Source organism: Eptesicus fuscus, chromosome 7 (assembly GCF_027574615.1).
Source record: "Eptesicus fuscus isolate TK198812 chromosome 7, DD_ASM_mEF_20220401, whole genome shotgun sequence".
In the NCBI taxonomy this organism is placed as follows: domain Eukaryota; kingdom Metazoa; phylum Chordata; class Mammalia; order Chiroptera; family Vespertilionidae; genus Eptesicus; species Eptesicus fuscus.
The window spans coordinates 102118393-102184353 of NC_072479.1; the positions used below are offsets into that span (position 1 = coordinate 102118393).

At 54.7% G+C, this 65961-nt stretch overlaps 3 protein-coding genes and 4 non-coding genes across 8 annotated transcripts; 2 read left to right on the forward strand and 5 right to left on the reverse strand.

Moving 5' to 3' along the window:
• Positions 1 to 9126: 9126 nt before the first annotated feature.
• On the reverse strand, positions 9127 to 15879 carry RPL3 (ribosomal protein L3). The gene is made up of 10 exons (XM_008144908.3): positions 15811 to 15879; positions 14689 to 14881; positions 13434 to 13602; positions 12758 to 12893; positions 11538 to 11724; positions 10968 to 11128; positions 10356 to 10457; positions 9828 to 9923; positions 9367 to 9486; positions 9127 to 9227 (listed from the first exon to the last, which is right to left on the reverse strand). The coding sequence occupies exons 1-10, from the start codon at positions 15811 to 15813 to the stop codon at positions 9183 to 9185; spliced, it is 1212 nt and encodes a 403-aa protein (XP_008143130.2). The 5' UTR covers positions 15814 to 15879; the 3' UTR covers positions 9127 to 9182.
• On the reverse strand, positions 10004 to 10096 carry LOC114232727 (small nucleolar RNA U83B). Its single transcript, XR_003618815.2, has one exon. It is a non-coding gene; the product is annotated as a small nucleolar RNA U83B (small nucleolar RNA).
• On the reverse strand, positions 11384 to 11477 carry LOC114232725 (small nucleolar RNA U83B). Its single transcript, XR_003618814.1, has one exon. It is a non-coding gene; the product is annotated as a small nucleolar RNA U83B (small nucleolar RNA).
• On the reverse strand, positions 12894 to 12948 carry LOC114232730 (small nucleolar RNA U82P). Its single transcript, XR_003618818.1, has one exon. It is a non-coding gene; the product is annotated as a small nucleolar RNA U82P (small nucleolar RNA).
• On the reverse strand, positions 15251 to 15334 carry MIR9298 (microRNA mir-9298). Its single transcript, NR_129031.2, has one exon. It is a non-coding gene; the product is annotated as a microRNA mir-9298 (primary transcript).
• Positions 15880 to 16739: 860 nt separating the features above from the next.
• On the forward strand, positions 16740 to 19058 carry LOC129149737 (thymosin beta-4-like). Its single transcript, XM_054718647.1, has 2 exons — positions 16740 to 16758; positions 18922 to 19058. The coding sequence occupies exons 1-2, from the start codon at positions 16740 to 16742 to the stop codon at positions 19056 to 19058; spliced, it is 156 nt and encodes a 51-aa protein (XP_054574622.1).
• A 7074-nt stretch (positions 19059 to 26132) lies between these two features.
• Positions 26133 to 50776, forward strand: SYNGR1 (synaptogyrin 1). 2 transcript variants are annotated; one of them, XM_008144607.3, is made up of 4 exons: positions 26133 to 26322; positions 41381 to 41618; positions 42937 to 43082; positions 47308 to 50776. In XM_008144607.3, the coding sequence occupies exons 1-4, from the start codon at positions 26224 to 26226 to the stop codon at positions 47527 to 47529; spliced, it is 705 nt and encodes a 234-aa protein (XP_008142829.2). In that variant the 5' UTR covers positions 26133 to 26223; the 3' UTR covers positions 47530 to 50776. The 2 variants fall into 2 exon arrangements, with proteins under 2 accessions (XP_008142829.2, XP_008142830.2); XM_008144608.3 differs by lacking the exon at positions 47308 to 50776 and adding an exon at positions 44314 to 45064.
• Positions 50777 to 65961: the final 15185 nt, after the last annotated feature.

Below are 65961 nucleotides of genomic sequence, written 5' to 3' on the forward strand. Positions count from 1 at the left end.
GCGCCTCCCCCTCCTCCCTCCTTCCCTGGCCAGAGCACCCTCCTCCCTAAGGCCTCTTCTGAGCCACCTGCCTGGACCCTGCTGGACCTTCCGCTGCACCCCCTCCGCGGCAGATGACCTGAGGCGGGGCTGGCTCTCCCACGGCTGGATCTTAGGCCAATACCAACCGTGAGTATTTAACCCCCTGCCGGTCTCAGCCCTCACAGCCTTCCCTCTTCACTCTTGCTGCCCTGGCAACAAGGATAGGAAATGACCCTGACCGGTTTGGCTCAGTGGATAGAGGGTCGGCCTGTGGACTCAAGGGTCCCAGGTTCGATTCTGGTCAAGGGCATGTACCTTGGTTGCAGGCACATCCCCAGTGGGGAGTGTGCAGGAGGCAGCTGATCGATGTTTCTCTCTATCCCTCTCCCTTCCTCTCTGTAAAAAGGTCAATAAAATATATATATTTTTTAAAAAGGATAGGAAATGGATTCTTGTCTGATCATCCCCCGTTTCAGATTGAGACTGAGGCACATTGGGGTTCAATTGCTTCCTCCAGGTCACACAGTCGGTGGCAGAGCTGGGATGGGGACCCTGAGAGTGTGGTTCCGGAGCCGGTAGGTCACACAGTGCAGGGATGGGAAGGACAGGAGGCCCACGGCACAGGGGCATCCGGGAGCGGCCAGGAGCCGGAGAGCCCACAGCTCAACCCCAGGGCCCTCCGAGGCCCAGAAACCCTTCCCCCTCCAAGCTACTCACACAGACACAGACTGGACACACGCCCTGGCCTCGGGGGCTGCAGGAAGCTCTCCGCTGCCCCAGCCGTTTTCACTTCAGCTTTTCCTAAAATGCTCTGGGGAAGTTGGGAGTGCTCCCCGCTCTCACGCGCTGCAACCACATCCCTTCCCACCCCGATTCTCTGGAAACTGAAGAGCAGCGATGGAAGGGGAGGGGAGGGAAGGGAAGGGGGTGGGAAGAGGCAGTAACCACGAGGAATCAGCTCATCCACAGAGGGGAGCAGGTGGGCACGCCGTGGCAGAAGCAAGGTGAGCCCCGTGGGGCATCCGTGCCAGGGCGCAGGGTGCAACTGTAAACAGGGAAGTCAGCCCTGGCTGGTGTGGCTCAGTGGATAGAGTGTCGGACTGTGGGCTGGAGGGTCCCTGGTTCGATTCTGGTCAAGGGCACATGCCTGGATTGCGGGCTCGATCCTCAGTTGGGGGCGTGCAGGAGGCAGCTGATCCATGATTCTCTCTCATCATTGATGTTTCTATCTCTCTCTCCCTCTCCCTTCCTCTCTGAAATCAATAAAAATATATTTAAAAAACAAACAAAAAAAAAAAACAGGGGAGTTAGGGGAGGCCTCACAGAGAAAGGGGCATCTCCGCAAATTCCTAGAGGACGGACATTCCAGACAGAGGGAGAGCCAGTGCAAAGGCCCTGAGGCAGGAGAAGCGGCCTTGTTAGAGAGACGCTGAGGAGAGGACAGCGCGGCCCCGGCGAGTGCGAGAGCGGGCGAGACTGGCCCCGGCCCTGCCTCGGGCTCTCCTCTGCCTCCAGGGCGGCTCGTCAGGGCTCAGGGCAGAGGAGGGATGCACTTTTTATTATTGTGGTAAAATACACATAACACAAAATGTACTCCTAACTATTTTTAAATGTACATTTTAGTGGTGCTAAATGCATATATACATTTTTATAACTCTTTTCATCTTGTAAGACTGAAGCTCAGTATGGAGAAATGCAGGCTGACTTGGTTTTAACTGGATCGCTCTGGCTGCTGGGTGGAGAGCAGACATCAGCGTCCAGAACAGAAGCGGGGAAACCAGACAGAAGGCGAGAGAGCGGGGCACAGCCCCAGAGCAGGACCCCCGGGCTCCGCCACGCCCATGCTGCCCTGGCCAGCCATGAACTTCAGAAAAACCACCTCATTCATTCTTTTTTATTTTTATATATTTTATTGATTTTTTACAGAGAAGAAGGGAGAGGGATAGAGAGCTAGAACCATCGATGAGAGAGAAACATCGACCAGCTGCCTCCTGCACACCCCCTACTGGGGATGTGCCCGCAACCAAGGTACATGCCCTTGACCGGAATCGAACCTGGGCCTTTCAGTCCCCAGGCCGACGCTCTATCCACTGAGCCAAACCGGTTTCGGCCACCTCATTCATTCTTAAATGTGTTTACTCATGCCTTCAGTCACCTGGTCTTTCAACACCTACTATGTGCTCACCGCTATGCTGAGTGCTGAAGGCACAAAAATAGCTGAACAGATACAGCCCTGACTGGGAAGATAGAGCCAAAAACAGCAAAAATGATAATGTAGTGACAGTCCTCGTGCGGGTGGTAGGTAAGACGCAGAGAGGACAGAAAGAGCAAACATCAGCCCTAGCCAGCTTCGACAGAGCGTCAGTGGATAGAGCGTCAACCTGAGCACTGATGGTTCCGGGTTCGATTCCAGTCAAGGGCATGTACCTCAGTTGCAGGCTCCTCCTCGGCCGGCCCTGGTCAGGGCATGTGCAGGAGGCAACCAATCGATGTGTTTCTCTCACATCAGTATTTCTCTCTGTCTTTCCCTCTCTCTTCCACTCTCTCTAAGAAAAATGAATGGAAAAATATCCTCGGGTTGAAAAAAAAACTAAAGTGCAAACATCAGAGGACCCTGACACAGGTGGGGATCAGGAGGGGCTTCCAGGAGGAGGTGCCATGGGAGCCACGCCCAGAGGGCGAGCGGGGGGGGGGGGGGGGGGGGGGGTCCCACCGCAGAGAAGGACAGGCATCCCAGGCGGGGGAACAGTTTCGCAGAAGCTCCGAGGCGCTGGCCTTCTGCTTCTAGGAAAGGCTCCTATCCCGCCCCTCATGGGTGACGGGGCCCAGAGGAGCCTGGGAGTCAAGCCCAGACCCCCTTCTGTGAAATGGGGCTCTTAGCACCTGCCTCCCCGCGGCGAGGAGTAAAGGAGCCACTGCTGGGTAGGCACCCGGTGTGGCCACAAGGACAACGCCCCCGCCCCATTCACCCCATCCTGGTCTGGGGAAGTGGGGCCCCTTGAGATGAGGTCCAAGGGAGAATCTCAGGGAACCTCCCACACCCCGCCCTCTACCCCCTCCCTCCCTACCTGCTTCCTGCTGGGCCCGAAACCTCTCTATTCCAAACTCATTCCTTGAATTGTGCTTTCCCGCCCTTCCAGAACCCTCCATTCCTGTTCAGGTTAGCCCCAGTCAGGGCATTGCTCAGCCATCACAGCTCAGCTCAAGCCTCCCTCCTTCAGGAAGCCTTCCCTGATTGCTGCAGGGCACCGAGTCTCTGTCTCTTCTCACCCTGCACTGGCCTTTGGCCTTCAGAGCCCCAACCTCAGAGCTGAAAGGGCCAGAGAAACTGCCCAACCTCAGCCCTCCCTGAGCCCCCAGGCTTCAAACGAGAAAACTGAGGCCCGTGCATCGAGTTCTCAGGGCAGCTGGGATGGGGGCCAGGCCATTCCGATGCCCAGCCCAGGCTCTGTCCGGGACGACACCCGGCAGCGCAGATCAGACTTTACGTGGGCGCTCAGCCTTCCACAGGAAATGTGAAGGCTCCGTCCTCGCCTCCAGAGGCCTCTGGAAAAGGCTCGTTTGCCAGGAGGGTCCTTCGTCCACCTGCTGAAAGGAGCCCCGGGCCGAGGAGACCTGGCTTTCCTTTAGCCACTCTCGGGTCCATGACCTTCTCATTGTGTCCAGGGAGAGAGAGGAAGGGAGAGAGAGAGACAGGGAGAAACATCGATTTGTTGTTCCACGTATTTATGCTTTCATTGGTTGCTTCCTGTATGTGCCCTGACCGGGGATCAAACCACAACCTTGGTGTATAGGACCATGCTTTAACCAACTGAGCTGCCCAGCCAGGGCCGATCAGGCTTTTAAAGATAAAAGCAAAGCTGCAAACTCCCACATTCAAAGCCTCATGTAAATCAAGCCAAAACCCTGAAAGCCACACCAATAGCTGGGGGCTGATTGGTGCTTCAGGCTTAGTGGGCTGTGGGTGCCAGACCAGGCAGAGCCACGGGGCGGCTGTGTGAGCCCTGGTTTTGCCATCTGTGAAATGGGAATGATATTGTCTTCTCCTATGGCTGCCATCCTCTCAGTATTTACTGATGGAGAGTGTGGGCCACATGTTGAGTGCGAACCTGTGCCAGGAGCCAGGTGGGCATAGCCCAGGCTGGATCCTCCTCCAGCACTCTGAGTGCTGTCACGGCCCTGGGGGAGACTGAGCCAGGACCTAGCCTTGGCTGGCTCTTCCCCCACCACACGGAGCCACCTCCGTACAACCTCGAGGCCTGGGGAGGACGACTCTGGTGGCCCCACATGGTGGAGGCACAGCAGCCTGTGATGCGCTGGTAGGTAGACTGGGGCCAAATTGTGAGACGCCTTGAATGCCACACCAAGGTGCCCGATGCAGAGTGAGTGCTTAAATAACGTTGTGCAAATATGAATCAATGGATGTTGTGTGGAGCATGGAAAGCGCTGGAGCAGGCAGGGCCTGCCTTTGTTGCTTTGTCAAGCTCAGGGTCGTGCTGGCCCAAGGAGGCAGAGCGAGGTGTTAGGCATGGTGCTGGGGCACGGGGCTTGCCGCTCTGGACCAGATCCACCGTCCACCCCCTGCTCTGTGCCCCAGGGCGCTGACCTCTAGGGCTTGCACCAGCCCAGCTCCTTTGCGGGCTCCCAGTTGGGGTCAGCCACGGGGAGTCTCCAGCAGATCAGAGGGGGAGGCCAGTGGTGTTGGAAGTGTTTCACAGCCAGCTCTCCGGAAGAAAGGCCCGGATGTGGTGTCACCAGCTCCCCTGGTGTAAATGCTTCCACATGGAGGAGATGGGCTCACAGATGGATGGGTGATCGCATGATGTCTTAATGGGCCTTACCGTTGCCATGCTGGCATGTTCAGGGTCCTGGCCACGATGGAAAATGAAGTGTTTGTGTCCGTGCCAAGGTGTGTTCACAGACACTGGTGTATGAATGGGCTGGTGTCCCCTCTGCTCGGGCTCCCCCATAAAGTGGGGGTGATGACACTCCTGCCCCGTGGAAGGGATTGCTTGAGCAGCACAAGGCACATCCCTGCCGGGCAGGGTGCCCTGAGGGTGGTGGGTCTTCACACCACGATCCCTGCCTGGGTCCCTGTGTTGTGACCAGACTGGGCCCCCAGGATGGCCTGGCGTGGGGCGGGGGCTGCTGAAGGAGCTGTGGGGACGAGGTGGTGGCCCGTGAGGACGGGGAAGTCGGCGGCCGGCTATCTTTAGCGTCTTCTCTCACAGCACTTTTCTCCGCCTGGCTGTGTGGGGCCGGGGCATGGTGGCGCCACTTCTCCAAAGTCACATGAAGCCAGTGACATGGAGGCCAGCTGCAGGGCCAGGGCCCGAGGAGGGGGGGCTGGCTGTGGCTCCGCACCCCGACCTGCCTGCTAGCACTCTAAGCCCAGCATCCCCTACTGCCCCATCTGCCAAGCAAGTGAGCCCATGGGAGCCTGTGAGGGCAAAGGAACACGGGGCCCCCTGCCCCACCCCCACACCTCACAGGAGCCTCCAGGCCCCACGGTTGAGTGGTTAACACTGAGTTCCTGAGCCTGGGATCTGAATCCCTGCTTTGCCGCTCCTGCGAGTCTGACCTGAGGGGCTGTTGCTCCGTGCCTGTTCCCTCTTCCTCTTGAGAAAGCAGGAGTGGTAACAGGAGCACAGCTCCCGGGGCTGTGATGACCACTCGGGAGATGCAGCGTCTAAGACGCCTGGCGGGGCGTATTCTGGCTTTGCGGCCTCAGAGGATCCTGACTCTCTGGGCCCACGTTCCCCATCTGTGAAATGGAGACAGTGGTTGTAGGATTAGATAAAACAGCTCTGAAAGGGGCTAACAGGCGTGGCACACAGTAGGTGCTCAACAGATGAGCTCCCCATCCTTCTCCCTTGAGCTAAATGATGCTTTACAGACCCCTAGGAGCATGAGAAGGGTGAAGGGGTGAAGGGGTGCTGGTCTCAAAGTGAAGGGGTGCTGGTCTCAAATTCCAGCCCTACCAGTTAGACATCGTGTGCCCCTGAGCAAGTTGCTCACACTTTCTGAGCCTCAGTTTCTTATCTGTGAAATGGGATAATAATAGACGCTGCTTCAAGGGGTAGAAGATCAAATACACAAATATATACATAGTCCTTAGGGCAGTGCTGATGGGGGTAAGGTATTCACGAGTACCTCTACCTGCCGGCTTGGCACTGCCCTCTGGAGGCATCCTAAGTCATGTGAGCGCTGGTATTGTGGGCCAGGGACTGAAGTGGGACCCTGGGCCGTGTTGTGATGGATGTGGAGGACACAGCACGGATCCTAACATTTTAAGTTCTGATGTGTTAATGGGCCCTGAAGGTTCCTGGGTGCTGCTTCCCTCACTCCCAGGCTCATGGGTGTTCTCTCCCGCCTCCAGTGAGGTTTGGGTGAGGCCTCGCCTGTCGGCCTCCAGCCCTGCTTCTGAGCCTGCTGCTGCTGGCAGGGCGGGGAGAGCTATTTGGGCTCCTGGGAGCAGGCCAGGGGTCTGGGCCTGGTAGGAGGCATAATGCTGGAGACCTTGAGCGCCAGCCTGAGCAGCAACACAGCCCATGGCGGGCAGGGGACCCACGGAAGACCCAGACAAGTAGCTGCGTGCTGAGAGCCGATGGGAGGGTGCTAGGCACCAAGGGGTGTGGGGAGGGGGAATAGAACAGAGGGCCCAGCAGGCAGCCCCCACTGTCAAGGCTGTCAGCGAGGATCCAAGGGAAGGCACTTTGGGGTGAGCCCACAAGGTGGCAGCCAGCTGCCCTCCCCACTACCCCCCAAGGCCATGCCCAGGTGAGCTCAGCGAAGTCACTGGCTGTCGTGCCTTTTAAGGCGATGATGGCTCCCGCCACCTCCTTGTTCCCACTTGCTCAGACATTCCCAGCAGGTTTTTTTTTTCCAGGAGGAATGGAATGAGACTCTTTGTTCTGTCACCGCAGGATTCCAGCGAGGCCTGTCTGGGGGTTCTGGTGACAGGAAGCACATGCCAACAGGCACTGAGATGCACCCTCAGTGACATGCACAGGCACAGGATGCAAGAGACTGAGGCAGCTCCCCACGACTGCAGGCCCTGGTCTGGGATGCCCAGACCCATGCACAAGCATGAGTGAGTCCCAGAGGTGCAGGGAATAACATTAATTGAGCACCTACTGTATGCCAGGCCATGGCTAGGGAGGCAAGGGGGATCCAGTGCTGCCTTCACTGAGCTTCCTCAGACCTTCCCAAGGAGCTTCCTCCCAAGAATCTGAGCCCAGAAGCCTCATTTCCACCTCAGGGCCTTTGCACCTGCTCTATCCACAGCTTGGGTTGTTCTCCCCATACAACCACCACCAAGACGGCAGGTCACCAACAGATGTGACTGAGGCTTGGAACTGTGCTGGGATGTGCCCAAGGTCACACACTGGCCAGGGGCAGGCAGGAATGACGGGGATGTGGGGATGGTCAGCAGCCAAGGGCTCAGCTCCCAGGTCAAGCAAGCCTGTCCCTGAAAATGACTATGCATGTTTCATGTGTGGGAACACGAGAACAGCCCTTACCTGGAGGTGCATCTGTGGCGCTGGATGCGTGTGTATGTTCTCAGCCTGGGAGCACAGACTACCCTTGGGGGCAGGGGAGGGGGGAAAGGCTCTGTGGACCCTACAGCCCCAGAACCATCCTACTGTATCTGCAACTGGACAGAACCCTGGTCAGGGGCCAAGACCTGACCAGGATGTCAGACTAGCAAAGCTCTTCCTACCTGAGCTGGGCTCCAGGGCTGGCCTAACTGGGAAGGGAGGCCCAGCTCAGCATCCGCCCTCAGACATAGGCCCCATGTCTGGCTCTGTCCTGGCCAGGCCCCAGCCCTCTGGAGTGGAGCTTCAGAGGACACCCTGAGGGGAGGGGACTCTGCCCGCCCCCCTCCCAAAAAAAAAATTTTTAAAAAAAGGTAGGAAGGCCATCCTGCAGGGATGGCCCAGCCAGGTGCCACCCACTCCCACCCCCTGGTGGCTCCATCCTGAAATGCAGCTCCAGCCACTCAACCCTGGATCATGAGACAGAACGGCAGGGTTAGTAGGGGACCATCATCCACATTAGCGCAGAAGTGGCCATTTAGGACTGCTCCCCCCTACCCCCCCCAGTTCAGAAGGGGCTTCAAACACATGGGGGGCCCCAGGCTAGACTCTTGCTCAGTGCACACCAAGCCTTACCCTACCTCTTGCCTCAACCTTCTCCTCTGGACCCTGACCTACATTTTAAAGCTTTCATTCATGGGGGTGCCATGCTCAACCCACACCTCCCTACCTCTTTTCAGATGCAAGTCTGAGGGAACCAGAGCCCAGGTAATTGTGTTTTTTTGAGCCCAGGTAATTGGTGGAAGTCCTGCCAGCCTCCAGAAGGCTGGACAGGGCAGTCAGTATCTACCCTCAGCTGGGTAAGTATGCTGATGTGGGAGCAGCCTTGACATGCCAGCTGGGGCTCACTGAGGCTGTCCTTCCTGAAAGGTAGGCCAGAGGGGTCAAGTATCAGACCTGGCTGTTTTGAACTTAAAGCCAAAACTCACCAGCATTCTGGTGCCAAGCTTGGTCAACACAGCACAGGGCAGAGCAGGGCCAAAAGGGTCCAGTGACCTCCCGGCTGGGGGAGCCTGGACAAGGGTTTAACCTCCGCAAGGCCACATTCCCGTGAAGCTGGCCAAGTGAAACCTACAGGGCAGGGCCTTCCTCGGAGTCAACACTGGCATTTCCTCCCAGCCCCAGGTGTGGGGCAGGCCTCCTGCATGACACCCCTCTCCCACCGCCAGAACTTGGCTGCAGGCCACAGACCAAACAAGCCTGAACTGGATCCCGCTCCTGCACGGATTAGTAATGACATCGCTCATTTGTACACAACAGACCCAGGGTCTGCCCTGCCGTGCCCATCAGCAACCAAACGCCTGTCACCTCCTTCCCATCTCCACAGCTGCCACCCAAGCTGTGCAAACACTTCTACAGCTGAGCCCCAGCCGCCTCACCCCTAACACTGTACACACGGCTTACTGCCCCAGGCTGGCTTTGAAGTTCAGGGGCAGACCCAGACTCCAGGTACTGGGCCAGGCACGGGGTAGGGCAAAGGAGACCAAGGTCAAATCAAAGGCAGGTATCACTGGAAAATAATTTTTATTGAGAGCCCACCAGCTGCACAATCTGCTCCGGACATTAGGCTCCTTCTTCCTTGGCAATCCGGTCTTTCTTGAGTGGTCCCTGTTGGAAAAGGTGAGGTTAGAGGTGGGGGAAGGCAGGCTGTCAGGAAGAACAGGCCACACCCTGCTGGGACCAGAGATCTGGGGCAAGTCTCCCCAGTCCCAGATGGGCAGTAGACAGCCGCCAGGTAGGCGCTCACCATGAAGGCTTTCTTCTCCTCCACTGTCTGGAAGCGGCCGTGGCCGAACTTGGAGGTGGTGTCGATAAACTTAAGGTCAATCTTCTCCAGGGCCCGCCGTTTGGTCTGCACCAGCAAGGACTGTGGGCCAAGAGAAACGGTTAGTTACAAAGAGCAGGGCTTCCTCTGCACCATCTTGCTTCCCAGCCTTCCCTCGAGGGCAGAGGGGCAGTCATGTCTGGCTGGCTGCATCCAAGGAACTGGCCGGGCACGTGAAAGCAGAAGCAAACAGCTGGGCCAGACTGGAATTTCCTCCTCCAGGACTTCAAAGACCATGTTGAAGGAGCAAGCAAATCCCCCTTCCTTTGAACTCCCCTCCCGAACAGCTCAGCCTGTCTGCGGATTGTTCCTCATGTTAACAAACTTCTCTCTGCTCCCTGCAGGTTCCTGGTGCAGGGTGCCACCCGTGGCCCAAGCCTCACCTTGCGGAGGGTGAGCACTCGCTTCTTGGTTCCCACCACGCAGCCTTTCAGCATGACGAAGTCATTGGTCACTTCACCGTAGTGGACAAAGCCACCCTGGGAAAAAGCAAGGCCATCAGGTCAGCACATATCACACGGGACCCTTCAGGTTTAGGATGTCCCCAGACACCCCAGGGGATGCTCTCAGAAGGCAGGCAACAAAGAATGTTCCTACAGCCTGACTCGGGCACTGTGTCAGCGCACATTCCAGAGCCTCATCACCAAACAGCTGGGCCGGAGACCCCACTTCTCTCCAGCCACCCCAACCAGTGGGCTGATGCCAGGCCATTTACAGGGAACAGAGCTGGCTGCTATGCAGGGACCAGTAATTGACTGCAAACTTGGCCTCATGAGTCAGGCAGGCCCGAACAGCACCAGGGCCACAGCCCTACTGGCGAGGCCTGGGGCAAATTCACAAAGGAAGGTGACATCTGCCAGACCCAGCGCCTCAGAGGCCAAAGACAGCTGGCTCCTCGCTCCGTTCCTCACCAGAGGGTTGATGCTCTTGTCGGACAGGTCATAGTCGGTGGAGGCGTTGTTCTTGATTAGCTTGCCGTCCTTGATGAGGTAGCCCTGGCCAATCTTGTAGATCTGCACAAGGGAGTGAGCGTAATTAAGACATGGGAAAGAGGACCACAGGCAGGAGACTCCCATGCACACCCTCATCCCCTAGACAGGGCAGGATGGCCGTTAGGGACAGTAATGCCCATTGGGTGGTGGGCCTCGCCTGCAAAGGACTCTGGGAAAGCAGCACTGAACTCAGTCCTGAGGGGGTGCCCCAGGCTCAGAAGCTAAAGAGCTGGCTGGCTCTCCACTAAAGACACTGCTGTCCAACAGAGGACGGAGGCCTCGCCAACACTTCCTGGGAAGGAAGGACAGGCTCCCGTTGGTCACACTAGGGATCAGCTGCCACCTTTGAGGATGGCACCTTGTAAGTCATCACACACAAGCCAACCACAAGGACAGCTAACTCCATGTGATGCCCAGAGGCTCCCCCACCAATGGCCGTGACAAGAGACTATCTCTCTCCTTCCTATAATGGGGTCACCTTTCCCCTCCCAGGGTTGAACACCCGTATGACCCCCACCCGAAGCACCTCACCTTCTTGTTGATCTCAGTGCGGTGATGGTAGCCTTTCTGCCCAGCCCGGGCCACAGAGAAGGCCACCCGGGCAGGATGCCACGCCCCGATACAGGCAACCTTCCGCAGCCCTCTGTGGGTCTTGCGTGGCAGCTTCTTGGTGTGCCAGCGGCTGGTGACCCCTGCAGTGAACACATGCTGTTACTGGGGTGTCTGGCACTCTTGACATTGGCCCTTTCTTCCTGGGAAGGCCCACGTGAGTTCACTGGTTTGTTAACACCAAACGACAGTGCATTTCAAGGACAGAGTTGGGTTTCACCTGCTTGTTACCCTCTAATGGCCATTACATCCCAAGTTGAATACGTGTCTAGATGCGACACTAGAGTTCAGGCCTTGGAGACCTCAATGAAGTCATACCCCCTGTCGGCAACCACAGGGCTGTTCTCAGAAGGAAGGCAGCAAGGAATGTTTCCGCACAGTGACTCGGGCGCTGTGCCCAGCGCTCATTCCAGAGCCTCATCACTGAACAGCAGGCCGGAGACCCCTCCTCCTGAGTTTAAGCCCAGCAACCTGGGCCACTGCAAAGCTCACCTTTGTAGCCTTTGCCCTTGGTCACTCCGATGACATCAATCATCTCGTCCTGTCCAAACACCTGGTTCACAGGGACCTGCTGCTCCAGCCTCTCACGGGCCCAGTCCAGTTTCTCGGCCACCGTGCCTCCGTTCACCTGGATCTCCATGAGGTGCGCCTTCTTCTGGCGCAGAGGGAGCAGGCGCATCTAGAAGGAAACGGATGCGGCTCAGCTCCGTGCGCTTCGAGCTCTTCCCCAGCAGAGAAAGAACATGGTGTCCTGACTCGCCACTGAGCACAATTCCCCTTTCTATTCCGATGAGCCTAGCCTGACACACAGGGCTCACACCACGAAAGGCCCACTTAACCAGATCCTGGCACCAACAAGCCGAATGTTCCTGACCACTGACTGTCCTCTGGCCAGTGCTTTGGGGTACTGCCCTAGTCTGCCTGCCCACCTACCTCACTCTATTAGCTACCAACAATTCACCTGCACTTTGGAGAGCAGGATAGCACTGCAGCCAACTGTATAAACTGCAAGCATTAGAAAAGGAAACAAATGCAGGCCTAAAGCTTGTAGCTGCCCTACAGAAGTTTCCTCAGGGGACTGCTGTCGACCTGTGCTAACGTGGTCACTACACAGGGCCACTCAGCACTCAGCAATAGGGCCTACACCCAGGGAGTGGCCCAGAGCATAAGGAGGCACTCCCTATCCAAGCCAGGCAAGGGCTCCTTCTGCCGGGTTCGAGATGCAAACAGGCCTTACTTCACCACAGACTATTCACTCCTTTCAGTCAGGCACTCGACACTGTTAATCATGAGGCACCAATTCCTTCAACCAGTTTCTAACCAAAAGGGACACAGTGCCCTCTGCTGACAAGTGCAAGACCAACCTACAGGTGGAGGCACTGATGTCTTCCTCAGGCCACTGTCCACGGGCCATGGCCTGGCCCCAGGACCCAGGCTGCGAGGGCAGGGCAGTGTCTGGCCTGTTGCTGTTAACTTCAAACAACCCCCAGGCTGCTCACTGGCCTATCTCCTAAGTTTTGAGGAACCTGAACCATCCTAACCACCCCCTAAGTCCCCAAGGCTTGGCACCAAATCACTTTGAGGATGGACTCGAGGTAACTGAATCTCCAATAGGCAGCATCTGATATTCCAAGCCCCACGTGACCATAAGCCACTGCCAGAGAGGAAGCTGCAGGCAGAGCTGCCTCTGGGGCACGCTGGCCAGTGCTCACCTGGGTGTGGGCGATGACACGGATGACCTGGCAGTACTTCTTCATGCTGTTGAAGTCCTTCTCCAGCTGCTTCTTGCCATCGTCATCTTGCCACTTCTTGGAGTATTTGGTGAAGGCCTTCTTCTTGGATTTATGCCTTCAGGAGCAGAGCAGAGTTGGGGAGGGGGCCGGGTGCAGGCCTTCATCACCCCTCCAAGGGGTGAGAGGAAGGCACACGGGCACCACGTGGGGATGGGGCTCATTGCCGGCTTCTAAGGAGCCTTTTCCACCGGCAAGCGGAGCCTGGATGGAGCTCATCGGGCAAAGCCGAGCGGAGCTGAGCAGAGGTCCACAAGATTAATACAAGTCACAAACATCCAAGCACACACTAATTCTTGCTCCGGTCTAGCCATTACCCAGACCACACACCCAGGCAGGAGGACTGCCCTCTCTTGGTTTCTCGTGGGGCTCTCAATACTTCCCAGAAACCAAGAAAAGACTGAAAACAGTCCTCAGCCAACACCCACCAAGCTGCTCCCAGCTCAGGAAACCACCAACTGCCTAAGGCTCTCCAGGAATTGTTCTGTTCCAGAGGCAACTAACCCCACCACCAGAGCACCTCCCATTACAGCTGAGAAGCCCTGCACAGGTGCAAGTCCTTCTCCCCAGCCCTAACCTAGGCTGTCCTCTCCCTTACCAGTTCTTATAAAAGCGCCTTTTGCACTCATCACTGATGTGCTCAGCAAAGATGGTTTTGAAGGTACGGAGGCCCCGGGGGGTTTCCACGTAGCCCACGATGCCCACCACCACCATGGGCGGTGTCTCCACAATGGTCACAGCCTCCACAACTTCCTTCTTGTTCACCTCTGTGGAGAAAGCAGGCAGTCAGACTTCAGTGGTCTAACTACAATCCCCAGCAAGGGTTAGTGTTTTATAGAAACTGTGAAGTGCTCATGTTATTGAAGTGTTCATGTGTGACCTTGCTTAAGGTAACACAGGTTACAGAAGCAGGGCCCACGTCAGCATACACTGACAACTTTTAACTTAAAAGATAGAGGACCTGCCCAGCCCGAGTGCTGTGGTTGAGCATTAAACTATGAAGCAGGAGATGGATTCCCTGTCAAGACACAAGCCCCAGTGGCAGGATCCATCCCCAGTAGGGGGGCGTGCAGGAGGCAGCATTGATTTTTTGTATCTCTCCTTTTCCCTTCCTCTTTGGAATCAAATATATACATGACCCTAATAAGGCAAATTAACAGCCTGGTTTCCATTCTTTTTTATCATAGAAAGCTCTATAGACCAACACATTTATTACCTGGATAATACAAGCACTCATATAATGGGGTGTCAAAATATCTCCATGGTCAGGTAGACATTAGCTACCATGGTTAAGTAATCAGGGCAGTGTTCCACTTGGTAAGTTTTCCACTTCAAAACTCACAACCCAGCCCTAACCCTTTTGGCTCAGTGGATAGAGCGTCGGCCTGCGGACTCAAGGGTCCCGGGTTTCGATTCCAGTCAAAGGCATGTACCTTGGCTGTGGGAACATACCCAGTAGGGAGTGTGCAAGGAGGCAGATGATTGCTGTTTCTCTTTCATCCATGTTTCTAACTCTCTATCCCTCTCCCTTATATACATTTTAAAAAAAAACCTTACAACCCAGGGCAGTCTTCATGCCTTTTAGGTCGGCATACTTCTCTATGCTGTGGCTCTTGACAAATTTACCGACATCATGCTCCTTGATGTCAATTACATCCCTCCACCTACAAATGGCAGTGCCAGCCATTTATAGCCTGGGAATGTTAATATTCCTAAAATACAATGAGAACATCATTTGAGATGTTCTGTTGATTTCTTATGTCTGCCCTCTTACAGCTTGGCCCCAACTAGTCCAGTCCCCACCCTCAATTCCTAAACCCCCCACCAGCTTGGAGGACACAGCATGTACGTACTGGATCCTGGCCTGTCGACCTCCCGCACGATGTGGGTCATGCCAGCCTTGTAGCCCAGGAAGGCTGTGAGGTGGACAGGCTTGGAGGAGTCATCCTTGGGGAAGCTCTTCACCTTCCCGCGGTGCCGGCTGCTGCGCTTCCGAGGCAAGAAGCCCAGGGACCCATGCCTGGGAGCGGAAAACTTCCTGTGAGACTGTAAGAAAATGACCGACATCAGTACTGGAACTTGTGATTCACTTCTGGATTCCCAGCTGCCCGATGGTCCTCTGAGGAGTCTCAGCAATGCTGAATCCAAAACAGAGACCCAGCTAAATTGGGTTTGCCTTTTGTAGGGTCACACATCCTGCTGTATTCATCTCAAATCCTCACTTTACAATTTAGCAAAATGAACTATCCCCCTTTTCTCTAAATCAGAAAAAGCGTGTCAGATTTAAAATCAGATTAACAGGTGACTTTATGGTCACAAAGTTCCTGAGCACCGAGAGACTTCTGGGACACACGGATGGGCAGCAGGTAATGGCACTAGAGGCTCCTCTGCCCGCGATGATACATAGGCCACTAGAACTCTCAGAGCCAAATCAGAACATGACAATCAGCACAGAGTCTCTGTCCGCCCGTCAGTAAGTTCATCATCTGTGATTTCTGGGAACTCTAGAGGCCTACGTTGTCCCCTCAAGCGTCCCGGAAGTTTCAGAATGCGGACTCGCCACCCTCCACGTCTCCCCTCCTGCCTACTGCTTTGGTTCCTAAACCTCCCAACGGGCAAGAATTACGTTGCCTAGCCCCCCACGTCTAGGTCCTCCTGGCTGAAATGCTCACGGACTCCCATCTCGATTAGCACCAAATTGGTAAGGCCGAGACCCAGAAACAACCCATGGCTTGAAAATTGTCGGACCCGGGCACCCTAGCCCAGCTCAGGCCTTCTCCCCAGCCAAGCGTTAGGCCCAAGGCCAACCACAGGCCTCGGTGTTTCCCGAAAATAGGCCTGACTGCGGATCCCGCTTAGCCTCCCGTGCTCTCAGAGCAGGTCCTCAGCGCTGGGAGAGCCGAGATGGCGCCGATGCGCCGCGGACTCAGCCATGCCGCCATGGCCGAGGAGGGAGGCGCTAAGACAGTACGTACCATCCTGCCGCCAACGCTGCCGGTAGAGATCGGTCGGCGCTCGGCGTGCGATATATAAAGCCCCGTCTGGCTCCGCCTCTTCCGGCGTACGAGCGCGCCCCCGCGGCGGACGTCGGGTCAGGGGGCAAGTACCGATTCCCCTTTCCACGCACGCGCGTCCTCGCCTAGCGTTTGTTCCCAGCTAGACCTGAGTTTCAGACGCTGGCGTTGGAACCGCTACGGCGAGCGGCTGGGTTCAAACTTAGTGAAACGCCGCGGAAATGTGGCAAAGGGCTTCCTGCAATAAACCTACAGCGAGGGGCGGCAGCCAGATTTGGACACTCCGTTCCGCTGAAGGAGGATAGCTGGCTGCGTCGCTCCTTTTCACATTGAATGCAGTCACCTCTGGGATTGAATAACTCAGCTTCTGCCCCAAACAGTTTCCCGCACGGAACCCATTTCCGTCCCACTCAGTAGATCAGGTTTGTTGCCATTTTGCAGGCACACAGTTGGAAAGCGTTGCACTGCTCTAAGTTGGAGAGAAAAGATTGCACCCCTGGTTTTCTGACTTCCAACCGAGAGCCGCTCCCACCACACCCACTTGCCTTTAGGATGTCCTAATTTGGGCCCTTGCCGGTTCGCCTCAGCGGATAGAACATCGGCCTGCGGACTGAAGGGTCCCCGGTTCCATTCCGGTCAAGGGCATGTACCTTTGTTGCGGGCACATCCCCAGTAGGGGGTGTGCAGGAGGCAGCTGATCGATGTTTCTCTCTCATCGATGTTTCTAACTCTCTATCCCTCTCTCTTCCTCTCTGTGAAAAATCAATAAAATATATATTTTTTTAAAAATTGGCTCTCAAAAGAAATTTCAATCGTTGTACTGTTGATATTTGGCTCTGTTGACTAATGAGTTTGCCGACCACTGCCCTAACTGGGCTGGGCAAAGGGGGATGGTACACAATATGCAAGGTACACGCATACCAGGGGCTGGGCCGGGGACCTGGTCTCAGCTCAGTCACTACTATGTGTCCTTGGGGAGGTCCCTGGTGTATTCTTCACCTTTCTCAGCCTCAGTTTCCTTTTCTGTAAGTATAGATAATAGGACTCCAGGGAAAGAGGGTATATAAAAATGTGCCAATTGTAAATTGTAGAGTGCTCCTCCCTACCTAATTACCCTATCAACGACACTTATATTCTAGTAAAGGTCATAAAAAGAACATCTGACTAAATGGAGGGACATAATCAATTCATGGATGGACTAACCTAATGTCTTTAAAATGTCAGTTGTCTCCAAATTAATATGTAAAGGATTTCAACCAAAATCCCAAGGTGGGGGGGGAGGGGAGGGACTCATAAACTGATCCTAAGATTTATATGAAAAATCAAGGTCCTTACAAATGGAAGGCATTTTTGAAAAAAATAAAAATAAAAAATGGAGCCAAGAAGAGAACTTGCTCTACCAAATATTAAGATATATTACAGCCCTAGCTGGTTTGGCTCAGTGGATAGATCGTTGGCCTGTGGACTGAGGGATCCCAGGTTCAATTCTGGCCAAGGGCACATGCCTGGGTTGCAGGCTCGATCCCCAGTGAGGGGTGTGCAGGAGGCAGCTGATCAATGATTCTCATCATTGATGTTTCTATCTCCCTCTCCTTTCCTCTCTGGAATCAATAAAAATAGAAAGAAAAAGAAGACATATTACAAAATCACAGTAATAAAACCATGAAGAGGCAGAAAACCAGACAGAAAAATGGGCTAGAATGCAGAGCGGACATAAGCCAGCTACAAATGGGAACTTGGTCCATGAACAGGTGACACTGCAAACCAGTGGGGAGAGCATGGACCATTTAGCAGACAGAGTTAGAGACACTGGTTCACTACCTGGAACAATTAATAAATATGGATCTTGCAGTAGATTGAATAGTGGTCCCCAAAATATATGTCCACCTAGAACCTCTGAATGTGGCCTCAAAATAATTCTGTGTCAAAGAGGCATATCTTGGGGTGACATATGATGTTTCTGCACAGGGAAATCGTGCACAGCCCGTTAGCCAGTAGGCAGCTCTGTATCCAGAAACATGAAAAGACTTTCAAGACACATGGCTCAATAAAGACAGCAAATATGGAACAACACAAATGCTATAATCCTATTTATTTAAAGACTAGAGGCCCGGTGAAAATTCATGCACTGGAGGGGGATTCCCTCAGCCCAGCCTGCCCCCTCTCACAGTCCGGGAGCCCTCAGGGGCAGGAGTCGACCCAGCAATCAGGGGAAGGCGATATCCCCATCACACCTCTGCTGCTGCCACTGCTGGCAGTGCAAGCCTTGGCTGGCCCTGGTTACCTGAGCCTCAGGCGGCCCTGGGTGGCTGGGCAGCCACCATCTGAGGCTTGCCTGTGCCTCGGGCCAGCTCTAGGGGGCTGCGGAGCTGAGGGTGGGTCTGGTCGCACTGTGTGCCTGCCCTCCCCTGCCATGGGGCTGAAAGGACTGGGGGACTTCAGCAGGGCTGAGGGGACTGGGTGCCGCCATTTTGTGATGGTGTGATGGTCACTTTGCATATTCCCTCTTTATTAGATAGGAGGATTACAGCCTGGCTAGTGTGGCTCAGTGGTTGAGCACCAACTTATGAACCAGGAGGTCACGGTTTGATTCTCCCTCAGGGCACATGCCTGGGTTTCTGGCTCAATCCCAGTAGGGGGCGTGCAGGAGGCAGCAGTGCACTGGGCCTCTAGTTCACTTATAAAATCATTTGGGGCCCGGCTGGCATCGGCCTTGTATTTTATTTGTGGCTAGATTTTTAACCATTGTTTCAGCTTCTTAAATGATTATAGGACTATAGATTAGTTTTGGTAAGTTATATTTTCCTATAAATACGTAGGAAATTGTTTGTTTTTGTCTATTTTCAAATTTATTGGCAGAAAGTTGTTCACAATATTCTCTTGCTATCATTTTATTATCATTATTTTAAATCTCTGCTGCAGTAGGTATGGACTCTTTTTTTATCCTTAATATTGTTTATTCAAGCTTTCTTTTTTGTATATCAATCTTACAAGAAATTTGTCCACTCGGCGGCGGTCACGGAGCAGATCGGACTCCTCTCGTCCACGCACCTCACTGGGCTTCCTCTGCAGCCAGGTCTGACAAGCCCGATACGGCTGAGACTGGGAAATTCACTGAGTCGAAACTGAAGAAGACAGAGACGCAAGAGAAAAATCCCCTGCCTCCAAAAGAAAAGACTGAACAGGAGCAGCAAGCAGGCAAATCGTAAGGAGGCACGCGCCGCCTGTATGCACTGTGCGTTCCCCAAGCAGTGCCTTCTTACTTTACTTCTTGGAGCTGCTACCTTTGCAAGACGCCAAGAGGTTGGGTCAGTTTAAGTGACTGTGCTGCCCTTTTCACATCAGAACTTCTGACAACGAAGCCGCCCCGCCGCTCCCCGCGCCTGGCTGGCTGGCGGGGAAGGGGGAACTCACATGCTGGTGAAGGATGTGCTGGGTGAAACGAGGGTGAAATCTGGAGTAAAAACCAAACTGGTCCACGGCGTCCTGTGGGCTGTAAGATGCAGTTTAGCCCTGACCGGTTTGGCTCATTGGATAGAGCATCAGCCTGTGGACTGAAGGGTCCCAGGTTCGATTCCCGTCAAGGGCATGTACCTTGGTTGCAAGCACATCCCCAGTAGGAGGTGTGCAGGAGGCAGCTGATCAATGTTTCTCTATCATTGATGTTTCTAACTCTCTATCCCTCTCCCTTTCTCTCTGTAAAAATCAATAAAATATATATTTTTTAAAAAATAAAAAATAAGAAGATGTAGTTTAATCAGAGTGCCCTTTTTGTTGTTGTTCAAATGATTTTAATTATTGGAATGCACAATTTTAATATGCAAATTCAAAGCTTTAAAACCTGAAAATAAAAAGAAATTTGTCAAGTTTTTTATCTTTTCAGAGTACCAGCTTTTGGCTTTATTAGCTTTATTATATATTTTTTTTCTATTCATTAATTTATGTTTTTATTTTTATAAATTTTTTTGTTTCTAATTTTGGGTGGTTCACTCTGTGGATCTTCATCTGATTTCTTAATTTGGTTGCTTTACTCATTAATTTTCAGCCTTTTTTCTAGTGTAAGCATTTAAGATTTTAAAAATTCCTTCTGCATACTACTTTCACTGTATCCCCCAAATTATAATTTTACATGTTGTTTTTTTAGTTTTAAGTATTTTCTATTTTCTTTTTTTTAAAATATATTTTGATTGATTTCAGAGAGGAAGGAAGAGGGAGAGATAGAAACCTCAATGATTAGAGAGAACCATTGATCAGCTGCCTCTTATATGTCTCATACTGGAGATCAAGCCCACAACCCGGGCATGTGTCCCGACCAGGAATCAAACCAATGATCTCCTGGTTCACAGGTCAATGCTCAACCACTGAACTACGCCAGCCGGGTTGATCTTTCGATTTCAGCGTGAGGTATGTACATTCATTACGTTGCAGAATAACTTAAGGTTCTGTTAATTTTTAATGGAATAGATTTTGCATCTATTTGATTTGCGATGGTGAAAGTTAATAACCGCAACTAAAATTGCAGTCAGGAAGGCCTGTAGGGGGAGCTCCCGTGCCCTACCGCTCATTCTCAATTACCCTGAACAGGAAGAGACATACTTGGCATCTCCAAATGGAGGTGCATTTACTTCCCTACCCGCAGCAAGAAGGAAGGTTTTCTTCTTGGCCTGCAATAAGCCCAGACAATAGAAAATGCCACAGCCAGAAAGAAAGGAAAGAAGGAAGGAAGGAAGGAAGGAAGGAAGGAAGGAAGGAAGGAAGGAAGGCAGGCAGGCAGGCAGGCAGGAAGGAAGGAAGGAAGGAAGGAAAGAAGGAAGGAAGGAAGGAAGGAAGGAAGGAAAGGGCCACAGCTCAGCCAATGAGAAGCTATTTCACCCTAAACTCTTACTTTCCTCCAATGAACTTTCATTTTTCCTTTGCTAGTGACTTCCGTGCCCCACCCTGCTTTCTATTTTAAATGATTCCTCGGGGAATCTCTACTTGCTAGATGAGATCTGCCTGATTTTATGAATCATTTAATAAAGCCAATTAGATCTTCAAATTTCCTCAGCTGAATTTTGTTTTTTAGGGAGAGAGGAAGGAAGAGAGAGATATTGCTCGGTTGCCTCCCACCCTGACCGGGGATTGAACCCTCAACCTGGGTATGTGCCCTGACCAGGAATCTAATCTGCAACCATTTGATTTATGGACACCGCGCCAACCAACTGAGCCACACCAGCCAGGGCGGTTCTTTTTAATTTCTGCCGGATTGTTTTTGAGGGTCTCTAGTCCCTCTCTCATCCTGTTGATTCCTTCATTAGTTCTTCAGTATGTCAAATATTCCCATTTTATATCAGGATCATGACATCTGAATCCTTTGCTGGCCTGATTCTGCTACTTATTATTTCTGCTGATTTTTATCTTGCTATCTTGTTTATTTGTGTGTTTTGTGATTTTTTTTTTTTACCTTTGAGCTCGTATTTGGGGAAATTTTATCTGCTGGAATTTTCCAAGGCTTGGATTGAGAAGATTTGCATTTTCCTGGGCCTTGAGGGGGCCACCAACCCAGCACCATTTGAAGCGAAATTCTCAATCTGGGATTCTTCAGAGTAGGCAGGCAGAGTGAATTTGGGCAGGAGGGCTGGCTGGATAAAGTCAGGGTCCCCCGCTATCCTGGATGAAGCCCAAGACAGCCTGCGTTCTTTGCCCTCTGCCCTCTGGCTCAGGCCGCCACGGAGAGCATGTACCTCTGGACATCAAAGCCTCCTGTGGGGTCCAAATCAGACTGTGCCGCCTCCCTGGTCTCCAGTTCCACCTCAAGGCTGTTACCATTTCAGGGCAGCAGGGAGCAGACACCGTGTCCGGGAAGCTCACCTCTCTGGGTTCACGCCTTCCTTCTTTTTTGGTCCTTTTTGCCATCCATTCTTTTTTTCCTAGCATTTTAATTTGTTTGGCTATCTAGACTTTCATACTGTTGGTTCTGTTCTTTTTCTTCTTAATATTCTCTCTCTGAGGGTTCCAGAGATGCTTATTTTAAAGACTAGAGGCCGGTGCACAAAATTGGTGCACTCAGGGGTGGGGGGGTCCCCTCAGCCCAGCCTGCACCCTCTAGCAGTCAGGGGGGAGCCCTCGGGGGATGTCTGACTGACAGCTTAGGCCCGCAGTTGTACATCCTTAATGCTGCCAAGAGACAGAAGAGGCTCCCACAACCACTGCCACTGCGCTTGCCAGCTGTGAGCTCGGCTTCTGGCTGAGCAGCACTCCCCCTGTGGGAGTGCACTGACCACCAGGGGACAGCTCCTGCATTGAACATCTGCCCCCTGGTGGTCAGTGCACATCATAGCGACCTGTGGTTCCACCGTTTGGTCGATTTGCATATTAGCCTTTTATTATATAGGATAAAGTCTTATCTTTCTCTAACTTCATCTCATCTGCAGTGGCTTCATGGCCTGCTTGCTGTGAGTGGTGAATTTGTGCCCATGGGAATTCAATAAGGCTTTTGGAATTTGGGTTTCCAGCCTCACGTGGAGGGCAGGGTTTTGTTTTCCCTTGTCCTTGTCTTTCTCTCTCCCTCTGTGCTTGCCCTGTCTGTCCAGGCTTGGATTGTTGTTGCCTCTACCCAGGTTCCCGGCCCACGATCCAGAAGCAGACCTCACAGTGGCATTTTAGGGTTCCCCCTCAGGGACACACTGGGGACATTCGGCCTCAGGTGAGGAGCCAGCAGGAGGCTTGCTTCAGCATTCGCTGTGCACGCTAAAGCTCTGAATCCCTGTCCTCCCTCCCCGCACCCACCGCTTTCTCTAAGCCAGAGTCCCAGGCAGGGACCCCTGCCATTTTATTTTTGCTCCCCAGGGGCAGAGTGCCATCCTTTGTCGCTGGCTTCAGACAGAGGCCTGGCTCAGGTTCTGTCTCTTGTGGTGCTTACTTGGACCCAGAGCCCAATGCCCTTGGCTTCAGTCCTCTCGCATTGCTCTGTGTATGGAGCAGAAGTTTCTGTTGGTCTGTGGTTATGGTTGTTATCTATTCCCGTGCAACAGACACTCCATAGCTTTGTGGCTCAAAACAACCGCCGTTTTATTATGTCAAGATGTTGCGCTTCAGGTCACCAGCTCCACTCCAGGGCAGGGCCTATGCCCGGGGTTGCGGGCTCAATCTCCAGTAGGGGGCGTGCAGGAGGCAGCTGATGGATGTTTCTCTCATCGATGTTTCCATCTCTCTATCCCTCTCCCTTCCTTTCTCTCTCTCTCTCTCAAAAAGAAAGAAAAGGTGCCTGAGGCAAATTTTTAAATTTGTAATTGTGCTGTGGCTCACCCACTCAAATACAGTGAATGTATTTCCCCTCTGCCCAGGCAACTCACTCACACAGACCTAACACCTTCTATACCAAAGCGGCCTCAAGGGGGCAGCAGAGGAGCAAAGGCGGGATGCCGCTTGGCCTGGGCTGGGAATTCCAATTGGCAAGATGTAGGCAGCTCCGGGTTTGCAAAAAAACCTTGACCTACAAAGAACAGCTAGATGTCCACCTTGCCGCTAACGCAGAGCAGAACGTAAAAGCAGACGGTAGAAGAGGAGATGTCTCTATAACCTGCCGTGGTGGCTATAAAGTAGGGGTTCATGGTGGAGCCTGGAAACCTACTCGCCATTTATAGCTTCATGTTTTTAAGAAAATGCCTCCATATCTTGTATCTACCTTGGTGAAAACCAACTGAGATGGGGAGGCTATTAATGTGTACTAAGCTCTTTCTTTGTATCAGGCACGTTTTATGCATTCTGTCATTTAATCTTGACAATAGTCCTCAGAGGTAGCTACTATGCTTATTTCTATTTTTCAGATGAGGAAACAGGCCCAGCAAGGAGAAACCATTTGCCCAAGGTCACACAGTGACTGTGGGGGAAGACAAGACTTTCTTTTTTAATATATTTTAATTGATATTTTACAGAGAAGAAGGGAAAGGGATAGAGAGTTAGAAACATTGATCAGCTGCCCCCTGCACACCTCCCAACGGGGATGTGCCCGCAACCAAGGTACATGCCCCTGACCAGAATCGAACCTGGGACCCCTCAGTCCACAAGCCGATACTCTATCCACTGAGCCAAACCGGTCAGGGCAAGACAAGACTTTCATCCAAGAATATCTGAGTTTGAATCTCAGGTTCCTAAACACCACCCTTTCTGAGATTTAATTCATTGATGTGATCAAATCTTAGTGCTGAAATATTAGGGACAGTGTCTAAATTCTTCAGTCTCATGCCCCCATGCCCAGCACAAAGCCTTGTGCAAAGTGGGCTTCGAAGAAATATTTATTGAATGAATACATGAATGACTATTAGTCACTGATCTGAATGTTGCTCACCGATTTGGCCCATCACACTTGTACACTTTCTTTCCCCTATGTTATAATTTAAAAAATTAGATATAATTTACATATAGTGAAAAGCACCCTTTTTATGGACAGTTCTGCAGGTTTTGACAAACATATACAGTTAATCATGTAATCATCACCATAAAGAAGAGATAACATGATTCTATCATCCCCCTAAATTTCACATGCTCCTTAGAAGTAAATTCTACACCCTCCCCTGTCACATCAGCCCCCCTCCCAGCCCCTGGCAACCACTGACCTGTTTTCTCTCCCTATGGTTTTGCTTTTGCCTGAATGTCACATGAAGAGAATCATGTGATCTGCAGTCTTTTGAGTCTGGCTTCTTTCACGGAATATAATGCATTTGAGGTTCACCCATGTTGTATCCATCCTTTGTGCCTTATTCCTGAGTAGTATTCTACTATACTATATGGCTGTTCACAGTGTGTGTGTACATTTCCCAGTTGAGGGACATTTGAGTTGTTTACAGGTTTTGGCTATTAATAAAATAAAAACTGCTATAAATATGACTGTACGGAGTTTTGTGTAAATCTAACTTTTCATTTCTCTAAGGTGAGTACTTAGGTGAGCAATTGCAGACGCGTATGGTAAATGTGTAGTTAACTTCATAAGGAAGTGTTTTCCTCGGTGGCTGTATTCTCACCAGAAATGTATGAGAGTTCCAGCTGTGCCCTGGCCGGCAGCTCAGTGGGCGGGAGGGTCACCCTGTGCACCAAAAGGTTTCGGGTTTGGTCCCTCATCGGGGTTCATTCGGGAGGCAGACAATGGATGTTTCTCACCTCTCTCTCTCTCTCTCTCTCTCTCTCTCTCTCTTTCTCCCCTTTCCTCTCTCTCTAAAATCAATAAAAACTTATCCTCGGGTGAGGATTATTGTTTAAAATGTATATAAGGCGCTCTCACGCCCACCACGCATTTCCTCTGGTGTCCTGACATCATAGAAGGCAGGGTGTCCTGTCATCACCACGTGCAAAAACCTCTGCAGATATCCCTGCCCAACCTGCTCCCGGAACCCCTGGAGGTTAACGGGAGGCAGAGAGAGAGGCCCTGAGGACCACAGGCCAGGAAGGGCCAGACCTGGATGGTGGTTCTTCCCACTGCGCCCCGCACTGCGCCCCCCAGCCTCGGTTTCCATGAGACCTAGAGCTCTAGCCGGGGCTGACATGGGTGATGGGAACTGGGGTCTCTTTACTGAGCACTTACTGTGTGCCACGCCCTTGGCCACAGCAGGGAGCAAGAAAGACAAAAGCCACAGGCTAGGGGAGGACATCAAAGAACAAATAATTACACACGTGATTACTGGATTAAGGAAAAGGGTAGGGCGCTGGGGTTGGGGAGATGTCTCATGGAGAATGTATTGCTCTCCCTCAGCCTCCACCTCTGTGCCCGGGGCGTCGGCCCCCTGGGCTGGGGGTGGGTGGTGCGCAGACACAGGGACCCGCATGACGTCAGTGTAAAGCCAGGTGGACAGGTCCTCGGTGGAGTGGGGCTTTGGAGGGCTCTGAGAGAATTCATTCCTTCGCAGTTCATTCATTCATTCCCGAAATCCTCATGCGGCACCTACTGTGTGCCAGCCCCTCCGAGGAGGACGAACGCGTCCCTGCCCTCTCCCTCTGTTGGAGGTGGACGGAGCGACAGGAAACCAGCCAATCAATAAGGGCGATGGTTTCAGCCAGAGCCTTAGGCTGGGGGAGGGGGTTGTTAGGGGGGAGGGGGCCAGGTAGACCCGCAGCCCCAAGGGGGGGCCACATCTCGCATTTACTGCACACACCTCCGCCCCAGCCCCCAACCTCGCAAAGAGGTCGCCGCGAGCGCGCCCCCCGCAGGCGCCGAGGCAGACGCGCCAGGCGCACGGGGGCGCGCTCAGCCCGCCCGCGGCCGCCCCAGCCCCGCGCACAGCGCCCTCTCGCGGGAGCCCGGGCCGCGCGGATCGAGTCGGGGACCGGGCGGGGGCGCCGCGCACGCGCACGGCCCGACGGCGCGCGCCGAGCGAGGGGCACCGTGCGGGTGCAGGCACGATGGAAGGGGGTGCGTACGGAGCGGGCAAAGCCGGGGGCGCCTTCGACCCCCTCACCCTGGTCCGGCAGCCGCACACCATCCTGCGCGTCGTGTCCTGGGTAAGGACGGTTGGGTGGCCGGGCCGCGCCGGGGGTGGGTGGGGGCACGGGTAAGGGCGGCGTGCCCGGGTGGACCCCGACCCCATCGGACCCTGGGCAGGGCCGCGGCACCCGGGGGGGGGGCGGTCCTATGGGCTACCGGTGCCCGCCCTTCCCTCCTTCCTGGGCCCTGGGCACGGGGGTCTCGACGCTCGCGGGGAGCGCCCGCCGCCGTTCCTGGGGCCCTCGCTTCCCCGGTGACCCCAGTCCGTGCGCTTCGCCACCCCCGCCCCCCGCCATCGCCGTGACCTCCAGGCCGCGGCCCTGCAGCTCGCGGCTCGGGTTGCGCGCGGCCGCCCCGGCGGACCGGCGGCCGCGGGGACGGAGCCCGGTTTCCAGGGGCCTTTTTTGGGGGGTGGATCAGGGCGTGGAACCTCTGGCGGGGTGCACGCCGCGCCTGCGGGGGCCGCTCAGAGAGGAGAGGACGGGTTTCCATGGCGGGTCCGGAGGGTGTGGAGCGATGCCTTGGGAGCCAGATACCTGGCTGCCGCCTGGGAGCTGCCTCTCCTTCGCAGCGTGACCTTGGGCTGGAAACCACCCAAGAAATGTTCACGGGAAACCAGAAGTTAAATTCTGAGGCAGGAGCGTCACCTCCTCTCGCGGCCTCAGTTTCCCGATCTGGGGAGGAGCCTCCTTGAGGCCTCCTTGAGCTCGGGAATCCCTGACATCGCCTCCCCCCCCAACATCCACCTGGATGCCTTTGGGGGTTGGGAGGCCCTGGGAAAGGTCCCCTCCCCACAGTGAAAACAGAAAGGCCCGTTTTGGACCTTCAGCCTGGTGGGGGGCGGAACGCCCCAGTACCGCGGGCTGAGTGGGGTCCCTGTTCAGACCTGAGGAGGAGGAGAGGAGGCTGGGACCCAGGGAGGGGTTCGCATGGCTGCGGCAGCTCCTGAGGGTTGGCTGGCCATTGCCCAGGCGCCCTCACTAGAGGGTCTTGCTTCTACAGGCCTGGGGACCATTCCTGTGCGCCCAGACCAGGAGGCCCTGGGTTGGAGGTGCTGGTCGGTGGCACTGTCGGTGACGCCAGGGCGCTACACCTAAAGCCAGCGAGGCCTCGGGTGCTCCAGCTCCCTCATTTCCTGGGTTTTCAGGGCCATATTAGGGTCCGATGGCGCTACCTTTTTTGGTCTAAAACCCATTCGAACCTCTTTGGGTCACAGGAAGTTGCTCACCTTACGGGGAGCTCTGTCAGGGCAGGGGAGCCCTGTTCTGTTCGTCTCTGGGTCCCCAGTGCTGGAACAAGGCCTGGCACCCTTGGGCATCCACGAGGGTCTGTGGCACTGAATTCATTCATCTATGCCAGCCTCCAGCTCCCCAGAGACCCAGCAGGCTTTTGGCGAAGGTAGAGCTCGAGGCGTCACCTGCCTGGCCAGGTGGGCTGGCTGTGTGCCTTGCCCCCCTTGGCTGGCTCCTGGGCCACTGGCCTGGGAGGGCAAAGCCACTGGCTTTGGGAGGGGGTTGGGCAGTTCGTCTGCTTGGGTCACTTCTGCCTGTGACGGCTTCATTTAGCAAAGCGTGATTGAGTCTGCTGGCCCCGAGGGAAGGTGGCATGACTCAGACACAGCCCTTAGTCCCACTGTGGAGTGAGCCAGGCACCCTCAGGCCGAGGGGTGAGAGCAGGAGAGGGGTTATCCTGCCTGCCGCGGGAATCAGAGAGATTTCATCTTGAAAGTGATGTCCATTTGGGCCTGGAAGGATGAGGAGGGTTTACAGATGTGCACATTGGGGTGTGGGGAAGACATTCCAGGCAGGAGGAAGAAAAAGTAACTTTGAACGAGTACCGCTGTGTGCAGGGCCCTGGGGCGGTTACCCAGCGGTTCCTGCAGCTGCCCGTGTCACACTTGAAGAACCTGGGGCTCAGAGAAGCCATGGTGACTGAGCATGTCAGTGGGAGATGGAAAATCGGGACCCAAATCTTCCTGCCCCCAGAGCCTCCTAACCCTGACGCCTTTAAATGTAGTTTCTTTTTTTTTTTCTATTATTTTTTAAATATATTTTTATTGATTTCAGAGAGGAAGGGAGAGGGAGAGAGAGCTAGAAACATGAATGATGAGAGAGAACCACGGATCGGCTGCCTCCTGCACACTCCACACTGAGGATGGAGCCCGCAACCCAGGCATGTGACCTGACCGGAATAGAACCGTGGCCTCCTGGTTCATAGGTCGACACTCAACCTCAACCACTGAGCCACACCGGCCTGCCTAAATATAGTTGTTGTTTTTTCTGGTCATAAAAGTGAAACCTGTCAGTTATTGGAAAATATAAAAATCACTTGTGATGGTTGCACAACAGTATAAATATACTTAATATCACTGAACTGTACACTTAACAATAGTTAAGGTGGTAAGTTTTATGTTATGTGTGTTTTATCACAATAAAGAAAAATTGGGGAAAAAAGAAATCATGTGCCCTAGCTGGTTTGGCTCAGTGGATAGAGCGTCGGCCTGTAGACTGAAGGGTCCCAGGTTCGATTCCGGCCAAGGGCACATGCCTGGATTGCAGGCTCGATCCCCAGTAGAGGGGGCGTGTAGGAGGCAGCCAATCAATGATTCTCTCTCATCATTGATGTTTCTATCTCTCTCTCCCTCTCCCTTCCTCTCTGAAATCAATAAAATATATTAAAAAAAAAAGAAAGAATAAAGAAAAGAAATCATGTGAAATCCCACCATTTAGGGAGGGCTGCTGTCTCCTTCCAGCCATTTTCCTTTTTAAATGATTTTTCGAGAGAGAGGAAGTGAGAGGGAGAGTGAGAGAGAAACTTTAATGTGAGAGCAAAACATCGATTGGCTGCCTCCTGCACACACACACACACACACCGGGGATCTAGCCTGCAACTTGGGCATGTGCCTGACCAGGAATCAAACAGGAAAATTTCAGTGTACCAGACGACGCCCAATCCACTGAGCCACACTGGCCAGGGCTTCTTCCAGTCTTTTTCTTTTTTTTAAAAAATATATTTTATTGATTTTTCACAGAGAGGAAGGGAGAGGGATAGAGAGTTAGAGACATCAATGAGAGAGAAACATCGATCAGCTCCCTCCTGCACACCCCCTACCGGGGATGTGCCCGCAACCAAGGTACATGCCCTTGACCGGAATCGAATCCGGGACCCTCCAGTCCACAGGCCGACGCTCTATCCACTGAGCCAAACCGGTCAGGGCCTCCCCGTCTTTTTCAAACAGTGGCATGCTGAGACATTTTAGTATGTTGGGGAGCACACCCCTCCCCCTCCTGCTCCCTAGTACACGGGGCGGGGAGCTTCATCTTCACTATTGAAGCCTGCGCTCCAGGGCCAGGGTGACCAGTTCTTCCTGGTTTGCTGGAACTTTCCCAGCTTTCGCATTGCAAGTGTCAGGTCCTGGGAGCCCCCCGGCCTCAGACAAACCCAGCCTGTTGGTCACTCTGTCCAGGACTCCTGTGCTGCCTAGACTCCTCGGCTCCGGAGGCGCCGGCCATGTGAGCAGTGGGCGGGTAATTTTGTAATATCTGTAAGAAAATCTTTTTCTGAAAGAGGGCCCCGAACCATCTAAGCTTCAGGGCCTCCCCAAACCTGGACCCGCCCTGGAACCTGAGCCCTCTGAGCCCCCAGGCCTGGCTGGGGCAGAAGCAGGCCCTGGGACCCCCTGTCTCTTGACTGAGGCTTTCTCAGCTCCCCTCTGCCTCTGTGCCCCCCCTGCCCCCACCCCACACACACCTGTCAGGGTAATTCCATGTTGGTAAAGGTGGGGAGAGAGCTGGTGAGCCCTCTGGCAGCTCCTGCCCTGGGTGAGGAGGGGATGGCTGAGTTGGGACAGTGTCTAGGGCAAGCCCAGAGCTGCTGCCTCTGAACCAGGTTGTGGGGAGATGGGGTGTGCTGGGGGGGGGGCAGGGGATCTGTTGCCACTCCCTGCTGTGCCCACCCCCTGTGCCTCGATCACCCCCTCTGCTCCGTGACTGTAGCCTGTAGGGACTCCTTTTTGCTGGAGCCGAGTGGGACAAAGGGAGCTCTAGCAGGGAACTGGCCGATGTGATGTAAGGGACCACCTTCTGTTTAGAACGCTTAGTCTGTCTGTTAGGGGGTTCAGATGACCTGTGGGGAAGAATATTGGTGCTGGTAGATGAGAGGGTGTTTTAAGTTAATTCTCTGTTTTGGCAAAATAAAACGATAAAATGTTTGAGAGTTTGCCATTTTCGGGGTTGCTCTCTTAAGGGCATTGGGGATTCTGTAAGTGGGGTGTGTGTGGTCCCCCCCAGAAGACAGAAGTGAGGCACTGTGTGGAGGGAACGTGTCTACCCGTTCCAGGCTCAGACTGTCAGAGGCGCAGTTTGAAGCGGTCCCCGGGGTCCTCATTCAATACACACTCCCCTTGGCTTCCCTGTCTGGGTCGCAGGGGCACCAAGGGGTAGCTCAGGGGGGAGATTTTGCACCCTTTTTTTTTTTATCACCCCCCTTAATTATCACAAGTGAACACTGAGTATAAGAGCTGACCCCACTTTGCATACGCAGCAGCTTCAAGACAAGACCCCTTGTCCCAGCTCCCAACTAGATGGCACGCTCTCGTCATCGTGTGGTCCCAGCGGAGACAGAGCCTCCGGCCTTCCTTCGTTTATTCCACACGTGTCAAGTCCCTGTCAGTGCCAGCCTGGGTCCCCCCGGAGGTGCTCTCAGTCCAATGAGAACCGAATTGAGTTGACAGGCACAATCTAGGAGGCCTGGGACGCTGCAAGGAGATCCAGTGGGGTGTAGCTACCTCTGCAGGTGGAGGCATGGAGGGCTTCCAGGGGGAGGTGACTCCCGAGCTGATTCCGATAAAGAAGTGGGGAGGGGGAACAGAATGTGCACGAGGTCTGAGTGGGTTTTAGAAATGAGGGTGAGTTCTTGGGGGCCCCGGTATATTAGTGAGAGTGATGAATCAAAAGGGGGGTAGGGGTAGACAGCCCAGGCAGGGCCTCGGGTGACAAGTATACACGCTGGACTTGATCTGAGGGCCCTAGGGAGCCACGAGAGGGGTTTTAAGCAGAGAAGAGGTGTGTTTCGGAAGCTCCCGGTGACGGCCAGCGTGTTGTGGAGAGGGCTCTGGGGCAGGTGTCTGGCAGGAAACGTGTGGTCTTATCTCACCTGTCCTCTCCCAGCACGTCACATCCCTGTCACTCACTTAGAGAGCGAGGTCCATCAAGATAGGTCCAGTGAGTCTCTGGCCTTTATCGCTAACAGTATTGGAAGCTTTCTCGCCTCTTCACCTGCCTGTGGCTAAGCCGTGGCTGGTCCACCCTGCAGGCAGGTGGAGGGTGGGGTCAGCGCAAGGTGGTCTCCTGGAGATGTTGGCTGATAGGATTCTGCCAGGTGTGTTGGCATTTCCTGTGTCGGGGGGCAGCGCAGGAGCTCGGGGGGCCTGGGAGAGTTTAGCATCAAGAGCAGGACCCCCAGAACGGGACTTGGAAACCCCCAGGCCTCTGGGAGCCTCTGACATCTGTGACATGGGGTTGCGGAGCCTGAGTGTGGGGGCAGATAGGAAGGTTTGTGGGAATAAACGTTTAAAGGGCCCGCCATAGGATCCACTCCTCCTGGGCACATACCGTCCCGGGCCAAGTGGGTTTTGTGGCCCCGCTTTAGGTGGAAAGCTGAGGTCCGGAGACGATACCTGGAGTTGCCAGGATCGCAGCCCACCCTGACTTCGAGGACGTGGCCCCTGCTCCCTGCTTCCAGGTGTCCCCACCGGGGTCTGCTTGTGCAAGGCTGTGAGGCTGCCAGGCTGGCCTGAGCCTGGAGAGAAAGAACAAAGGCCGGGGGAGGAGAGGCAGAGAGGAGTTAAAACCGGAGGAGGAGGCGGGGAAGGGAGAGGGCAGATGGCAGCACTGGCGAGGGAGCCACACTGCCTACCCGGGAGGAGCCAGCTGTCTGTCCAGGGGAAGGAGAGGCAGGGCAGGGCGCTTGCTGCACCCACTCCCACCGGACTGGCCGCTGACGTGAGCAAGGTGCCAGGCTCTCTGGGCCTCAGTTTCCCCACCTGTCAGATCGGAAAAGGATGGTCCGGACTGGGCTGATGGTTCCCACCCTTTCCGTGCTCAGAGAGCCCCCCTCTTGCTGCCAGTGGATTGTAGGTCGGGAACTTTAGAACTGCTTGGTCTTTAAAGAAGTGACGTTAAGGACCACTGCCCCCTCGCCCCCAATGTTTGGGGGGGGCCTGGGCCCCAGGCTCATGTGTGTGAGCAGAGCAGTGTCAGTGGGGCCTGGTGGGGCAGCTGTGCCCCTGTGTTTCGGGGGGGAGCCCCCCTACTGGGCATGGACTTTTGTTCAGCTCCTCTCTGCAGGGAGGAGGGGGTGGGGAAGAGGACTTGGGGAAGGGGCTCCAGGCTCTGAGACCCAGACTGCTTAGAAGGTCATTGTCCAGGAACCCCAACAACCCGGAACTCCTCCAGTAACTCATGGGGGACGAGGACCGGGCCTGTGTCCCCACCCTCGGAACGTCCCTCATTGTAAATTGCACTGTAACCGGGCCTCCCCCCAGGACCCTGCTTCCTCTTAGTGGGGGCCGTTTTTCCCCTCCTCTGCTGGGCCTGGAGGTGGGGCAGGGTGCCTCTGGCTCCTGAGGCAGCTTCCAGACCTTTCTCCCCAGATTTGAGGCTCACACCAGCGCAGGATCAGCCAGTCCCTCACGGTGAGCCAGCCCAGGCCCCTGTCTCTCTCCCTCCACGATGCCTGCCCTTGGTGCCGCTCCCTCCAGTACCACCTCTGCCTTCATTCCTGATTGCAGTGCCCGCCGCCACGATCCTTCTTTCTTACGTCTTGGCCTCTCACCTCCTTGGCTGCCCTCCTCCCTCAGTCTTGTCCTCACCTGCCTCCGCCACTCGCCAGGTGTGCCCTGGGCCTGCCCATTCTCTCCTGTAGCTGCGCACACTCCCCACCCCTCCTGCCTTCCCAGCCCTCTCCCTCTCCTACCCTGATCCCCTCATCGGTGGTCCTTGGGCCTGGGACCTCTGAGCCATGGACCCTCCTGCTGTGCACGCGGCCCTCCCCCAAGTGGTTCTCCCTGTCACCAGACTCCGCCCTCTCACCTACTCAGGACTCAGTAACCGTCCCATCTTCCTTCCTCCCTCCCTCTCCTCCACCCCAGTTTTGCCCTCCCCACGTTGGCTCTCTCCCATCACCTTACACATGTGTTATTTCCATGCCCTCGCCGTTCCTGGGTCCTTCAGGTTTGCCTACGGTCACCATCTCCAAGGTCTCTCCTCCCGTTTTCTCGAGCACGCACTCGCCAGGCTTTCTCCCCAGCTCTCCGTCACCCGTGACCTTCACGTTGCCAAATCCCTTGGCTGGCTGTTATTAATGGATCTCTCACCGCATCTGGCAGGCAGTGAGGGATATGTCCTCCATTGGACCCAACCGCCGCGGACGCAGACACCCTGCGTCTTCTGTTTAATGTTCACATGGGGCGCGTGCTGGGTGCCTGCTCTTCGGTGAGGGCGCTGTGGTGCAGAGAAGCCAGGTGAAATATGGAGGGAGCACTCCCTGGGTCAGGGATGGGCGATGATGATGATGATGGTCGGGTCGAGATGAGAGGGGTGGGGTCAGCGGGGGGAAGGAGTTCCAGGCAGATGGAGAGGCCGAGAGGCGCGGGAGAGCAGGGAGAGGCTGCCAGGGACCGGGTCTGTTAGGTCAGTCACTGTCCCAGCCCCAGCGCTAGACCAAGCCTGGCGTCTCGGAAGGACTCCACATGTGGGTGAACTGCGTTGTGACGTGCACTGCTCCGCCTTCCTCCTTCAACCCACCACCCCTATTCCTGTCTCCCACCCAGCCTTAAAGGCCCAGCTCCAATGTCACCTCCCCCGTAAAGCCTCCCAGGACTCCTCCCAGCTCGCCGTGTCCTCCCCTTCCCTTCTGCTCCGTGTGACTGGCTGGAAGGACTCTCACAGCAGAGGGTTTTCCGCTTGTGTCTTCCTTTTCTTCCAGAACTCGAGGCAGGGCCCTGGCCGGCGTGGCTCAGGCGGGTGAGGGGCCTGTGGGCCGAAAGGTCGCCAGAGTGATTCCTGGTCCCGGCACCTGCCCAGTTTCGGGGTCGGTCCCCAGTCAGGGTCATGCAGGGGGCAATCTTCAATGTTCCTCTCTCTCTCTTTCATCAGTGTTTCTCTCTCTAAAATCAGTAACAACATATTTTTTAAAAAATAGAATGCCAGGCAGGGCCTGGGACCAGACTCCCTCTCTGAGGACCTGGGGCTGTCCCGGAGGAAGCAGGGAGCAGTCGCAGGCGTGCAGCGGCGGCGGCGGAGGCAGGCACTGCGGCGAGGACGAGCAGACCCCTTCTTCCCAGCCGGGGGACCCACAGAGCCTCGGTTTCCCTCCCTGTAAGGCAGGGGCGCACAGGAGGTCCTGCCGGGAAGGGCTCAGCTGTGCTCAGTTGGTGTCACACCCCTTTCCAGGGCTGGCCTTGCTCCCGCCGCAGAGAGGGCAGAGACAGCCAGGCCGGGGCTGTAGTGAGGGGTGGGCATCCGGATAATTCTGCCACCAAGTACGAGCCCTGACCCCTCTCTGGGTCTCAGTTTCTCCCTCTCTAATGCGGCGACTGGCCCCCTTGTTACACAGCCACGGGAGGGTGAGGATGCGGACAGGGCGGAGGGAAGGGGGAGCCTTCAGGTCACCCAGGCTGAGTGTCAGCACTTTGGGGATGGGGGGGGGCGGGTAGGGGGGTGGGGGGAGACTGCTCGCCAGGCCCCTGCCCAGAGGAGCCCATTCCCCGCCCCCACCGCCGAGAACCAGAGTGGACGGGACAGCTTGTGGGAAGATTACAGCCTAATCCCCAGCAGGTCACATCCAAGGCTGCAGAAGGCGGTGCCGGGCAGGGAGGAGAGAAGGGACCCGGGGCCCCACCCGCCCGGCCTCCGCCCTGCGGCGCTGCAGGAGGCTCTTCAGGAAGCCGAGTGGCTGCCCGGTGCCCGTCACGCGCCCCTGCCGTGGCTTCAGCCGTTTTCCTCACATGACCCTGGGGGGGCAGGGCCCCATTCTCGGGAAGGGGGGCCCTTGGCAGCCTGACTCATTCCTCAAAAGCATGGTGGCTCCTTTCTCCACTCAGCCTTTCCCCGGGGCCGGGAGGCAGGACGGAGGACTCGGGCGGGGACACTGCTGGGAGGCGGGTTCAGCTGCACTCGGCAGCCCCCTTGTTAGGGACGGAGGGAGCTTCCCGTGGTCACAGGTGTGCACGTGGGGGGACAAGCCCGGGGTGCTGAGGAAAGAGCACTCCCCTCTCCCGGCTTCCGAGCTACCTGTGCCTCTGTTCATCCGTCAGCCTCACTCATTGCTTCCCTCAGAGCCTTCCTTTCCTGACCCTCCGCCTGGCTCCGGGGATGAGATGTACACCCAACAAGTGAACCAACAAATAGCAAAATACAGAATAAAATCACATGACGGCATTGTCAAGAAAATAAATGGAGTTATTGGAGAATATTGTAGATCTGGGAGTCTGGTCTGGAGGGCTTCTCGGAGGAGGTGTCGCCCATTGAGGTTTGGGTGTTGAGAAGGGACCAGTGGGAGCCTGCAGGGAGATCTGGGGAACTCTGGGTCTCCCAGGCCTAGGGCACAGCCAAGCACAAAGATCCTGGGGCGGGAACGAGCTGGGGAGGCAGGCAGAAGAGAGCGGTAGGAGAGGCGTCTGAGCCCTGGGGGAGGGGGTTCACTGGGAGTGGGGGTGGGTGGTGGGATGGGGAGGCGGTGGCTGACATGATCTGATTCGGGTTTAAAGAGATCTTTCCAACCGCTGCAAAGGGACAGTGCAGAGGGCGGGAGTGGACACACAGAAGCTGGGAAGCTGCTGTCATCGCCTGGCAAGAGGTGATGCTGGCCTGGCCAGCAGGGAGGCGTGGATGATTCGAGAGTTACTCTGGGGAGGAGGGAGCAACAGGCCTGGCTGCCAGACTGGGCAGGATTTGAGGTGAGCCCAGTTTGGGGTCTTAGCAGCTGGGTGGGAGCCAGTGAGGATAGCTTGAGGTCCTGAGAGGCTGGGAGAGAGCTGGTGAGAGTCGGGCTGATGAGCTGGAGCTTCTTGGAGGAGACAAGGGCGCCTGCTGTCCCGCACCATGTCACCACCCCACATGCGGAAGGGGCCGGCCACCCTACTCCACATCTTCACAGAGAGAGGACCATCGTGGGTTCGGTAAGCGACATTGCCACCTGGAAGTGGCAGCCGTCAAGACTACAGAGTGCAGAGGGGTGAGCAGGTCAGCTAGCTGGCTGCCTGTAGCATAGGGCAAGGGCAGCGACTCCTCCCAGCCGCTCGGCGTGGGAGCAGGTGTCCCGTGCAGGGCGAGAGAGAGGGTGCCATGTGGAGCTGGCAGGCCCAGATCTCTCTCTCCAGCTTATCTGGGGGAAGTCAGCATATGCCCAAAGACGTTTAAAGCCAGGGCTCTGGGACGTTCTGGGTGAACGGCAGTGGCCTCTGCCACTCCCCCCACCCTCCACACTGGCGGGGCCCAGCTCGCCCTGGAGCCGGGGTTAGCCCAGTGCCCGGCAGTGGCCGCACAGCCTCCAGCCCTGTGTACAGACAGATGTGGCCTGGGCCCTCCCGCACTGTGGGGCGGCGACACGGTGTCGGACAGCAGGTGGCCTGGGACAGCAGGTGGCCCCTCCTGGATCTCTTGCTGATCCTAGAGTTTGGAATCTGGAATTCAGTCCTTGAGTGGCTTGGTTCCCACTCAGGAATGGGGCTGGGGGCAGGCCTGGGCAGGAGGCCCGGCACCCTGCTTACTTGCTGTGGGCCCCCAGAGTCCAGGCCTCTGAGCCTCAACTTCCCTCTCTGTGAAATGGACCAAGTGAGTCTGTTTTGTGGGGGTGTTTTTAGGTTTTATTTTATCTTTAGAGGTTTGGGTGAGGGTTAAATGAGAGGCTTGGTGATCTATGTCCCAGTGACGCCAGGCCCTTGTGGGGGCTGTGGGCCGTCGCAGGGGCTCATGGGGGAGACACACGGGTAACTGAGTCTCAAGCAGGAGTGTGTGCGGGGTCAGGGTCGGGGAGTGACTGCGGAGGAGGGTGTGCCAGAGGTGGCAGGTGGTCACCACCTCCCAGTAGAGTTTTGAAGGGAGAGAAGGAGTTCACTCCTATTTGGAAGGTGAAAAAGGTGGGAGGGGCATTCATTTGGGGAGGTGGGAACAGCAGGTACAAAATTATCAAACAGTGCCAGCCCCAGCCCCCTGGGAGGGCTGGGTGGGGGCTGGGAGGGGAGGCCGGGGTGGGGACTGGCGGTTCTCTGCTTCTGTTGGTCCCTGAATCCAACAGTCCAAGATCCTGAAATTCTGAGATTCCGAAATTCCTTCCGATTTGTTTTTCTGAGTTGGGCTCAGCTCTGCTCCAGGTGCCAACTGGAATCCATTTTTAAAAAGTGCCAGGACTGGATTATAAAGATGGCAGAGAACGAAGAGCCTTGGCGTGGCTGGTTTGCCCTGGACGTGCCTTGTTTGTGTTGGTGTGTGTGCTCCAGCTTTTCTCTGCAGCGCCAGGGAAGGTGTTTCCTATGCCTGCCAGGGACCAGCAGCCTCCCTGCACCCTCCCTGCTTCCGCGCTCCTGTCTGCCTCCCCGCAGCAGACCCGCTGGTTAGGATGAGTTCCCCTTGCCGCCACCGCCGCCACCCAGTTTCATTCTGGCTGAATTTCCGGCTCTCCGTGGCAGCTTGTGCTCCTGGCTGGCCCTGCAGATCTGGCCCTCGCAAGTCACCCCGGAGGCCACAGGGCACCGGCTTGGCTTTGGAGACTCGGGTTTGAGATTGGATTCCCCCTAAGCAGCCGTGTGACCCGGGCAGGTTCCCGGAAGCAGCTGTGACAGGAGAACAGGGTCGGGGACCACGGGGTGAATTAAGAGTCGCTGAGTGGCCCTGAGGGAGTCCCTCTTTCTCTGCCCTGGGCCGCCAGGGCCGAGGGACAGAAACCGAGGTGCATGCCTTGCTCCTGGGTGCTGCCTCCCACTCCTCGTAGGGAGATGGCAGCTAAGCGGAGAAGTTAAACTCGGGCTGAGAATCCTGGCGGGCGTCCGAGAGACCACAGGGGCTGGCCGTGTGCCTTTGGCAGCGTTCATTCCCTTCCCCGAGCCTCAGTTTCTCCATCTGTAGACTCTCAGGCCTGGTTCAGGTGAGGCTCCCAGTCCAGCCCAGCCCTGCCGCCTTCAGGGGACCTAATGCGCAGCCTCTGTTCTGATCGTCAGCCCCTCCCAGCCTGCTCCTCGCTCCTCTCTCCCCACAGCAGACCCGTCAGCAGGTTCTGGTGGCTTTACTCTCGGAACACATTCAGCACCCCGCCCCCCCCTTTCTCAGCATCACACTCCCACACCAGCCCCCCTCATCCCTCACCTGGGCGCTGCTTTCACCTTTGCCCTACAGCCTTTCTTCTCATCGCAGCCAGTGTGATTCCTTTTAAACCTAAGTCAGCGCAAGTCACCGGTCTGCTCTTAAGCCTGAAGTGCCTCCTGAATTCCCCCGCCCCTCCAGGCCCTGGGGCCAGCCCCTGCCTACCTGTCACCTCACTCACTGACTGCTCCAGCTACACTGGCCTCCAGCGCCTCCTCCACACACCAAGCTTATTCATGCCCCAGGGCCTTTGCACTCACTGCCGGACCCAGTCACGCTGATGCTGTCTTGCTGACCCTCAGGCCTCAGGAAAGACCGCTCCTTCCTCAGGACCCGCCTCCTGAGGCTGAGAGTCAGCCCGGTCAGGGGGACAAGAGCACAGGACTGAGAGTCCGAGAGCGGGTGCCGGTTCAGCCCGCACTGCTAGCGGCAGTGTCACCGCTTTCTGAAGCTCCGTGTTTTAGTCTGTAAGTTCGGGCAGTACAGTCGCCCCTTCTGGTTCATGATTGTGACATGCAGAACCCGTGACAGGACGGAGCTGTGAGCCGGAGGACGGCCGGTCTGAAGGACCGGGCGTGTGTCCCTTCCCGGTCAGGACTGGCTGACGTGTGCCCCTGGCGGGCCAGGACACAGCCCCATAATCCTTTCTCTTTTATTTTTTTTAGTTGCATAAAAACTCACATAGCATACAATAAACCATTTTAAAGTATACAGCTCAGTGGCATATTGTGCATTTACAGTAACCACCATCTCTCTCTAGTTTCAACGCTTTTTCATCATCCCATGAAATGCTCTGTACCCAATAAATAATTACTCCCCCCCCCATACCCTGGTAACCTCAGTCCACTTTCTGTCTCTATGACAGATATAGTATGTAAAGGAAATCATATAATACCGACTTTCTGTGCCTGGCTCTTTTCGTTTTCCACTTGTTGTAAGGTTATCTGTTAGTGGCCTATATCAGCACTGTGGTCCTCTCTATGGCTGAATAATGCGCCATTGTATGGATAGGCTATCGCTTGCTTCTCCCTTCATCCCCTGGACATTTGGGTCAGAATCCTTCTGGACACAGTCATGAACCAGTGGTGTCCCACACGCCTTCAGAAAACACTTTCAAATCAATCCTCCCGCTCAATGTAGACGTATTTGTTTTATATATATCACTACTATGCCCATATATCCAGCACATTATAAAACCCATGTAAAGTGTGGACATCTTAAAAAGATAAGATAAAGAACATAAATAAAATAATACTGCTTCTCATATTTTCCCCCACACCCGCCTTGGGAGTCACCAGCCATCTGGGGTGTCAGCTGAGTATGAAAAGATGTCTGGCTTATATTGAAATTATAGTTTTTTTGTAGAACAATTGGGAAGCAAAGAGCAGTGGGAAATGGATGATAAAAACTCCCCCTGGCCGAGGCTCTGCCTTCTTGCATGTGTGACCGTGGGGCCTGCTGACCCTCACAGTCTCAGGGCAGGCAAGAGGCAGGAGGAAAAAGCATGAACCTCAGTCAGGTCCCTGCCACTCACCAGACATCACTGTGTGACGCTGGGCACGTTCACGAGAACCTGCACCTTAGCTGCCGCATCTGCAAAATGCCGATGGCACTGGTGTTGTATTAGTTAGCTATTGCTGCATAACAAACGGCCCCAAACTGTATTGACTTAGAACAACAAACGTTTGTTATCTCTCAGTTCCTGTGGTGGGTGTCCCTTAGCAAGGCGCCACTGCCTCAGGCCTGTCACCGGCTACCATGGTGTGTCAGCCGGGGCTGTGGGCTCACCTGACGACTGAGGGGGGACCCATGTGCAAGTTCACGTCCATGGTGCTGGCAGGACTCACTTCTCTGTGGGCTGTTGGATTGAGAGGCTCCGTTCCCTTCTGGCTGTTGACCCTCAGTTCCTAACCAGGTAGGCCTTTCCAGGAGGAGCTCAAAACATCAGAGGGAGCAGGCAGGAGGGGCCGAGAGCCGGAGTCTGTAGTTTCCTCACAGAAGTGATAGCCTGTCACTGTTTCCATATTCTGTGGCAGTCACTAGGCCTGGCCCACAGTCCAGGGTGTGAATACCAGGAAGTGGGGTCCTGGGCCATCTTCGCTGGGTGCCAGCCAAACTGAAATAGACCTGTGGGGGGTAAAGTGAGGGACCACAGGTAACTCACTCCTGGTGCTGCAGGTTCCCCTGTAATTGGCAGGATTGTGCCAGGGATGCTTTTTCCATTCACCACTCCTCCCACAGGTCAGGGCCTAGACAGCAGGGAAGGGTGGGACCAAGGACAGACAGGTGGGGCCTGAGACCTCTGTGGAGGGCAGGGGTGCACAAGATGGGGGTGGAGGCCGAGCAGGTTCCCTGCCCAGGAGCACATGAGACCACTGGTTCTGGAAGGCCAGGGGCTCAAGAGGCCTTCTCAGGACCTGGCTGGTGGCGGGGGGCGGGGATAGGTGGGTGCGGGAGAGCATATCTACAGTGAAAGGGTCCTCAGATCCGGGGCTGAGGGTGGAAGCAGTTGACCCTGCCCTGTGCTGTGTGACCCCAAGTAAGTTGCGTTCCCTCTCTGGGCCTCCCTCTGAAACGCCTGCTATTTGGGGTGAAGAAAGGCAGGCATCAGGCTGAGAGGTGTTGGTGGGCAACTCCCCCCCAACCCCGGGCTGGTACTGGGCGGGCCTGCCCGGGTCTCAGGCCTCCCCGCCCCCCCCCCCCCCCCCCGCCTCAGGTGTTCTCCATCGTGGTGTTTGGCTCCATCGTGAACGAGGGCTACCTCAACACCCCCCTGGAGGGCGAGGAGTTCTGCATCTACAACCGCAACCCCAATGCCTGCAGCTACGGTGTGACCGTGGGCGTGCTCACCTTCATCACCTGCCTGCTCTACCTGGCCCTGGACGTCTACTTCCCGCAGATCAGCAGCGTGAAGGACCGCAAGAAGGCCGTCCTGTCAGACATCGGTGTCTCGGGTGAGCCCCCGCCCCGGAGTCCGCAGAGGGCTGTCCCGGCCCTGGTCCCGTGGATCCCCACGCACCCCCCACAGGCGGGTAAAGGGACAGGCTTGGGGGTCACAGGGCTGCCACAGGGAAGCGTGGGACCAGTGCTGGCCTGCAAACCCGGCGGCCACAGCTCCACAGCGAGGAGGGACTGCAGCATCCAGGGGCGCCATCTCACTCAGTGGCCACCGCCCTGGGGGGCCCCCCCGAGAACTAAACAGCGTGGTGACTGAAGGCGCTGGCACACAGTAGGTGCCCTGGGAGGGTCAGACCCTGGAGCCGGGAGCCTAGGTGACCTGCTGCTCTTGCCCTTCAGAAACGGCCTTGGCAGAGGTACCGTGACTCCGTCCCACGAGTTTGGAGAATGATTGGTGGGGGCTTAGGTTGAGAGTCAGTAGAAAGACATCGGCCTCGCTAGCCTAAGGCCATGGCCTCAGGTTTGTGGCAGGGACCTCCCTCCATTTCCGGGCCTGGGACTCAGGCCTGGGACTCAGGATGAGCCTGGCGGCAGGTCTGGGGGCCCTCAGACCTGAAGGAACTAGAACAAAATTCATAGTTCTCAAACTGGGTCCCACAGAGCCTCAGGGTGCCCCGCAGTGCCTGTGGGCGGGGCGGGGCTCCAGAGGCCCATCCGCTGGGCACACTGCTCTCTGGGCAGCTCGGGCCTCTCTGGAGGGACCTGGGCACCACAGATCTTGTCCGCGGGCTCCCCTACTGAGCTCCCCAAACCTTGGCTCCAGAGGGCCCCTCACTGACCTCGGGGACTTTGTGAGGCTGCGAGCACATTAGGGGTCGAGGCTCAGGCCCGCTGGGGGTGAGCCACACCCTTGTCCTAGCCCCCCGCCCCTTCCCCCTACCCTGATCTCTGGGAGGCTGCCGTCAGGGGTGATGGGGTGTCGGGGCGCTCCTCCCAGAAAGCTGCAGGCCTCGGGTGGACGGGGGCCAGTCAGGGACAGCTGGGAAGTCTGTGTTTGGCCGAGGTTCGAGGAAGGCCGGCCCAGGCTGATGGCTGTTCTCTCTCTCTGTCCCTCCCTCCCGGCCTCCGTCCCTCTCTCCCGCCCTCTCCCTGCCCCGGCTCTCCCTGGGCCTTCGCTGGATCCTTTCCGGGACCTCTCGGCTGCCTCTGCCTGACCTCCCTGTTCTCGCCCCACCTCCCCTGTGCTGCCCTCTCTGCCCCCTCGGGGGTGGGAGATGTGCTCTTGAACCTCCCCCTGTTCCTTGGTTCCCCGTTTCCTCCCAACTTACCCCTCCCCCATGCGGGGCTGTTCCCCTGACCCTGGCGGACGCGCAGCCTTCTGGGCCTTCCTCTGGTTCGTGGGCTTCTGCTACCTGGCCAACCAGTGGCAGGTCTCCAAGCCCCAGGACAACCCGCTTAACGAAGGGACGGACGCAGCCCGGGCCGCCATCGCCTTCTCCTTCTTCTCCATCTTCACGTGGGTGAGTAACCACCTGCCCAGCCAGGCTCCGGGCTGCGGCCTGCGGCCTGCCAGCACGGCAGGGACTCCATCCTGCTCTGCCCTCCGCCCGGGGGGGGGCTGCCCCGAGGAAGGGGACCGCTCCATTGCCAGAGGGGACAGTCACGGGGGGATGGCAGGCCCTTGCTTGGTGCAGAGCGCCACCACGGCAGCTGGGTGGGTATTCTCTCTCCTCTGTAACAGGCGACAATGCTGAGGCTTCACGGCAGATGAGGCTCCGAGGTTGTAGGCTGGGAAGGAGCCCAGGCCTCGGAGGCAGGAGACCTGGGTCACACCCGGGAGCTGCCTCTAATTCTCCGGGCCTCTGTCTTCCCATCTGTAAAATTGGGAGGTTAGACTGGGGGAAGGGTGTCACCAGCTCAGGTGCCCACCTGGCAGGCCAGGCGGTATGTCCATGCCTGACCACAATGCACCTCTCCTCGGCCCTGTTCTGAGGTAGGCAGGGGCCCTGCAGAGGCCAGGACTTCCGTTTCCCAGAGAAGCCAGGCATCGGAGTTTCTATGTGAGTCTGCTCTTGGTGTGTTGGCAGTGTTCGCGTTAAGGAAAAATGTCGTGTGGGTCAGGGAGAGCGTGTCTCTGCGCGGCCTGGCCAGACGCAGCACTTGTGGGCTCTGAGCCCAGTGGTCGTGAGCGCCACCAGCGAGACAGCAAGACCGCCCTGGCATGAGGCTCCAGGGCACCTCAGTGCATCCCTTCTCTCATCTCCTGCACATGCCTGGGTCGCATCGCTCTCACCCCAAGGGTCCCCTCTCCCCAGGCCTTCGAGCAGCCCTTGGCCGAGCCTTCTGCAGGGAGGAGCCCCCATGCCGCACCCTCCTGGGCCTGCCCTGGGGCCCCTGGATATTCGTTTCTCAAGGGACCCCTCGCCCTGATACAATATTGGGAGCTAGAGTTTGCAAGGGGAGACCTGTGGCTCAGGCCCCAGCAGGCCAGCTATGGTCACTCCAGATCTCTGTGTCCTCCAGGCTGGGAGGAAAAACCCGATGACCCTGGGTATTCAGACCAGAGAAGGCCCCTGGAAGTGGGGCCGTCTGGCCTGCGGGGAAGAGCTAGGGAGCAGCAAGCCCTGAGATGGAGGGCGCTCCCAGAGGAGTGGGCAATTGGACACTGAACTTGCAGAGGCGGGCGATAGGCACCCGTGGCCCACTGAAGCCTGCCTCCCTGCTGGCCTCACCCCTGCTCTCTCCTGGCAGAGCCTGAGCGCAGCCCTGGCCGTGCGGAGATTCAAGGACCTTACCTTCCAGGAGGAATACAACACGCTGTTTCCCAGCTCGGCCCAGCCGTAGGCCTGCCCGGCACCCCGAGGCAGGGAGCCCTGTGTCCCGCCCCCTGGCGAGGGTGTGGGGCAGCCTGCTGCCTACAACAGCCAGGATGCCAGGGCAGCCAGGGCAGTGGAGGGCTGGCTCGAGAGGACAGTTAAGACCAGCCACTTACCTGTTACCTCTTTTGTTTACTCTTCATGTGTTCATTCGTTCAGTAAACATTTATTGAGCAGCTGTTTTGTGCCTAGTGATGAATCAGAAGGGATCCCTGGCCCCAGGAGCCCATGTGCAGGGGAGGGGAGACCACCAAACCGAAATCTCCCTCAGTGGACCGCCATGGGCTGTTAGAGGGTGGGAGGTAGCTCCCTATGTTGGCTGCCAGGGTGCTGAGCCGTGGACAGTGTGAGGGCCTGCGCCACGGCTGTGGCATGAAGGCTGATCTTACAGTCCCAATGGAGGCTGGCCGCCAAGGGAGGCCTGGCTGAGGACATCAGAGGACTCCAGTCCTGACTCTGCTCTCATGTGCTGTGTGACCCTGGGCAAACCCCTGCACCTCTCTGAGCCTCAGTCTAATTCCCTGGACTGAGGAGTGATAATGGACCAATCTCTCAGGGCCATTATACGGATGAAACAAAGGCTGGCACAGAGATGCTCAATAAATGTAGGTTCTTTTGTTCTTTCATTTGTTCCCTCATTCATTTATTCACTCAATCATTTACTCATTCCTGTATTCACTCATTCTGTCCAAGGAGTCAGGGACACTTCCACAGTCTTGACTTCAGGGTGATTCTCGAATCCTTGTTCTGCTAAAGGACTTTGGCCTCCAGTTCTGCACAGGTTCCCTCCCTGGGGCCCTCAGTTGCCTGGGCAGGAACCTACCTGTTCCTCCACACTCTGCAGGAGTTGATGGAGCACAAGCAGGCCCCGAGCAGAGCACACAGAGGGAGCCTCCTGACACCGGAAACATACGAGTGCGGCTGCTTATGGCCAACCGTGTGCCTGACCTGAAGAAGCAGGGCACGTGGACACCAGGTTCCTGGGCTCTGAGCAGAACTCCCAGCCTCCCCTCCACAACCCAATCAGCAGGGGCCCACGGCGCTCCTGTGCGCCTGCCGGTGGCCCCTTGAACTGGATGGCGAGGAGCCTTGGCTCAGGGCGGGCAGAGGAGTGCCCAGTTCGCACTAGGTGCCTGTGGTCAGAGGCCGCCCTGAAAGGCTCCGCAGAGGTCATTGCTCCAGCCCTCTGTCTCCCTGCAGGAAGGCAGCCTGGGCAGGGGAGCCGGGGCTCCGGGAGAGCCAGGTCTGCAGATGTTCTCTCAGGGACTCATTCATCCCTTCCCCACGTGCTCCTGCGAGCTTGCCGATGACTCGGCGCTGAAGACCAGGCGCTACCACAGGGGGCTGTCCTCCTCCCTGCTCCTCCAGGCTCCTGCGTGTGAGCTGCCAGCAGCCAGGACCTCACACCAACATAGAACATACAAGAGGGCCCCCCTGCTTTCCTCAGCCAGCTCCTCCAGGCCTGCCTTTCCCAGGCCCCCGACACTTTGCTATACACAGCCACTTCCCAGGAAGGGCTGCCCCTCGGAGCTTTCTCCACTGACACAAGTCGGAAGTTAATGCCTAGTCACTGGGCTTATGGAACTTTCTGGAATTAAACACCAAGCGCCTGCATCAGACCTGATGGCCCTTTGGGGTTCCTGGTTGGTTTGGTGCTTTGTCAGGGGGCTGATCAACAGAAGGAGGTGTGGCCTGGGAAGGCCTGTGCTCAAGTCTGTGTTCTGGCACTAATTCTGCCTTGAGGCCTCCCTTCTCTAGGCCTCAGTCTTCCCAGCTCAGAAATGGGGATGTGGGGTTCTCATCACAGGCAGGTTACCTGGCTGGAGAGACTCTGGAGAGCTCTCAATGTAAACCTGTAAACTACTTTTATAGTGACATTTAATTTACTCCCTAGCTTGGTGTGGTCAATGTCATTGTCCTCAATAACAATATAGTTGCTTTTACTGAAAAATAATTCCCACCTATGCGTGGATGCTGGAGACAAGTTGTTCCCAACTGAAAAAAAAAAGGGCTTCAGTGGTCATATAAGTGAGGTTGGTGAATGTGGTGTGTAGTTTCCCCCTTGGGAATCCCAGCGTACATGAAATGGTCAAGGCTCTGACAAGTCCTGTGCTCCTGAAACTTACTCTGTTTAACTCAGTTTCCCAAACTCGTCGGGCCAAGTGGTTTCCGTTAGAATTAGGTTCAGCAGCAAATAACAGTGATTTAAACGAAGCCCAAGTCTGGGAAGACGGTCCAAGGCTGGCATAGTGGCGGTCTCCAGAAGTCCTTAGTGACCCAGGCCTCTTTCATCCCGACAACTTGGCTCCTGGACCTCATGGTCCATTTTAGCAACTAGAGCTCCAGCCATCACATCTGCATTCCAGGCATCAGGTCAAGGGTGAACAAAGAACTTGGGGTGATGTATTGGCCAGAACTTAGTTATTTGCTTTCATCTAGCTGCAAGAGAGGCAGATGCCTTTAGGAGATGGCAGCAGTTCTCTGTCCTGCCAAGAAACGTTCTCTCCCCATTCCGCACAACAGCCCCGAGGACACAGTTTGAGAAGGAAGTTGTGGGCCTTCGGGCCATTTTAACACTCCGCAGTGGAGGCTAGAATTTTTGGTGGCCCAGAGCGACCTCTGGGTTTGGGGGACACGGGGCAGGTGACTTCTGAAGTTCTGGATGATGTGGTTCTGGGCCTCTCCAGGGCTGCTGCAAGGACAGCTTTCCTTCCATCGGTCACCTTGGTTTGTCTTTGGTGCTTTAGGATATTTAACCCTCCGTTGCCTGTGTCTGGTGAACTAACCGCCACTAACCCCGTGCTCTTGTCTGTCTCTCCCCTAACCATCCCCTCCCACCTGTCCTTGTCCCCCCGGCCCTCATCCCCAGGCAGGCCAGGCTGTGCTGGCCTTCCAGCGGTACCAGATTGGCGCCGACTCGGCCCTCTTCTCCCAGGACTACATGGACCCCAGCCAGGACTCCAGCATGCCTTACGCCCCCTACGTGGAGCCCAGCGCCGGGCCTGATCCCACCGGCATGGGTGGCACCTACCAGCAGCCAGCCAACGCCTTCGACACCGAGCCCCAGGGCTACCAGTCGCAGGGCTACTGAGCCGCAGTGACCGCTTCCTCCTCCTCCCCCAGGCCCCGCCTGCCCCAGCCCCAGCCGCCCCTGCCCCCTCCTCCCACACCGGCCCCCTCCCTCCCAGGCTGCCCTGCCCAGCACCTCGTCAGCCTCCCAGTTGTTCCACTGAGGCCCAGGGCGGCGTGGGTGGGAAGGGCAGTAAGGAGTTGCAGGGTGTATGTCTACATGTGTGTGTCTCATGCAGGAGCCTAGGGTGTTTGCATTCATCCATTGTGTCATCGAGCATCCATTGAGCACCGACTGTGTGTTGAGCCCATGCTTGGCATGGGTGTGAGAGAAATGGTGTCTGGGAAGGGGGAGGAGATGCGGAGGAGGCCTTTTGGTGCCAGCGGTAGGAATGGTGAGAAAGACGGGTGATGCTGGGAAGGTCTGGCTGCAGGGTAACTGAACGCCCGCGAGACCCTAGGGCTGTCACCTGCTAGGTGTGACACAACAGCCCTGCTAGGAGCATTGGGGCTGTCTGCGTTTGTGGTTGTAGAAACTGAGGCCCGGAGAAGTCAAGGTCAGCCGTCCGGGGTCACTCAGGCAGCCAGTGATGGGGGTGGGGCCAAGCCTAGGCTGCCGGAAGGCAGGGCACCTGCTGCCCCCGTCCCGGCCTTCCCCTTCCCCCAGCCTGGGGCTCCAGCGCTTGGTGCCCCCATTACTCTGGGAGGCCTCGGGACCTGAGCCCCGAGACACCCTGATTCTGCTGCAAGCTGGGGGCCTATTCCGCCCTTGCTCTTCCCCAACTGGACAGCCCTGCCTCCAGGCCCCTCACCACGTCCCCACCGGCCCCTCCAGGGTGGGAGTCCCCTGCATACCACTCTGCTGTGTGTGCCCTGCGGGGAGCTCAGCACCTTTTCCGTGGCCTCCCGAAGGACTGACCACTGCCCCTGCCCCTAGGAGAGGCCAAGGCCCTGCCCACGGCGGGCGGAAAGGAGGCCCAGAGGGGGAGCACCTGGCCAAGGTCACAGAGCGTGAGTGGCAGAGCTGGGCGTGCTGCCTGGGCGTCCTGGCCCCAGCTGCCCAGCAGGTGGCCCAATTCCCTGCCCTGTGACATCCCAGGAAACAGCTGGTCTGGGACATTGTCTCGTCTTGCCCTCCTCTGGGGTCAGCCAGGGGCCTGGGGGCTCTAGTAGCGAAGGGAAGGAAGGTCCCTCCCCTGGCCGTCAGGAGGCCCACGAGGGGCCAGTCTCCCTGTGGGAGGCTGAGGAGAGAGGACAAGGACCCGCATGGCCAGCCTAGGAGCTGCTGCCGTGGTACAAACGACCCCAAGCTGAACGGTGAGAGCCCTGGTGCAGGGTAGGCTCGGGGAGGCCGCAGGCTGTAGAGGAGAGAGTAGCAGGTGTCCCCAGTGTACAAGGAAGATGGGGGGCTGGGGGGGGGCTGTTGCACAAGGTGGGCTCTTTATTAAGCCTTGAGGGACAAGGAGGCCTTGGGCAGTGGAGAGAGGTGTTGGCTGTTCTCACCACCAGCACCTGATGCCCACGGAAGAACCCTCAGAGGCAGGTAAGGGCAGCTGTGGGGCACCTGCGCTGGGATCAGGAGCTGACAGCCGGTCGGAGGTGAGCACTAGGCCCACCACGGACCAGGGTGCATGATGGGCTGAGGCCCCAGGAGGGTCCTGAGGATGGAGGAGTCGGCACGGCGGGGAGGGAAGGAGAAGGAACTTCCCGGCCAGAGAAGTAGCATTGTCCCCACTTAACAGAAGGGGAAACTGAGGCTCGGGGAGTGTGAGTGAGCAGTGGGGCGTGGATTCGAACTCAGGTCTGTCCAAGTCCTCCCCAGGGGCAGCACCGAGGGGAGAGGACCCCAGACGGCCGGGCAGCAGCTGGTGTTGCTGACCAGCTTCCGCCTCTGAGGAAGGGCTGCCTCCCAGAGGTCTCGGAGCAGGTGAGGGGGTGGGTGGGGTGGAGGTGTCTCTGGCAGAAGTTCTAAGCCCGTGCAGGAGGCAGTGAGACGTCCTTCCCGTCCCCACGCCCCACCGGAAGCCTCCCCTGCTGACGGGCACTAGGAGACCCCGGGTCTGCCCAGCTGTTCTCCCTGAGCCGCGCTGTGGTGGTGCTGGGCTGGAGGGCAGGGCACATTTCAGCTTCATCCGGTCCCTGGGTGTTGATTGCAGACTCCCTGCCACCCTGGACTGGGAGAGTTTACAAGACCCCCGGCAGGAGTGGGCGTCACTGACTCCGCTCACGCAGCCTTCCTTACTGGTCCTGGGGTACAGCCCAGACATCCACCATCAGGCAGGGGCCAGCCCATGGTGGAGCTGAGAAACGGGGCGAGAGATGTCAGAGGGCAGGGCGTGGAGGGGACCCGCGGCTCCCCACTCCCCTACTGGGAGGTTGGGGAAGCCTGTTCTTTCTGTTGGCTGAGGACCCCTGGGGGCCCAGCAGTGTCCCCCTTTCCCTCCCTGTTGCCCCCCTTCCTTGGAGAAATGCCCCTGACCTTGCAGAGTTTGGGTTTCCTTCTCCCATCGAGCACAACACAGCCAGCCAGGCAGACTGGTTCCACACAAGTTTAGAGTTTAAGGACCCTCAAGGCAACAGTCAGCCAGAGGCAGTGACTTGTCCAAAGTCAGGCACAGAGCTAGCGGCTCAGGGTCCAGGCCGCCTGCCTGGGTGTGGCTCTCGGTCTACTCTGGGGTGTAACACGGAGACTAATTCCCGGGAGACTGGTATTCCCTCCCCCTCCAACCTTCCCTGGTGATGCTTTATCTTCAAAGACTTTTTCAGGGTCCCAGGCCTCCCCCATGTAACCAAGAACCCCCACTTGTTACCCCCTAGGGGCCCCCAACCTTGAACCAAGACCCCTTTTGACTCTAAGGAGCACGAAGGGGGAGCTCCCCTCTCAAGAGTTGGTGGGAGGATGGGCTGGTCCGGCCGTCTCCCCGCGCTGCGCCTCGATGTGACCCTCCCCGTCCCCTGGTGCCCAAGCCCTTGTCTGGGTGCCCGCCCCTCCTGCAGCGTTACTGCCTGTGTATAGTATAAATATATATATTTTCTATATATAAGATGTATAATATAAGGCTCCGCAAATATATCTGTGTGTGTGTGTGTGTGTGCAGTGAATGGTGGTCCCCATCCTGGGCCCCACTCTGGACTCCCCCACCACCTGGTTAAGTCTCTCAAGAGTGAATCCAGTGGCCCCGTGGCACCCTCCTCTATGACATCCGTCCGTTTGTGATGAACCAAGTGAAGGTGGTGACTTCCGGTGACAGTAATAAAGTGCAGACTCAAACCCACCCGCGGACTGCAGTGTGTGGCCGTGTTTCTTTGTTCCTCGCGTGTGGCTTGGGATTGCCCATCCGCCATCTCCCCTGACCTGGGACATGTTTTGTTCATCTTTGTTTAGGAAAAAGTAAAATCATTACAGTTGAAGTCAGTGCTCCCCACTTTGCATATGTGCACACGTGTACACACACACACACACATGCGTGCACATACATTACCATTACCTATCCTGGACCCTTCCCCAACCTCCAGATGCAACCAAGGTTAGGAGCTTGACCTCATTCCTTCCAGACCATTTCTATGCTTCTGTGTTTGCATATGTTTGCAGGACACTGTTTATTTTTTTTAATTCTTTATTATTGAAAGTATTACATATGTCTCACTCAGGACACTATTTTTAAAAATATATTTTTATTGATTTCAGAGAGGAAGGGAGAGGGAAATAGAAACATCGATGGTGACAGAGAATCATTGATCGGCTGCCTCCTGCACACCTCCTCCTGAGGATTGAGCCCGCAACCCCGGACATGTGCCCTGACCAAACCGTGACCTCCTGGTTCATAGGTTGACACTCAACCACTGAGCCACACCAGCCAGGCTGCAGGACACTTTAAAAAAAAAAGTGTCCTGCACTTCTTTACAGAGAGGAAGGGAGAGGGATAGAGAGTTAGAAACATCAATGAGAGAGAAACACCGATCAGCCACCTCCTGCACACCCCCTACTGAGGATGTGCCCGCAACCAAGGTACATGCCCTTGACCGGAATCGAACCTGGGACCCTTCAGTCTGCAGGCCGACGCTCTATCCACTGAGCCGAACTGGTTAGGGCTGCAGGACACTTTTTAAAGTTAGTGGCCCCCAGGCCCTATAAAGTGCCCGGCATTGCGCTGGGCCCTAGGAGTTCAACATTGGACAAGGCGGCCTGCTGTCCCGGGGAGATGACGGTAAGCCCACATGCAAGCAAAACGTAAGTCGTGATAAGTGCTGAGAGGACGTGGGCAGGTGCTGTGTAAACCTGGACGCGGGCGCAGCTCCTCTGGGCGGGTGACCCAGAGCCTGAGCTCTGGGAGGAGCAGGGCTTCACTAGCGAGGAAGCGGGCTGGGGAGGGCACTGGAGACACCTTGTCCCTGGCCCGGGAAGAGCTCGGCAGGAGGTGATGAGGGAGAGGCAGGCCAGAGAGTGCTCGGGTCCCACGCTCAGGGCCTTGAGGCCTCCGAGCAGGTCTGGTTCATACTGAGTGTTGGGGAACCCACAGGAGGGTGAGTGACCATCTGGGCGTGAGCTTTTAAAAGGCCACTCCGGTGGTCAGATGGTGGTCCAGAGGTTGCTGCCCCTCGTTCAGACAGGAAGATCGCCATGGCGATGGGAAGAGGAAAAGTCAAGATATATTTGAGGAAGTAGCTGATCAGTACCTGACGGACTGAGCAAAGGTGGGTGAGGTAGGTGTGGGAACTCCCACAGAGCGGGGGTGGTGGGGAGGAGCAGGGAGCTCTGGCCCCTGGGTGGCCTGTCAGTCACGGTGCTGGTGGTGTCCAAGTCCCGGTTCATCTGCAAGTCCCACCTTCAACCCTGCGTGGGAAATGCCACCAGGCCTCTGATTGGACAGAGGTGAACATGTGATCCATGGGCTGCCCCTTCATAGGCTGACAGGTCCTAATGTCTTGGTGCCAAGAGGGCCCCCATGATTAAGCCAATCAGATTGCTTCCCTCCATGACAGGGCAGAGGGATTGGGCAATGGGAGAGGAGGGAGGAAACTCCTGAAGAGGTGAGGGTTCAGAGAGAAAGGAGTGAGTGGCAGGTTCCAGTCTACCCGGTTCCACTCCCTTTGCTGTAAGGCAGCCTGAAGGCTGCAGGGCTTACTCACAGGAGTCCTACCAACCTTGGAAGGCCCACCCTGAGGCTGTGCCCACCTGAGGAGCAAACCTCTGGGACATGGTGGGACCCAACAGACCCAACACAGGGTCAAGCCTCCCCCCTGCTCCACCTGGGCCTCACCTGTAGCAGCCCTTCCCCCCAGTCTTCAAGAAGATCAATGGAATGGAGATCACTCAACAGTCATGTGGCCCTCCCTCCATTGCACCTTCTGTCTTCCTTATCATACCCTCCAGTCTTCACAGTTACCAAAAAGAACTTCACAATTTGACATCAGCCCAAATTGACTTCACAATTTGTCACATACGTTACCTCCAAAAAGAACTTCACAATTTGACATCAGCCCTAGTCAGTTTGGCTCAGTGGATAGAGTGTTGCCTGCGGATCAAAGGGTCCCGGGTTTGATTCTGGTCAAGGGCACCTGGGTTGCAGGCTCCTCCCCGCCTGGGCCCTGGTCAGGGCGCTTGCAGGAGGCTACCAATTGATGTGTTTCTCCCACATCTATGTTTCTGTCTGTCTGTCCCTCTCTTCCACGCTCTAAAAAAAATCAATGGAGGTGGGGCCCTGGGGGGTGGGGTGGGGAATCAATGGAAAATTATCCTCGGGTGAGGATTTAAAAACCCTCACAAAATTTGACATCAACATCTGAAGGACTAGGTGGGGGTGGGAGAGGGGGCAATTCACAAGAATGCATCTCAGAAAGGGATACAGAGGACAGCACAGCGGAGAGTGTCAGCCTCCAACAGGACCAGCCACCCCCACTGCCATCACTTCAAAACTTAGAACATGATCGTCACTCATTGGACTGGAGGGAAGTCATTAATAGCTGAAAAGGGTTTTAACAGAGTCAGGAAATTTGGGGAAACATGAAAACCCTTTCAAATAAATACTAGCTTTCAGTATCAGGGGCCCTACATGATTTGCAGGGCCTGGTTCAAAAGGAAAACGCAGGGCCACTTATTCAAAAGCAGTAAAAAGAAAACAGTGCAGTTAAAGGTACTAAAATAGAATGCTTTTTCCTTTAAAAATATTTCATTACTTATACAATGTAATGGGGTAATAGTGACATGAGTAATATAGTAAACTTAAAATGGCAACAAAATAATATTTTGTCCTAATCTATACTAATAAAAGGGTAATATGCTAATTAGACCAGACGTCTTCTGGACGACCTGCCGGACATCCTTCCTGACAAAGCTTGGCCCAGGCGAAGCAGCCCAGGGTCCCAGGCACCTGCGGCTGGCCCAGGTAAATCTGACCTGGATCCCAGGTGCCCATGGCTGGCCAGAGGGAGGGAAGCCTGGATCCTGGGTGCGGGGGCTGAGGCAGAGGTGATTAGGGGTGATCAGGCTAGCAGGGGAACAGTTAGGGGCAATCAGGCAGGCAGGCAGGCAGGCGAGTGGTTAGGAGCCAGTGGTCCCAGATTACGAGAGGGTGCAGGACGGACTGAGGGACACCCCCCCCCCATGCACGAATTTCATGCAACGAGCCTCTAGTCCTATATAATAAAAGGCTAATATGCAAATTGACCGAACGGTGGAATGACTGGTTGCTATGATGCGCACTGACCACCAGGGGGCAGACACTCAATCAGGAGCTGCCCCCTGGTGGTCAGTGCACTCCCACAGGGAGAGCGCCGCTCAGCCAGAAGCCAGGCTCACAGCCGGTGAGCGCAGGGTGGTGGCAGGAGCCTCTCCCGCCTCTGCAGCAGCGCTAAGGATGTCCAACTGACATCCCCCGAGGGCTCCCAGACTGCGAGAGGGCACAGGCCAGACTGAGTGACCCCCCGAGTGCACAAATTTCATGCACCGGACCTCTAGTATAATAAATAACTTACCGTATTTTCTGGCTTATAAGATGACTTTTTAACCCAGGAAAATCTTCTCAAAAGTCGGGGGTCATCTTATACGCCAGGTGTCATCTTATAGGGCAGGTATATCCCAAACTCTATATTTTAACTGGAAAATTTGGGGATTGTCTTATACGCCCAGTTGTCTTATACGCCGGAAAATACGGTACTAATATAGTTAATTGAACATTAGATTTTTCTGCAAATTCACTTATTAGGTCATCAAAATGTATATTTTTGCCAACGTCATTTCAGCTGACACACAGGCCTACCTCATTTCATTGCGCTTTGCTTTATTGAGCTTCGCAGATGTGTGTTTTACAAACTGAAGGCAAGACCCTCCGCCAGTCAAGAGATTATGACTCACTTTATTGCAATAGTCACTTTACTGCACTGGCCTGGAGCCGAGCCCACTCTGAAGTATGCCTGGAATTGAATGCTACGACAGGCCAGTGCAAGATCGCAATTTTTTGTAATTTTTAATTTGGAGAAAGATCTTTTTGCAGATGAAACTTACTGGAGTTGTTAAGAATATTTCTTAGGCTGTCACATTAGGAGAAATTTCTGATAAATTATTTCAAAATGTAAATTTAGCTGATGATTCTTGTGGAACAATTTTTTCTAAAAAGATTTAACTCTCACCCTGCACACCGGAGGGTTGCAGGTTTGATTCCCGGTCAAAGGCACATACGGGGTTTCAGGTCCCATCCCCGCCCTCAGTCGGGGTGCATGTGGGAGACAACCAATCGATGTGTCTCTGTCACATTGATATTCCTCACTCTCTCTTCTCTTTCTTTCCCCCTCTCCTCTCCCTTTCATTCTCTATAAAAACCAATGGAAAAATATCCTCACTCTTTGGGTGAGAATTTATAAATAAATAAGTAAATAAATAAATAAACAAACAAATAGATTTAACTCGCCATACAAATCAATTTCATATAAATCTGACTTTAATTTTATATGTAAATGTATATGGTGACACTAACATTTCCTCTAACATTTTCTGTAACTTGGGAGGTGGTACAAGAAACTGGAAGTGACTTCATGCCCGGCCGGTGTGGCTTGGTTGGAGTACCATCCCATACACCAAAGGGTGGCAGGTTTGATTCCCAGTCAGGGCACATACCCAAGTTATGGGTTCCATCCCCAGTTGGGGCACGTGAAGGAGGCAGCCGACCGATGTTTCTCATCTCTCTCTCTCTCTCTCTCTCTCTCTACCTCCCTCTCTCTCTAAAAATCAATTTTAAAATTGTTAAAAAAAAGTGGTTTCATGAATTATATATAGTTTAAATAACCTCTTTATCATTTGATTGCTGTATCTTTGATAACAAGGAAAACTTAGATTTTAACATTGCCTTCCTCATTAATAATGAAATTTCATGTAAAAATATAATTATTTTCTGTAAAATATGATCTTTAAATTTAATTTTTATTTCAAAGCCCGTGACTTTTTTTTTTTTTTTTTTTGCTTTGCAATGTTGCAGCAGTTTTCAAAATCAGAGATGCTAAACACTGAAGAATTCTAACTCTCTGATATGCTTTATTGCAACATCCACGTGTACGCTCTGGTTTTGTAATACTTTGCTGGGCTTACCGCCTGAGTGCTGACTTAGGCTGCAGGGCGTGTGTCTGTGAAGATGCTATAGGACAGACTCTTCCATGTGGGGTCCCTTCTCCCACCACGGCCCTGGTGGACTGCAGCCATCTGCTGCGACTGCCAATCTGGGCACAGATCCTGGCCTGGCTGCCCCCTTGCAGCCCCACGGTGTCCCAGACTGCCCAGCCATGTGGGCACACGCCGGGTGGCCAGGCCAACTGCTCAGCACCCATGCTGCCCGCTGCCCCGCCACTCCTGCTGGCTGGAGCCTGCTGGCTGCCACCTGGTGTATCTTCTTGCTCACACACATGCTTTAGTGCTGAATTGGGCTTCTCTTACAAAACAGTTCAAAGACAAAGTATTGTGTATTTCAAGACAGGAAGGCAGAGCATTAAACCCAGAGCTGAATCCATTCTCAGAGCAGTGTGCTGTGTGATTGCACCGGTCACATGCCCATGAGTTCAGACTTGCCCGGAACATTGACTCCAGCCCCCTACCCATTTCCCCTTTATCCTATTGTGTGCCTTTTCCCTCTGCTTTTGGTCTCCTAGTCAATCAGACAGCTGCACTTGTGGGCCTATAATATCTATACTAATAAAAGGGTAATATGCTAATTAGACTGGGCACCTTCCGGACATCTTCCAGACATCCTTCTGGACAAAGCCACGGTGGCAGGGGCTGAGGCAGAGGCAGTTAGGGGCAATCAGGCCAGCAGGGGGGAGCAGTTAGGGGGCGATCAGGCCGGCAGGGGAGCAGTTAGGGGGCGACCACGCCGGCAGACAAAGGTGGTTAGGGGTGATCAGGTCGGCAGGCAGAGGTGGTTAGGGGTGATCAGGTCGACAGGCAGAGGTGGTTAGGGGCAATCAGGCCAGCAGGGGAGCAGTTAGGGGGCGATCACGCCAGCAGGCGGAGGCTGTTAGGGGTGATCAGGTCAGCAGGCAGAGGTGGTTAGGGGCGATCAGGCAGGCTGGCAGAGGTGGTTAGGGGCGATCAGGCAGGCTGGCAGGTGAGCAGTTAGGAGCCAGCAGTCTGGATTTCGAGAGGGATTTCCGACTGCCAGTTTAGTCGGGCCTAACCGGCAGTCAGACATCCCCAAGGGGTCCTGAATTGGAGAGAGTGCAGTTCAGGATGAGGAACCCCCCCCCCCCATGCACGAATTTCATGCACTTAGCCTCTAGTCCTATATAATAAAAGCCTAATATGCTAAGCATCTGGTTGTCTGGTCAGTTGATTGTTCAACCAATCAAAGTGTAATATGCTAATAATGTGCTAAGGCTGTTCAACTGCTCGCAATGATGTGTACTGACCACCCGGGAGCAGACGCTCTGACCAGTAGATTAGCTTGCTGCTGGGGTCTGGCCAATAGGGACTGAGTGAGATGGGCTGGACATGCCCTGGAGACCTCCTGTGGTCCCTCCCCGGCCCCGATCGTGCCGTGCACCAGTGGGGTCCTTCGGCCTGGTCTGCACCCTCTCGCAATCTGGGACCCCTTGGGGGCTGTCAGAGAGCTGGTTTAATCCCGATCCCGCAGGCCACTCCCCTTGGAAGGGCGCTAGATGCAGGGCTCATGGCTGGCAAGCACTGCTGCGGTGGCTCGAGTCTCTCCCAATCGGGATTGATTGGGCACAAGCCTGTGGCAGGTGCAGTGGGGCAGGGATGAGCAGGAGCAGCAGGTAGGAGCTGCAGGCAGCGTTGGACTATGGGTTTCGGCCCAATTCCCTCAGGCCACCCCGAGGGACCCCACGTGTGCACAAATTCATGCAGCGGGCCTCCAGTTGTGCTATGATAAAAAATATATATTTGGTCTTCATCTGGTCCCAGTTCCTGGCACAGAGCTCTTAACATGTTTGGAATTTCTGAGTGATAGTGTTAAGAGGAGCATTTTTGTTATTTATAACAAAGCCCTTTAAACTACAGCTGAGTGTATTTTAATGAGGTGACTTTCGTTGTTTTTGTCTGTGTTTTTTTTTTTTGTTAATCCTCACCTGAGGTTATTTTTCCATTGATTTTTAGAGAAGGAGGAACATATGGGGAGAGACAAAAAGAGAGAAACACTGATGTGCAAGAGACACATCAATTGGTTGCCTCCTGCACGCACCCAGACCCAGGCTGGGGATCGAGCCTGCAACTGAGGTACGAGCCCTTAACCAGAATTGAACCCTCGAGCCCTAGCCAGTTTGACTCAGTGGATCGAGCATCAGCATGAGGACTGAAGGGTCTTTGGTTCAGTTCCAGTCAAGGGCACACGCCTGGGTTGCGGGGCTCGCTCCCCAGTAGGGGGCATGCAGGAAACAGCTGATCAATGATTCTCATCATTGATGTTTCCATCTCTCTCTCCCTCTCCCTTCATCTCTGAAATCAATAAAATATATATATATTTTTAAAAAGAATTGAACCCTCAACCCTTCAGTCCCAGGACCGATGCTCCATCCACTGAGCCAAGCCAGCCAGGGCAAGGAGGTGACTTTTGGAAAGCCCCTAAGGATGGGGGCTTGGTTGCCAGGGGAACCAACCTTATAATTAGAGAGTCTGAACTTTTAGCCCTACCCCGTGACCTCTGGAGAGGGGCGAGAGGCTGGTGACTGAGTTCAAGCACCGACGGCCAATGACTTCATCAATTATGCCTGTGTGATGAAGCCTCCATAACAATCCTGACCAAAGGGGCTCACAGAGCGGCTAGGCTGGTGAACACGTCGGGGCGATGGGAGGGTGGTGCGCCAGCGGGCACAGGGGGGCTGTGTCCCCTCTGCATACCCGGGGCTGTGCATTTCTTTCACTGGCTGTTCCTGAGTCAAATCCTTTTAAAATAAACAGATAGCCCTCGCCGGTTCGGCTCAGTGGACGAGCGTTGGCCCGCAGACCGAAAGGTCCTGGGTTCGATTCAGGTCAAGGGCACGTACCTCGGTTGCAGGCTCCTCCCCGGCCTGGGCTCTGGTCAGGGCGAGTGCAGGAGGCAACCAATCAATGTGTTTCTCTCACATCGATATTTCTGTCTTTCCCTCTTTCTTCCACTCTCCCTAAAAATCAATGGAAAAATATCCTCTGGTGAGGATTAGAAAAATAAATAAAATAAACAGGTAATAATAAATAAAGCATTTTCCTGGGTTCTGTGACCCATTCTAGTGAATCATTGAGCCTGGGGAGGGGGCGTTGGAACCCCTGATTGACAGTTGGTAGACCAATAAGGACTCAGGATAAGTATCAGAAGTGAGGACATCTAGTGGGACTGAGCCCTAAACCTGTGGAACCCAACACCAACTCCAAGTACAGTCAGAATAGAACTGAACTGTAGGGCACCCAGCCTGTATCTGAGAACTGGTTGATGGGGGGAAACATCACACATTTGGTGTCAGAAGTGTTGGTGAAAATAATAATCACGACAACAGGGTGTTTTCCTGTAGGGCCAGCTATGCTAAGCGCTTGCCAGCATCATCTAGTTCCCATAACGCCTGTTGTAGAGGCACTAAGTCGACCCCATCCTATCGACGAGGAGCTGGGCCAGAGAGGAGTGAGTGGTACAGCGAGGGTCACACCGGGGGCATCCACCTTCCAAACCCATGCTCTTAGCCGCTGCACTGCCTTTTGTTAAAGTATCTTCATACTGTTTTGGTAACTCATATCCTTACAGCCTGATTTATGCAAAAATTCCCTGGTTCTGCATGTCTGTGGATCAGCAGAGACCCCGGCTTTGGTTACCCACCCACCCTCCTCGGCGCTTGCCCATCTCCGTGTCTTCCGAAGCCTGTCCCTCTCACATGTACTGGAAATGCTACTTCCGACCTTTGAGGGGGCGGCCACAAAACCCAAAGCTTGTCCTTCAGCTTTGTCAAAAGTCTGCAGGCTGATCAAAAGTGACATCAGCCGAAACCGGTTTGGCTCAGTGGATAGAGCGTCGGCCTGTGGACTGAGGGGTCCCGGGTTCGATTCCGGTCAAGGGCATGTACCTTGGTTGCTGGCACATCCCCAGTAGGGGGTGTGCAAGAGGCAGCTGATTGATGTTTCTCTCGCATCGATGTTTCTAACTCTCTATCCCTCTTCCTTCCTCTCTGTAAAAAATCAATAAAATATATTTTTAAAAAAAAGTGACATCAGTTGGGTGGTGGCACTGGTCGAGCACTCGCTGTCAACGTGGCAGACTCCCAGGCCCATCCTTGGTGACGCCATCTGGTCTCCTGGTTTCAAATATTCACTGTGTACTGGCCATTCCCAGCCTTGCATTCCCAGCTTGGGCCACTGGTATATCCAACTGCCTTCCCGCTGAGCCATCCAGCTGACATCTCTCCTGTAACGTGCTCAAAGCTGAACGCCTCACGTTCCTCCCCAAACTGCTCCTCCCAGCCTCCCCGTCTCAGCAGATGGCAACTTCATCTTCCAAGTACTCCCGGCAAAATCCTTGGAGCCAGCCCTAGCTGGTTTGGCTCAGTGGATAGAGTGTCGGCCTGTGGACTGAAGGGCCCCGGGTTCGATTCCGGCCAAGGGCACAGGCCCAGGTTGCAGGCTCGATCCCCGGTGTGGGGCATGCAGGAGGCAGCCGATCAATGATTCTCTCTCGTCATTGATGTTTCTATCTCTCTTTCCCTCTCCTTTCCTCTTTGAAATCAGTGTGTGTGTGTGTGTGTGTGTGTGTGTGTGTGTGTGAACCATATATATATATATATATATATATATATATATATATATATATATAGAGAGAGAGAGAGAGAGAGAGAGAGAGAGAGAGAGGCTTGGGCTAGATTGGCCACAGTGGAGGTAGAGAGAACTGCTTAGAATTAGGAAGAGCTGACAGGATTTGCCAATGGATCAGGTGTGAAATATGAGAGAAAGAGGAGCCGGGATGGCTCCAAGGATTTATATATATAAATTTATATACAGACAACTCACGGGGGGATGAAGTTCAATTTTCCTAGTAATCCCAGAAATACAAATTAAATCAAATCGAGGTACCATATATATAAATCCTTGAAGCCATCCCGGCTCCTCTTTCTCTCATATCTCACACCTGATCCATTGGCAAACCCTGTCAGCTCTTCCTAATTCTGAGCAGTTCTCTCTGCCGCCCCTGTGGCCAGTCTAGTCCAAGCCCCTCTCATCGTTCTCCTGGACCATTGCAGGAGCTTCCCAAGTGACATCCTGCTTCCACCCTGGCCCGTCCAGCGTGTCCTCGACACCAGCAGCCACGGTAATAATGATCACCATAGCAACTGCTCCCACTATGGAGTGCGTAGGATGTGCCAGATACTCTTCTGTACACTAACCATACAAAGTGAGGGCTATTATTATCCCCATGTTACAGCTAATGAAACTGAGGCACAGAGAAATTAAATAACTTATCCAAGGTCATACAGCTAGAAAGTGGTGTAATTGGGATCTAAAGACCAAGGAATTCTTAACCACTGAGCTTTTAAAATACAAGTCAGCTCATGGCCCTCCTCTGCTCAAAACTATTCAGAAAGTTTCTCGGCATAAAATCCAGAGTCTTTACAATGGCCTACATGGCTGCCTCGGGATCTGCCTCTGCCTCCCTCCCCAAACCACCACGCTCTCTGATCACGCTGTTCCCTTGGCCTGGGGTGCCCTTTCTCCCTTTTCTGCCTGCCCAACTCCTCTCCCCTCTTAGGCCCAGCTCCAAGGTCACCTCCCCTGTGAAGTCTTCCTTGACTGCCAACACTGAGTAATTACCATCTTGGGCAGGCGGGGGGGGGGGGGGTGCTCACCCAGCAAGGTCACCTTGGCTGAGGCAATAACTGGCCAAAATGCAGTTTGGGAGCCCAACGGTGAGGCCTTAGTAAGCACCTTCTGTGGATCTGGATCTGTTCCCAGAACCCCAAGGTCAAATCAAATGGTAGAAGCATATGGCGGAGGAGTGGGACATGGGTCTGGAAATGAGGAGAAGGGGAGAGGACCAGCGTGTCTGGAGCAGACTCTATGTTCCCGTGTTAGAGGCTTTGAAAATACCACTTCATTTAATCGTCAGAACATGCCTGGGAGGTAGGGATTTCAAAAACAAAGGAACTGGTGTGTCAGATTTACAAAACGGATAAAGGCAGCATTTCAAAGCAGCGGAGGAAAGAAGAGATTATTCAAGAAAAGACTTTAATACGAAATTGGCCATGTATATGGAAACAGTCAAGCTGGACCCCTTACAGAGCATTAGAACTCCAAATGGAGTAAATACCGTCACTTAAATGAATATTTATATGAATCTGGGGTCAGGAAGGCTTTTCTCTGCAGAACACAGAGTGCAGAGACTATAGAGGAAATACTGAGAGATCTGTCTACGTAAAAACGTAAATGTTTAGCATGCCAAAAATAAATTAATGAAGTGAAATGAAAATGGAAAGCTGGGGAAACTATGTCCCGCATGTTAGCAGAGAGAAATATAGCTTCATGATCTAAACAGACAACTCACGGGGGGATGAAGTTCAATTTTCCTAGTAATCCCAGAAATACAAATTAAATCAAATTGAGGTACCATTTTTTAAAATATATTTCTTTTTTTAAAATATATTTTATTGATTTTTTACAGAGAGGAAGAGAGAGGGATAGAGTTAGAAACATCGATGAGAGAGAAACATCGATCAGCTGCCTCCTGCACACCCCCCACTGGGGATGTGCCCGCAACCAAGGCACATGCCCTTGACCGGAATCGAACCCGGGACCCTTGAGTCCGCAGGCTGACGCTCTATCCACTGAGCCAAACCGGTTTCGGCTTAAAATATATTTCATTGATTTTTTTACAGAGAGGAAGGGAGAGGGAGAGAGAGTTAGAAACATCGATGAGAGAGAAACATCGATCAGCTTCCTCCTGCACACCCCCTACTGGGGATGTGCCTGCAACAAAGGTACATGCCCTTGACCGGAATTGGACCTGGGACCCTTGAGTCCACAGGCCGACGGTCTATCTACTGAGCCAAACCGGTTAGGGCGAGGTACCATTTTTAATCTGCCAAATCATCAGACTTCGTTTCAAAAAAAAATGATGACGTCATGGGATGCTATCTTAAAACTGCTGATGCTAGAAACTGCTGTTTTAACAGTTAGACACAGCGTTTGCATTCTAGGGCAGAAGAGGGAATCTGTTTGCAAAGAAGACCCTCCCCTCGTTCTGGATTATTCTGGAAAGACCACCTTGGGGCCCTCTTGGCCAGGCAGCTGTGAAGTAAGAGCCTCCTGTTGCTCTTGGGGACGCCCAAAGCCAGGTGCTTTAGACCAAGATGTTACCATTCCGTTCAGTTATATAAACTGGGTCTGTTGATTAAAGAACTTTTTTAAAAAATTGCTTTGAGGGAGAGGAACATCGGTTTGTTGCTCCACTTATATATGCATTCATTGGTTGATTCTCGTCCGTGCCCTGACTGGCGGTCAAACCCACAACCTTGGCATATTGGGATGACGCTCTAACCAACTGAACTACTGGCCAAGGAAGAACTTTTTTTTCTAATCTGGATTTTGGACCGCTCTATGCAGGAAAAGTGTGTGTGTGTGTGTGTGTGTGTGTGTGTGTGTGTGTGTGTCCATCTGCGAACGGGGATGGCCGAGGGAGGCAGGCCACTGGAGGGACCTGCCCAGGTTTAACAAGGAGCCACTGCCTTGGGCTGTCAGGCTGTAGGCGGTGGAGCCAGCCTGACCTCGGAATATGCAGCCATATGCTGTGATCGGCTGGCTTTACCAGGCCCCATGGTGAAGGTGGGGTTCCCCCAAGAGAAGGAGTATCCCCCCAGTCAGTGTGGCAGGATCAGGAGCTGAAGCAGGCTTTGGACAGGAGGCCCAGATGGCTGCTCCCTGCGGGGGGGGGGGGGGGGGGGGGGGGGCTGTGGAGGTCTGCAACAGGGACCCAGCCAAGGGCATTCACACTGGAAGGTCAGCAGTCTGCACGGAGGCTGATGGGGCTGAGAAGGAAGCAGCCCGCGCGGCCGGATGGGGAATCTCAGGCTGCGGGCTCTGGTAGCGGAGCCCTCCAGTTTCCTAGTAACTCTACCTTCTGTTCTCCCCAGACCTGCATGCGGGTTAGTGAGGCTGGTGGTAGTGTCAGGGAACTCAGGGAGGGCGCTGAGCCCAGAGAAGCCGGCCTGGGAGCTGAAGCCTGGAGGTGTCACAGATGGCAGGAGGTGACTCATTTCTGGGGAGCACGGCAGTTTCCAGAGGAAGGGAGGTGGCTGAAGTGACGGGCAGGCTGGTCAGAGCAAGGACCAGGCAGCATTGCTTAGAAGCGAACCTGCGAAGGCTTGGTCTCATGGGCTGACACAGGCTGTTTGCATGTCAGTAGTAAAGAAAGAGCAGAGCCCTAACCGGTTTGGCTCAGTGGATAGAGCGTCGGCCTGCGGACTAAAGGGTCCCAGGTTCAATTCCGGTCAAGGGCATGTACCTTGGTTGTGGGCACATCCCCAGTAGGGGGTGTGCAGGAGACAGCTGATCGATGTTTCTCTCTCATCGATGTTTCTAACTCTCTATCCCTCTCCCTTCCTCTCTGTAAAAAAATCAATAAAATATATTTAAAAAAAAAAAAGAAAGAAAGAGCAGAGCCCTAACTGGTTTGGCTCAGCGGATAGAGCGTCGGCCTGGGGACTCAAGGGTCCCAGGTTCAATTCTGGTCAAGGGCATGTACGTTGGTTGTGGGCACATCCCCAGTGGGGGGTGTGCAGGAGGCAGCTGATTGATGTTTCTCTCTCATCGATGTTTCTAACTCTCTCTCCCTCTCCCTTCCTCTCTGTAAAATATCAAAAAAATAAATAAAGAGCAGAGTGGTCCTGGGGATGCAGAATTTGAGGACCCCTGGCTACAGGTAGGAGGCAGGAAAGCTCTTTTATTTGCCGGGTGAGTGGAAATGGTAGCTCCAAACTGGATGACAACTTTCCAAATGGTAACAAAACCCTTAAAAATATGCATACTCTATGACCCCATAAAACTGTTTCTCGGAATATATCCCAAGGTCAAAGAAAGGTTATTGTGCAACAAGGATCTGTGAGCCTGGATGGGGAACAAAAATATTACATGTTTATTTTCGGTGAAATTTAGCTCTTCCCTCGCTCATGAATGGAAGGCAGCAAAGCACAGCAGAATAGGCAATGCCCGTGGCACGGCAGAGCTCTGGGCCACTCATCACCACGGCGAAGTCTGTCCTCGTTAGCCTGCTCGCTACGAGATCTTGCTGTTAAACACATTAATAAGCACATCTATAACTATAGCCCAATTTTTTTTGGTTTCAAAATAGACTGTTTTTCAGAGCAGTTTTAGGTTTACATAAACATCCAGCAGGATAAACAGAGTTCCCACATACTTCCTGTCTCCCTGCCCCCAGAGTTTACCCTATTTATTAACATCTGACAGGAGTGTGGTACATTTGTTCCCATTGATAAACCAGTAATGTCCAGAGTTTACATCAGGGTTCGCTCATCATGTGGTCCAGCTCTATGGGTTTTGACAAACGCACCTCATGCCTCCACTGTTACAGTATCATACAGAGAATCTCGCTGCCCTAAAAGTCCCCTGCACTTCACCCATCCATCCCTTCTTCTCTCTTCCTGAACCCCTGGAATCACTGATTCTTTATGTCTCTAGTTTGGCCTTTTCAGGAATGTCATACAGTACGTGTCCTTTTCAGATTGTCTTCTTCCACTCGGTACTATGCACTGAAGGTTCTCCATGTCTTTTTGGCTTAATAGCTCACTTCTTCTTATTTCTGATAATATTCCAATGTCTGGATGGACCACCGCTGTTTACCCATTCACCTGTGAAGGACATCTTGGTTGCTTCGGTTGTGGCAATTATGAATAAAACGGCTACACACATCTGTGTGCATGTTTTTGTGTGGATGTAATTTGCAACTCATTTGGATAAATACTCAGGAGCACAATTGCTGGGTTATACAGT

Excerpts from the sequence above, each read along its gene's own strand:
- RPL3 (XM_008144908.3), bottom strand. Across the intron at positions 12,894-13,433 it reads AGGCGCTTTTATAAGAACTG|GCATAAATCCAAGAAGAAGG; the intron begins GTAAGGGAGAGG and ends CTGCTCCTGAAG. Across the intron at positions 11,129-11,537 it reads CAAGGGCAAAGGCTACAAAG|GGGTCACCAGCCGCTGGCAC; the intron begins GTGAGCTTTGCA and ends TGTTCACTGCAG.
- SYNGR1 (XM_008144607.3), top strand. The coding sequence starts at position 26,224 with ATGGAAGGGGGTGCGTACGGAGCGGGCAAAGCCGGGGGCGCCTTCGAC. Across the intron at positions 26,323-41,380 it reads TCCTGCGCGTCGTGTCCTGG|GTGTTCTCCATCGTGGTGTT; the intron begins GTAAGGACGGTT and ends CCCCCGCCTCAG. Across the intron at positions 43,083-47,307 it reads TCTTCTCCATCTTCACGTGG|GCAGGCCAGGCTGTGCTGGC; the intron begins GTGAGTAACCAC and ends CCTCATCCCCAG.